Source organism: Engystomops pustulosus, chromosome 7 (genome assembly GCF_040894005.1).
Source record: "Engystomops pustulosus chromosome 7, aEngPut4.maternal, whole genome shotgun sequence".
Taxonomy (NCBI): Eukaryota; Metazoa; Chordata; class Amphibia; order Anura; family Leptodactylidae; genus Engystomops; species Engystomops pustulosus.
The window spans coordinates 121,722,475-121,794,563 of NC_092417.1; the positions used below are offsets into that span (position 1 = coordinate 121,722,475).

The 72,089-nt window shown below is 41.8% G+C and overlaps 1 protein-coding gene across 1 annotated transcript; it reads right to left on the reverse strand.

Moving 5' to 3' along the window:
- Positions 1–34,060: 34,060 nt before the first annotated feature.
- On the reverse strand, positions 34,061–49,771 carry TPPP3 (tubulin polymerization promoting protein family member 3). Its single transcript, XM_072117709.1, has 5 exons — positions 49,673–49,771; positions 49,497–49,545; positions 38,478–38,672; positions 38,031–38,184; positions 34,061–37,749 (listed from the first exon to the last, which is right to left on the reverse strand). The coding sequence occupies exons 3-5, from the start codon at positions 38,663–38,665 to the stop codon at positions 37,561–37,563; spliced, it is 531 nt and encodes a 176-aa protein (XP_071973810.1). The 5' UTR covers positions 38,666–38,672; positions 49,497–49,545; positions 49,673–49,771; the 3' UTR covers positions 34,061–37,560.
- Between the last annotated feature and the right edge of the window lie 22,318 nt (positions 49,772–72,089).

Sequence of the window (72,089 nt, forward strand, 5' to 3'; positions counted from 1 at the left end):
TTAGCTCTTAGTGGCACACATATCCACCTCAAACAACAAAGTGGGAAAATTTAGTAGGGGTTGGATTTCAATTAGGCACAGTCTGCCATTTTTCCTTTTTTATTTTACGTTTATTTTGTTTAATAACTCAGTGTCATCTCATCTGGCATAGTAGTGTGCTTTCATACTTGGCTAGAAAATAGCCATAGGAGAATCCAAACGGCTTACTTACGCCTACAGTAGCGTTATATATTTGATTTCTGGTTGATCTGCTGGTGGCTGTACTTGCTGCAGTGCATCTACTAGCCAATTGTGAGCAATTTGTAGTGAGACTTGCGACCGCTGTGTTTTGCGCTTAGTGACGCACATATCCATTGCAAAGACCGAAGTGGGAAAATTTAGTAGGGGTTGGATTTCAATTAGGCACAGTCTGCCATTTGTCCTTTTTTATTTTACGTTTATTTTGTTTAATAACTCAGCGTCATCTCATCTGGCATAGTAGTGTGCTTTCATACTTGGCTTGAAAATAGCCATAGGAGAATCCAAACGGCTTACTTACGCCTACAGTAGCGTTATATATTTGATTTCTGGTTGATCTGCTGGTGGCTGTACTTGCTGCAGTGCATCTACTAGCCAATTGTGAGCAATTTGTAGTGAGACTTGCGACCGCTGTGTTTTGCGCTTAGTGACGCACATATCCATTGCAAAGACCGAAGTGGGAAAATTTAGTAGGGGTTGGATTTAAATTAGGCACAGTCTGCCATTTGTCCTTTTTTATTTTACGTTTTATTTTGTTTAATAACTCAGTGTCATCTCATCTGGCATAGTAGTGTGCTTTCATACTTGGCTAGAAAATAGCCATAGCAATAGGATAGCATCGTTTGGTTTTAAAAACTCAAAAACACAAAAAAAAAAAAAACACAAAAAAAAGTTAAAAAAAAATTAAAGCTATAACTCTCATTTTAAAAATGTTTAACCCGAGGGCTAGGGGTAGAGGACGAGGGCGGGGACGTGGGCGTCCAACTACTGCAGGGGTCAGAGGCCGTGGTCCTGGCCGGGGTGAGACACCACCTGCTTATGAGGGAGCAGGGGAACGCCGCAGAGCTACACTCCCTAGGTTCATGTCTGAAGTTACTGGGACTCGTGGTAGAGCACTGTTGAGGCCAGAACAGTGCGAACAGGTGATGTCGTGGATTGCTGACAATGCTTCGAGCAATTTGTCCACCACCAGTCAGTCTTCCACGCAGTCCACCCATGTCACCGAAATCGCCACTCCTCCAGCTCCTGCACCTCAGCCTCCTCCCCCCCAGTCTGCCCCCTCCCAGGAAAATTTGGCATTTGAACCGGCATACTCTGAGGAACTGTTTTCTGGACCCTTCCCACAGTCACAAACCACTTGTCCGGTTGCTGCTGAGCAATTTTCCGATGCCCAGGTTTTCCACCAGTCACAGTCTGTGGGTGATGATGACCTTCTTGACGTAGTGGAAGTGTGTAAAGAGGTGTCCGACGATGAGGAGACACGGTTGTCAGACAGTGGGGAAGTTGTTGTCAGGGCAGGAAGTCCGAGGGGGGAGCAGACTGAGGGATCGGAGGATGATGAGGTGACAGACCCAAGCTGGGTTGAGAGGCCGGGTGAACACAGTGCTTCTGAGACGGAGGAGAGTCCTCGACCAGAACAGGTTGGAAGAGGCAGTGGTGGGGCCAGACGGAGAGGCAGGGCCAGAGCTGGTGCATCAGCGCCAAATGTGTCAACTAGTGAAGCTCCCGTGGCGAGGGCTCTTGCGGCGAGGGCTAGATCTTCAGAAGTCTGGAGGTTCTTTAAGGAAACACCGGATGACCGACGGACTGTGGTGTGCAACATTTGCCAAACCAGGCTCAGCAGGGGTTCCACCACTACTAGCTTAACTACCACCAGTATGCGCAGGCATATGAATGCTAAACACCCCACTCAGTGGCAACAAGCCCGTTCACCTCCGGCCGTGCACACCACTGCTCCTTCCCCTGTGTCAGCTGATAGTCAGCCCCCTGCCCAGGACCCTGCCACAAAAACCCCATCGTCGCCTCCACAATCCTCCACAGCATCCACCAGCGTTCAGCTCTCCATACCCCAGACGCTGGAGCGGAAACGCAAATATAGTGCAACCCACCCGCACGCCCAAGCCCTTAATGTGCACATCTCCAGATTGCTTAGCCTGGAGATGCTGCCCTATAGGCTAGTAGAGACCGAGGCCTTTCGCAACCTCATGGCGGCGGCCGCCCCTCGGTATTCGGTCCCCAGCCGCCACTACTTTTCCCGATGTGCCGTCCCAGCCCTGCACCAGCACGTGTCAGACAACATCATCCGTGCCCTGACCAACGCCGTTTCTGACAAGGTCCACCTGACCACGGACACGTGGACGAGTGCTGCCGGGCAGGGCCACTATATATCGCTGACGGCACATTGGGTTAACTTGGTGGAGGCTGGGAGCGAGTCTGACCCTGCGGCTGGTCATATACTGCCGACGCCGAGGATTGCGGGGCCTACCTCGGTCCAGGTGTTTCAGGCCTACTATGCCTCCTCCTCCTCCCACCCCTCCTCCACCTCCTCCTCCGAACTACCATCCGTGGGCACGGCGCCATCAGTCGGTAGCTCTAGGCACAGCAGCAGTGCCGTCGCTAAGCGACAGCAGGCGGTGCTCAAACTGCTGAGCCTAGGCGATAAAAGGCACACCGCCCAAGAGCTATTACAGGGCATCACGGCGCAGACTGATCTGTGGCTGGCACCGCTGAACCTGAAGCCAGGCATGGTTGTGTGTGACAACGGCCGTAACCTGGTGGCGGCTCTGCAACTCGGCAGACTGACACATGTGCCATGCCTGGCCCATGTGTTAAATCTGATAGTTCAGCGTTTCCTCAAGACATACCCCAATCTGTCTGATTTGCTCACGAAGGTGCGCCGCATCTGTGCGCATTTCAGGAAGTCCAGCACAGATGCTGCCACTCTCAGGGCAGCGCAGCGCCGCCTCCAACTGCCCGCTCACCGACTGTTGTGCGACGTGCCCACGAGGTGGAATTCAACACTGACCATGTTATCCAGAGTTTACCAGCAGCGCCGAGCGATTGTAGACTGCCAGATGTCAACTTCCACCAGAACTGGTAGTCAGGTCAGTCAGCTTTCTCAAGTCTACAATGAGGAGTGGACGTGGATGTCTGATATCTGTCAGGTGCTGAGTAACTTTGAGGAGTCAACACAGATGGTCAGTGGCGATGCCGCCATCATCAGCCTCACCATCCCGCTGCTTGGCCTGTTGAAAAACTCTCTGATCAGCATGAAGTCGGAAGCTTTGCGCTCGTCACAAGAGACGGGGGAAGAAGATTCCCTTGTTGATAGCCAAAGCACCCTCAGGTCTGTTTCTCAGCGCATATCGGAGGAGGTGGAGGTGGAGGAGGATGAGGAGGAAGAGGAGGAGAATGTTGGCGAGACACAAGAGGGGACCATTGTTGAGTCCTTCACTGTTCAGCGTGTATGGGCAGAAGAAGAGGAGTTGGAGGAGTTGGAGGAGGAGGAAATGGACAGTCAGGCCAGTGAGGGGAGTGAATTCTTACGCGTTGGTACTCTGGCGCATATGGCAGATTTCATGCTAGGCTGCCTATCCCGTGACCCTCGCGTTCAAAGAATTTATTCCAGCACCGATTACTGGGTGTTCACTCTCCTGGACCCACGGTACAAGCAAAATCTTTCCACTCTCATCCCTGCAGAGGAAAGGAGTGTGAGAATGCATGAATACCAGCAGGCCCTGGTGCACAAGCTGAAACAGTATTTCCCTTCTGACAGCGCTAGCGGCAGAGTGCGTAGTTCAGCGGGACACGTAGCGAGGGAGAGTAGGCGAGCAGGCAGCTTGTCCAGCACTGGCAAGGGTACGCTTTACAAGGCTTTTGCCAGCTTTATGTCACCCCAGAAAGACACTGTCACCTGTCCCCAGTCTCGGCAGAGTAGGGCTGATCTTTACAGAAAGATGGTGAGGGAGTACGTAGCTGACCATACCATCGTCCTAAATGATCACACAGCTCCCTACAACTACTGGGTTTCAAAGCTGGACATGTGGCACGAACTGGCGCTGTACGCTTTGGAGGTTCTTGCCTGCCCTGCCGCTAGCGTCTTGTCCGAGCGGGTTTTCAGTGCAGCTGGTGGCATCATCACCGATAAGCGTACACGCCTGTCGACTGACAGCGCTGACAGGCTGACGCTTATTAAGATGAATAAAGCCTGGATTTCTCATAATTTCCAATCTCCACCAGGTGAAGGAAGCTCAACCTGAATAATTGATCCACTCCTCCTCCTCCTCATTTTCCTCCTTCTCCTCCTCTTTGTACAGTAAAGCAGAGGAAACTGGCTATTTTTTGACAGGGCCCACTGGCTCTAGCTATAGTACTTTATGCATTTAATTTTTCTGGAGGGCCACCTACCCGGTCCTCTGTTTTAAACAATTTTTGGGAGTGCCACATACAGGCACTCAATCTATTCAATTTTTCTGGAGGGCCACCTACCTGCTCCTCTGGTTTGAAAATTTTTTTGGACTGCCACATACAGGCACTCAATCTATTCCATTTTACTGGAGGGCCACCTACCTGCTCCTCTGGTTTGAAAAATTTTTGGGACTGCCACATACAGGCACTATCCAAATTAAATTGTCTCCATAGCAGCCTCCACACGTTGTCTCCATTGCTACCTCCAAAAGTCGTCCATATAGCTGCCTCCATACATCGTCCCTTTATCAAACGAGGTGTGTCAGGCAGAAATTTGGGTTGTTTTCATGGATTCCACATCAAAGTTGTTAACTTTGTCGCCACCCTGCTGTGTTATCCACAAAATATACTGGCAAACTTTTATCATTTACCAATATTATTTCAGCGCTTCTTGCGCATCTGTTTACATTCCCCTCACCCGGCATATCCTAAACTTATAAGAACGCTACTACACTTGATCTTATACAAAAGGTTCTTAGAAGTGCTGTTTGGGGAGTAGCCTAGAGACAGGGGCTTGGATTGGCGAAAGCTCGCCTGGCAGCGGAGCGCCAGCTCCATGCGCATCAGCCGCTTCTTGCGCATCTGTTTACATTCCCCTCACCCGCCATATCCCAAACTTATAAGAACACTACGACACTTAACTTGGTGCAGGCTGGGACCGAGTCTGACCCTGGGGCTGGTCATATACTGCCGACGCAGAGAATTGCGGGGCCTACCTCGGTCCAGGTCTCAAAGGCCTACTATACCTCCTCCCAACCCTCCTCCTCCTCCGAATTACCATCCGTGGGCATGGCGCCATCAGTTGGTAGCTCTAGGCACAGCAGCAGTGCCGTCGCTAAGCGACAGCAGGCGGTGCTCAAACTGCTGAGCCTAGGCGATAAAAGGCACACCGCCCAAGAGCTATTACAGGGCATTCCACATCAAACTTGTTAACTTTGTCGCCACCCTGCTGTGTAATCCACAAAATATACTTGCAAACTTTTATCATTTACCGATATTATTTCAGCGCTTCTTGCGCATCTGTTTACATTCCCCTCACCCGGCATATCCTAAACTTATAAGAACGCTACTACACTTGATCTTATACAAAAGGTTCTTAGAAGTGCTGTTTGGGGAGTAGCCTAGAGACAGGGGCTTGGATTGGCGAAAGCTCGCCTGGCAGCGGAGCGCCAGCTCCATGCCAAGATCCAACTAACATAGTTTTAACTGCAGCACCTTTAATCTACTACTAGTTCACTGCCTCCATACATGGTCCCCTTATCAAACGAGCTGTGTCAGGCAGAATTTTGGGTTGTTTTCATGGCTTCCATGTTAACTTTGTCGCCACCCTGCTGTGTAATCCACAAAATATACTGGCAAACTTTTATCATGTACCGATATTATTTGAGCGCTTCTTGCTCACCTCCTTTGGTTCCTCTCTGCCACCCATTGGTTTGAAGCCTGAGTCCATTTAGGGTATGTCGCCATGCCACTCTCTAGCCTGCTGCCGCTGCCTCTGCATGCCGTCCCCTATAGTGTCAGGGTCAATTATTGCATGTTTTAGATGCTATCTAGCTTCATTCTGTCACTCTGTCATGGCCATGCTGTTGCCCATAATTTTGGCATAATGGTGCGATTATGCAGCCTCAGAGGCATCCATGCATGCTGCCCCTGCTGTTTCCTGTCCATTTCCGTGGTGTTTCCATCCTTTTCTGAGGTTCCCAGGTGTTTGGCCAAGCTTCCCTGTGCAGAGCCTTGGTCCCCTTGAAAAATGCTCAAGTCTCCCATTGACTTCAATGGGGTTCGTTATTCGAGACGAGCACTCGAGCATCGGGAAAAGTTCGTCTCGAATAACGAGTACCCGAGCATTTTAGTGCTTGCTCATCTCTATTTACAATCTAAAGAGGGATATGAAGAACACAATAGTTAAAAATTAACAGTATGAATGTATACAATAGAGGAAATAAACAAGGGATACAAGTTATTCTTAATAAATTAGAATAACATTTTTTTGTGTTATGAAAGCTAACCTGAGCTTTTTTTGCAGCATTTTCGTCTGGATTGTTTGGTCTTGAGTTTCTCATCTTCCTCTTGACAAGGCCAGTCAAGCACAGTGGTACTGCAGTTAATAAACCAGGTATTGGTACTTTTGGCGTGTTAACAGGTGCCAAGTTCTGCTGGAAAAAGAACATTCCATCTCCCAAAAGTTTGACAGAGGGAAGCATGAAGAGCTCTAAAATATCCTTGATTCGCTGACTTTGGTCTTGATAAAACAAAGTGGACCATCGCCAGCAAATGACATGGTTTCCCAAAAACTTTACACTAGACCTCAAGCAGCTTCATTGTATCTCTCCTCTCTTCCTACTGACTCTGTGACCTTGATTTCCAAATGAAATACATTTTCATCTGAAAACAACACCTTAGAACACCGACCTTGGACCACAGTCCAGTTCTTTTTCTCCTTGTCCCAGGTAAGACACTTCTGGTGTAGTCTATTCATCAGGAGTGGCTTGACCCATGGAATGTGACATTTGTAGCCCATATTGTGGATATGTCTGTGTGTGGTGGCTCTTGAAGCAGCAGTTCACTTCTTGTGATTCTCTCCCATGCTTATGAATAGCTTTTTCTTGACAATCCCATCAAGGCTGCGGTTATCCTCGTTGCTTGAGCACCTTTTTCTTTCCACTTTTAATACAGCTATCTTCTTTAGCAATTACATTATGTGGATTGCCCTTTTTGTGGAGTGTGTCAATGACATCTGTCAAGTCAGCAGTTTTCCCCATCATTGTGTTGCCTACTGAACCAGACTAAGGAACCTATTAGAATGCTAAGGAAGCCTTTGCACATGTTTTAGGTTAATTATTCCTGTTTTCTGAGATAATGACTTTGCGTGTAATAACTCTATATAATATATGAGTTTAACTTTTTTTTTTTGGAAAAAAATAACTTTTTACTGATTTTCTAATTTATTGAGAAGCACTTGCACTTGCATGCTTGGCGATCTCCGTCACCTCCATAGAGATTAATGGAGCAGAACGGTCATGCACGGCCATCTGCTCCATTAGTCAGACGGAGCAATGAGGGGTCAGAGGGGTCAGCAATGAGATCCCCTCTGATCAGCAAGTTAGGCCCTATGCCGTGTATAGGGCCTAACTTTTGTTTATGGGAAAACCCCTTTAAGGCTCTGCACCACAATATAAAATCACAATGCTACTTGAACACACAGAGGCTATTCCACATCCTGAGTAGCCCCTGCAGGTATTTTGCATATTAATAAAATAATGTATTTTAGGAAAGGGCTGCATACTAGGAAATATACAAAGCAGTTTATGGATGATGCATCCATGAGGAATCTACCATAGTATCTACTTAAGTAAGTATATATTTGCGATGGTAGATTTCCTTTAACTTGTCCTAGAAAATGTATTTGAATATTTCTTTTCCCAGAATCCCCAGCAGAGCATCAATGGCTGTAAGTGTCCACATGCCTACAGAGGCAGCCTAAAATAGCAAAGTCTCCTTAAAGGGGTACTCCCACAAAGTCAAAATTCTAAATAACAAATTATCTAATTCAATATTATTAACAAAAATACAGTATTTCACATATGTAATTCCAACCTGTCTCTATCAGTCCTTTTGTTTAAATTTTGGTTGTCTCTAGATACCATAAACTCCTGACTATGGTCAGGCAGATTCCTCTCTCATGACTAGCTTCTCTTGTACTGCAGAGGGAGGGGCAGGAAGCAGAGAGAGCTACAGACAGAGGGAGTTTTTGTCCAGCAGCAGCGTGCAGAGGGGACCTGCTCTATAAACTCTGTAGACAAGATAAGGTCTTGATCCTAGGGGAGCGGGACATAGCAGTGCTGACTATCTGTTTTATTGATTAGGTAAAGTAGCAGAGCTGAGTGTTTCATTGTGAATGATATCCACCTCATGAGTCTAATCTGTCATCTCTCTTTTTCTAAGTGTCAGATATTAGTAGAATATTCAGAAGATAAATGGCAGCTAAACTCTTAATAGCTGATCTTTACAAAGCAAACTAGTAAAGGACAATCCTCTAAAACTTACATATATTTATTTGATAGAAATTAAAAATAAAGGCACCCAATCTTGTAGGAATTAGTGTGCACCATTCAATTCAACAACAGCAACAGAAAATTAGTGTCCACTGCATAAAGACGGCGTCTTACCAGTCCTGAAGACTAAATGTCTACCCTATCGGACATTTACCCTTCAGGACTGGTCTTGTACCAGCAATGTGTCAGATGCTCATTACCCATGGTCCATCCTTCTTGTCATGAGTCAATTTCCAACTATCCCTGACATCCCAAATAAAAATGGGAAAAAAACATCCCATAGAAAGACTCCCGCACTTTAAAGGGCAGAACCCCCCACATCCATCCCTGGCACATTTCTTCCATACTCTGGATAGGATATTGTGGATAGGAATCATCAGCTTTTCTTGCCCTTGCAGCTGTGAATGGAATGGTAAGTGATGACTTTGGCCATAAATTGCGCTATTGCACTTCTCAGCAACTCCCTTCATGTTGTGAATGTTTTACAGGGTACTCTCTACATAATATGAGTGGTGGACAGTATTAAGGCATCATGTTATAGAGCAGGAGAAGCTGAGCAGATTGTACATAGTGTCCTATCTGCAGGCGTGTGGGTGGTAAGGTGAGTGAGCGTGTGAGTAAGCGTGTGCGCTCTGATGAGTGAGCGTGTGAGTGAGCGCGTGCTAAGTGCGGTGAATGAGCGTGTGCTACGTGCGGTGAGTGAGTGTGTCCTACATGCGTTGAGTGAGGGTGAACGTGTGCTACGTGCGGTGAGTGTGTGTGTGCTGTGTGCAGACCAAGATGACTTTTTTGTATAAATAGCATCCATTAACATTATACACGACTATGAGTTATACTCCCCAAAAATAGTAAGAGGAGTATTATTACCCTTCTGGAAAAAATGATAGTGCGACCTATGGTGGGTGGTATACAGTGTATACAACATTACTTGAATAACATTAGTTGAATAAATAGAAGGAATAGAGAGGTCAGGGATAAAAAATATAAGAAGGTTACCACAATCATGGTGCCTGGATCTATAACAAAATGTCCATGGTTTATCATTGATTTTTATGGTAGATTTCCTCTAACTGAGCAGAACGGTGCCTTAGCTTTCAGAATCATATCATAAATATATCTATATCACCCAGTCACCAAAGGGTTACAAAACTTGCTTGCAAAAATGTGCCCTGTGTAATTGACTGTGGCCTTATTCAGAAGTCCACAGATGACATCCACACATGGCCTGGGATGAGCTGGTTGTTATGTGTGACAGTATGTGTGTCCCCAGATAAACACTGGCTACCGAGCAACACACAGACATGCAACACAACACAGCACACTGCTTCCTGCCCGGGCTACACAACAGGGAGGTGACTGCCGCCAGACTGAAATCCTGCCTGAGAGCTTTTAACCATTACACACTTAACATGAGTTAGCACTGTATCACATGTGCTAGAAATATACAATCATTACATATTAGGTTGCACAGTGGCTATATAAGGGAACAAAGGGCATGTCCACAAGACGATTAACAGAAATGTCTATAAATCACTTTCTTCCTAAGACGGATACATACATAGAATCTCATTAATGTCATTTGACATCACTACCAATGTCTATTTTTGTTGAAATTTTAATAAAGTAAAAGTTGTCAGCATGTCAAGTGTTAACACTGATATAAATATTAGGACAGACCTGTGAAAGTATTATAAGAAAACAACAACAACAACCAACAAAAAAAAAAGAAAATTGAAAGCTACACTGTGAGTGGTCGCTGTGGGCAACATTCAATGAGTACAGAAAGTATTCAGACCCCTTTACATTTTTTACTCTTTGTCTCATTGCAGCCAATTGGAAAAAAAAATCTTTTTTTTCCCTCATAAATGTAAACTCTGCATTTGACAAAAAAAAAAAACTGAAATGTAAATATTTTGGTAATTTATTAGAAACTGAATTATCACATGGTCACAAGTATTCAGAACCATTTACTCAGTATTGAGTAAAGGCACATTTTGAGCTACTACAGGCTTCTTGGGAACGGTGCAACAAGTTTCTCACACCTGGTTTTTGGGATCCTCTGTAGAGATGAGCGAACATGCTCGTCCGAGCTTGATGCTCGGTCGAGCATTAGGGTACTCGAAACTGCTCGTTACTCGGACGAATACTTCGCCCGCTCGAGAAAATGGCAGCTCCCGCCGTTTTGCTTTTTGGCGGCCAGAAACAGAGCCAATCACAAGCCAGGAGACTCTGCACTCCACCCAGCATGACGTGGTACCCTTACACGTCGATAGCAGTGGTTGGCTTGCCAGATCAGGTGACCCTGGGATAGACTAGCCGCTGGCCGCGCTGCTCGGATCATTCTGTCTCTGGATGCCGCTAGGGAGAGAGCTGCTGCTGGTCAGGGAAAGCGTTAGGGTGTTCTATTAGCTTACTGTTAGGCAGGAGTGATTCTCAAAGAACCCAACAGCCCTTCTTAGGGCTACAATAACGTTCTACTTTTTTTATTTTAATTTGCATCTTTTACCATTTTGTGAGGAATTAGCAGGGGGACTTGCTACCGTTGTGTTTAGCTCTTAGTGGCACACATATCCATAGCAAAGACCGAAGTGGGAAAATTCAGTAGGGGTTGGATTTCTATTAGGCAATAACTCAGTGTCATCTCATCTGGCATAGTAGTGTGCTTCCTTTGATACTTGGCTAGAAAATAGCCATAGGAGAATACAAACAGCTTCTTGAAGCCTACAGTAGCGTTCTATATATTTGATTTCTGGTTGATCTGCTGGTGGCTTTAGTTTCTGCAGTGCATGTACTTGCCAATTCTGAGCAATTTGTAGTGAGACTTGCGACCGCTGTGTTCTGCGCTTAGTGGCGCACATATCCATAGCAAAGGCTGAAGTGGCAAAATTCAGTAGGGGTTGGATTTCTATTAGGCACTAACTCAGTGTCATCTCATCTGGCATAGTAGTGTGCTTCCTTTGATACTTGGCTAGAAAATAGCCATAGGAGAATACAAACAGCTTCTTGAAGCCTACAGTAGCGTTCTATATATTTGATTTCTGGTTGATCTGCTGGTGGCTTTAGTTTCTGCAGTGCATGTACTTGCCAATTCTGAGCAATTTGTAGTGAGACTTGCGACCGCTGTGTTCTGCGCTTAGTGGCGCACATATCCATAGCAAAGGCTGAAGTGGCAAAATTCAGTAGGGGTTGGATTTCTATTAGGCAATAACTCAGTGTCATCTCATCTGGCATAGTAGTGTGCTTCCTTTGATACTTGGCTAGAAAATAGCCATAGGAGAATACAAACAGCTTCTTGAAGCCTACAGTAGCATTCTATATATTTGATTTCTGGTTGATCTGCTGGTGGCTTTAGTTTCTGCAGTGCATGTACTTGCCAATTCTGAGCAATTTGTAGTGAGACTTGCGACCGCTGTGTTCTGCGCTTAGTGGCGCACATATCCATAGCAAAGGCTGAAGTGGGAAAATTCAGTAGGGGTTGGATTTCTATTAGGCACTAACTCAGTGTCATCTCATCTGGCATAGTAGTGTGCTTCCTTTGATACTTGGCTAGAAAATAGCCATAGGAGAATACAAACAGCTTCTTGAAGCCTACAGTAGCGTTCTATATATTTGATTTCTGGTTGATCTGCTGGTGGCTTTAGTTTCTGCAGTGCATGTACTTGCCAATTCTGAGCAATTTGTAGTGAGACTTGCGACCGCTGTGTTCTGCGCTTAGTGGCGCACATATCCATAGCAAAGGCTGAAGTGGGAAAATTCAGTAGGGGTTGGATTTCTATTAGGCACTAACTCAGTGTCATCTCATCTGGCATAGTAGTGTGCTTCCTTTGATACTTGGCTAGAAAATAGCCATAGGAGAATACAAATAGCTTCTTGAAGCCTACAGTAGCGTTCTATATATTTGATTTCTGGTTGATCTGCTGGTGGCTGTAGTTTCTGCAGTGCATGTACTTGCCAATTCTGAGCAATTTGTAGTGAGACTTGCGACCGCTGTGTTCTGCGCTTAGTGGCGCACATATCCATAGCAAAGGCTGAAGTGGGAAAATTCAGTAGGGGTTAGATTTCTATTAGGCACTAACTCAGTGTCATCTCATCTGGCATAGTAGTGTGCTTCCTTTGATACTTGGCTAGAAAATAGCCATAGGAGAATACAAATAGCTTCTTGAAGCCTACAGTAGCGTTCTATATATTTGATTTCTGGTTGATCTGCTGGTGGCTGTAGTTTCTGCAGTGCATGTACTTGCCAATTCTGAGCAATTTGTAGTGAGACTTGCGACCGCTGTGTTCTGCGCTTAGTGGCGCACATATCCATAGCAAAGGCTGAAGTGGGAAAATTCAGTAGGGGTTGGATTTCTATTAGGCACTAACTCAGTGTCATCTCATCTGGCATAGTAGTGTGCTTCCTTTGATACTTGGCTAGAAAATAGCCATAGCAATAGGATAGGATTGTTTGGTTCTAAAAACTCAAAAAAAAACAAAAAACACAAAAAAAAACAAAAAACACAAAAAAACACAAAAAAAACCAAAAAAAAGTAAAAAAAAAAAAAAAGTTATAACTCTCATTTTAAAAATGTTTAACCCCAGGGCTAGGGGTAGAGGACGAGGGCGGGGACGTGGGCGTCCAACTACTGCAGGGGTCAGAGGCCGTGGTCCTGGCCGGGGTGAGACACCACCTGCTGATGAGGGAGCAGGGGAACGCCGCAGAGCTACACTCCCTAGGTTCATGTCTGAAGTTACTGGGACTCGTGGTAGAGCACTGTTGAGGCCAGAACAGTGCGAACAGGTGATGTCGTGGATTGCTGACAATGCTTCGAGCAATTTGTCCACCACCAGTCAGTCTTCCACGCAGTCCACCCATGTCACCGAAATCCCCACTCCTCCAGCTCCTGCACCTCAGCCTCCTCCCCCCCAGTCTGCCCCCTCCCAGGAAAATTTGCCATTTGAACCGGCATACTCTGAGGAACTGTTTTCTGGACCCTTCCCACAGTCACAAACCACTTGTCCGGTTGCTGCTGAGCAATTTTCCGATGCCCAGGTTTTCCACCAGTCACAGTCTGTGGGTGATGATGACCTTCTTGACGTAGTGGAAGTGTGTAAAGAGGTGTCCGACGATGAGGAGACACGGTTGTCAGACAGTGGGGAAGTTGTTGTCAGGGCAGGAAGTCCGAGGGGGGAGCAGACTGAGGGATCGGAGGATGATGAGGTGACAGACCCAAGCTGGGTTGAGAGGCCGGGTGAACACAGTGCTTCTGAGACGGAGGAGAGTCCTCGACCTGAACAGGTTGGAAGAGGCAGTGGTGGGGCCAGACGGAGAGGCAGGGCCAGAGCTGGTGCATCAGCGCCACTGTCAACTAGTGAAGCTCCCGTGGTGAGGGCTCTTGCGGCGAGGGCTAGATCTTCAGAAGTGTGGAGGTTCTTTAAGGAAACACCGGATGACCGACGGACTGTGGTGTGCAACATTTGCCAAACCAGGCTCAGCAGGGGTTCCACCACTACTAGCTTAACTACCACCAGTATGCGCAGGCATATGAATGCTAAGCACCCCACTCAGTGGCAACAAGCCCGTTCACCTCCGGCCGTGCACACCACTGCTCCTTCCCCTGTGTCAGCTGCTAGTCAGCCCCCTGCCCAGGACCCTGGCCCAAAAACCCCATCGTCGCCTCCACGATCCTCCACAGCATCCACCAGCGTTCAGCTCTCCATACCCCAGACGCTGGAGCGGAAACGCAAATATAGTGCAACCCACCCGCACGCCCAAGCCCTTAATGTGCACATCTCCAGATTGCTTAGCCTGGAGATGCTGCCCTATAGGCTAGTAGAGACCGAGGCCTTTCGCAACCTCATGGCGGCGGCCGCCCCTCGGTATTCGGTCCCCAGCCGCCACTACTTTTCCCGATGTGCCGTCCCAGCCCTGCACCAGCACGTGTCAGACAACATCATCCGTGCCCTGACCAACGCCGTTTCTGACAAGGTCCACCTGACCACGGACACGTGGACGAGTGCTGCCGGGCAGGGCCACTATATATCGCTGACGGCACATTGGGTTAACTTGGTGGAGGCTGGGACCGAGACTGACCCTGGGGCTGCTCATATACTGCCGACGCCGAGGATTGCGGGGCCTACCTCGGTCCAGGTGTTTCAGGCCTACTATGCCTCCTCCTCCTCCCACCCCTCCTCCACCTCCTCCTCCGAACTACCATCCGTGGGCACGGCGCCATCAGTCTGTAGCTCTAGGCACAGCAGCAGTGCCGTCGCTAAGCGACAGCAGGCGGTGCTCAAACTGCTGAGCCTAGGCGACAAAAGGCACACCGCCCAAGAGCTATTACAGGGCATCACGGCGCAGACTGATCTGTGGCTGGCACCGCTGAACCTCAAGCCGGGAATGGTTGTGTGTGACAACGGCCGTAACCTGGTGGCGGCTCTGCAACTCGGCAGACTGACACATGTGCCATGCCTGGCCCATGTGTTAAATCTGATAGTGCAGCGTTTCCTCAAGACATACCCCAATCTGTCTGATTTGCTCACGAAGGTGCGCCGCATCTGTGCGCATTTCAGGAAGTCCAGCCCAGATGCTGCCACTCTCAGGGCAGCGCAGCGCCGCCTCCAACTGCCCGCTCACCGACTGTTGTGCGACGTGCCCACGAGGTGGAATTCAACACTGACCATGTTATCCAGAGTTTACCAGCAGCGCAGAGCGATTGTAGACTGCCAGATGTCAACTTCCACCAGAACTGGTAGTCAGGTCAGTCAGCTTCCTCAAGTCTACAATGAGGAGTGGACGTGGATGTCTGATATCTGTCAGGTGCTGAGTAACTTTGAGGAGTCAACACAGATGGTCAGTGGCGATGCCGCCATCATCAGCCTCACCATCCCGCTGCTTGGCCTGTTGAAAAACTCTCTGGTCAGCATGAAGTCGGAAGCTTTGCGCTCGTCACAAGAGACGGGGGAAGAATATTCCCTTGTTGATAGCCAAAGCACCCTGAGGTCTGTTTCTCAGCGCATATCGGAGGAGGTGGAGGTGGAGGAGGATGAGGAGGAAGAGGAGGAGAATGTTGGCGAGACACAAGAGGGGACCATTGTTGAGTCCTTCACTGTTCAGCGTGTATGGGCAGAAGAAGAGGAGTTGGAGGAGTTGGAGGAGGAGGAAATGGACAGTCAGGCCAGTGAGGGGAGTGAATTCTTACGCGTTGGTACTCTGGCGCATATGGCAGATTTCATGCTAGGCTGCCTATCCCGTGACCCTCGCGTTCAAAGAATTTATTCCAGCACCGATTACTGGGTGTTCACTCTCCTGGACCCACGGTACAAGCAAAATCTTGCCACTCTCATCCCTGCAGAGGAAAGGAGTGTGAGAATGCATGAATACCAGCAGGCCCTGGTGCACAAGCTGAAACAGTATTTCCCTTCTGACAGCGCTAGCGGCAGAGTGCGTAGTTCTGCGGGACAAGTAGCGAGGGAGAGTAGGCGAGCAGGCAGCTTGTCCAGCACTGGCAAGGGTACGCTTTACAAGGCTTTTGCCAGCTTTATGTCACCCCAGCAAGACACTGTCACCTGTCCCCAGTCTCGGCAGAGTAGGGCTGATCTTTACAGAAAGATGGTGAGGGAGTACGTAGCTGACCATACCATCGTCCTAAATGATCACACAGCTCCCTACAACTACTGGGTTTCAAAGCTGGACATGTGGCACGAACTGGCGCTGTACGCCTTGGAGGTTCTTGCCTGCCCTGCCGCTAGCGTCTTGTCCGAGCGGGTTTTCAGTGCAGCTGGTGGCATCATCACCGATAAGCGTACACGCCTGTCGACTGACAGCGCTGACAGGCTGACGCTTATTAAAATGAATAAAGGCTGGATTTCTCAGAATTTCCAATCTCCACCAGGTGAAGGAAGCTCAACCTGAATAATTGATCCACTCCTCCTCCTCCTCCTCCTCATTTTCCTCCTTCTCCTCCTCTTTGTACAGTAAAGCAGAGGAAAATGGCTATTTTTTGACAGGGCCCACTGGCTCTTGCTATACTTCATGCATTTAATTTTTCTGGAGGGCCACCTACCCGGTCCTCTGTTTGAAACAATTTTTGTGAGTGCCACATACAGGCACTCAATCTATTCCATTTTTCTGGAGGGCCACCTACCCGGTCCTCTGGTTTGAACAATTTTTGGGACTGCCACATACAGGCACTCAATCTATTCCATTTTACTGGAGGGCCACCTACCTGCTCCTCTGGTTTGAAGAATTTTTGGGACTGCCACATACAGGCACTCAATCTATTCCATTTTACTGGAGGGCCACCTACCTGCTCCTCTGGTTTGAAGAATTTTTGGGACTGCCACATACAGGCACTCAATCTATTCCATTTTACTGGAGGGCCACCTACCTGCTCCTCTGGTTTGAACAATTTTTGGGACTGCCACATACAGGCACTCAATCTATTCCATTTTACTGGAGGGCCACCTACCTGCTCCTCTGGTTTGAACAATTTTTGGGACTGCCACATACAGGCACTCAATCTATTCCATTTTACTGGAGGGCCACCTACCTGCTCCTCTGGTTTGAACAATTTTTGGGACTGCCACATGCAGGCACTCAATCTATTCCATTTTACTGGAGGGCCACCTACCTGCTCCTCTGGTTTGAAAAATGTTTGGGACTGCCACATACAGGCACTATCCAAATTAAATTGTCTCCATAGCAGCCTCCACACGTTGTCTCCATTGCTACCTCCAAAAGTCGTCCATATAGCTGCCTCCATACATCGTCCCTTTATCAAACGAGGTGTGTCAGGCAGAAATTTGGGTTGTTTTCATGGATTCCACATCAAAGTTGTTAACTTTGTCGCCACCCTGCTGTGTTATCCACAAAATATACTGGCAAACTTTTACCATTTAGGGATATTATTTCAGCGCTTCTTGCGCATCTGTTTACATTCCCCTCACCCGGCATATCCTAAACTTATAAGAACGCTACTACACTTGATCTTATACAAAAGGTTCTTAGAAGTGCTGTTTGGGGAGTAGCCTAGAGACAGGGGCTTGGATTGGCGAAAGCTCGCCTGGCAGCGGAACGCCAGCTCCATGCGCATCATGCGCTTCTTGCGCATCTGTTTACATTCCCCTAACCCGCCATATCCCAAACTTATAAGAACGCTACTACACTTAACTTGGTGCAGGCTGGGACCGAGTCTGACCCTGGGGCTGGTCATATACTGCCGACGCAGAGAATTGCGGGGCCTACCTCGGTCCAGGTCTCAAAGGCCTACTATACCTCCTCCCACCCCTCCTCCACCTCCTCCTCCTCCGAATTACCATCCGTGGGCATGGCGCCATCAGTCGGTAGCTCTAGGCACAGCAGCAGTGCCGTCGCTAAGCGACAGCAGGCGGTGCTGAAACTGCTGAGCCTAGGCGATAAAAGGCACACCGCCCAAGAGCTATTACAGGGCATTCCACATCAAAGTTGTTAACTTTGTCGCCACCCTGCTGTGTAATCCACAAAATATACTTGCAAACTTTTACCATTTAGGGATATTATTTCAGCGCTTCTTGCGCATCTGTTTACATTCCCCTCACCCGCCATATCCTAAACTTATAAGAACGCTACTACACTTGATCTTATACAAAAGTGCTGTTTGGGGAGTAGCCTAGAGACAGGGGCTTGGATTTGCGAAAGCTCGCCTGGCAGCGGAGCGCCAGCTCCATGCGCATCATGCGCTTCTTGCGCATCTGTTTACATTCCCCTCACCCGGCATATCCTAAACTTATAAGAACGCTACTACACTTGATCTTATACAAAAGTGCTGTTTGGGGAGTAGCCTAGAGACAGGGGCTTGGATTGGCGAAAGCTCGTCTGGCAGCAGAGCGCCAGCTCCATGCCAAGATCCAACTAACATAGTTTTAACTGCAGCACCTTTAATCTACTACTAGTTCACTGCCTCCATACATGGTCCCCTTATCAAACGAGCTGTGTCAGGCAGAATTTTGGGTTGTTTTCATGGCTTCCATGTTAACTTTGTCGCCACCCTGCTGTGTAATCCACAAAATATACTGGCAAACTTTTATCATGTACCGATATTATTTGAGCACTTCTTGCTCACCTCCTTTGGTTCCTCTCTGCCACCCATTGGTTTGAAGCCTGAGTCCATTTAGGGTATGTCGCCATGACACTCTCTAGCCTGCTGCCCCTGCCTCTGCATGCCGTCCCCTATAGTGTCAGGGTCAATTATTGCATGTTTTAGATACTATCTAGCTTCATTCTGTCACTCTGTCATGGCCATGCTGTTGCCCATAATTTTGGCATAATGGTGCGTTTAAGCAGCCTCAGAGGCATCCATGCATGCTGCCCCTGCTGTTTCCTGTCCATTTCCGTGGTGTTTCCATCCTTTTCTGAGGTTCCCAGGTGTTTGGCCAAGCTTCCCTGTGCAGAGCCTTGGTCCCCTTGAAAAATGCTCGAGTCTCCCATTGACTTCAATGGGGTTCGTTATTCGAGACGAGCACTCGAGCATCGGGAAAAGTTCGTCTCGAATAACGAGTACCCGAGCATTTTAGTGTTCGCTCATCTCTAATCCTCTGCCATTCTTCCTTGCAGATCCTCTCCAGTTCCCTCAGGTTGAATGATGAATGTTGGTGTACAGTCATTTACAAGTCTCTCCAGAGATGCTTAATTGAATTTAGGTGTGGGCTCTGGCTGGCCCAGTCAAAAATGATCCCAGAGTTGTTTTGAAGCAACTGCTTTGTTATTTTAGTTGTGTGCTTAGGGTCATTGTCTTGTTGGAAAGTGAACCTTTGACCCAGTCTGAGGTCCAGAGCACTCTGGAAGAGGAGATTTCATCCAGGATATCTCTGTACATGGCCGCATTCATCTTTACTTCAGTTCCAACTAATCATCCTGTCCTTAAAGCTGGAAAGCATAGCATGATGCTGCCACCACCATGTTTTATTGTTGGGATTGTATTTGGCAGGTGATGAGCAGGTTCTGGTTTTCTCCACACATAAGACTTAGAATAAACACCAAAATGTTCAATTTTCGTCTCATCAGACCAAAGAATCTTATTTATCATAGTCTGGGAGTCCTTCATGTGTATTTTGCAAACTGTGCGCAAGCTTTCTTATGTCTTGCACTGAGGAGAGTCTTTCGTGGATTGGATAAGGAAAACCATGCCTCTACCTTGTAAGGCAGCTCCCTTGACATCAAGCATGACCTACAGAAAGTCTTATGACATGATGCAGGATTAAAACCAAACCAGTATATCTAATAAACTTGAAGGCTTGAGAAAGTGTGTGTGTATGCGCAAAACGGCCAGTCGCCTTTGCGAGGCAACTCCTCACTCTGTCCTGTTATATCTGCAACAAAAAAGAAGTTTGTCCTACACTACTCCGGTGAGTGTCAAATTTTTAAATTTTTTTACTGTTTCATTGGACTGTGTATACTGGATGTGCAACCCGGCTGCTTGGACTTTCCGAACGCCTAGTATCCTGTTATTTGTCCGCTAAATGTGTCTGCTAATTATGGTCTGAGCAGTGCCGGCTACCCTTTTTTTCTCTCCCTTGTGAATTGCATCTAATAAATATTCTTATTTAATCATAAGGTTCCCTGAAGGTCATGCTTGATGTCAATGTGGGGTGGTTTTTCTTATCCCAAGCTGGAAAACTGTGCATATTTTCCCAGATTCCCCCGAGTGGAGCATCCATGGCTATAAGACTCCACACACCTACACGGCAGTCTCTGTGATTGATTCCCAACCTTAATAAAGTCCAATCAGTTTATCTAGAAGGAGAAGAGCCATCTCAAGTTAGTTAAATATGAGTGTCATAGCAAAGGGTCTGAATACTTATGACTGTGTGATATTTCAGTTTTTTGTTTAATTAATTATCAAAAATATCTACATTTAGTTTTTTTTTGTCAAGATGGGATGCAGAGTGTACATTAATGAGCAAAAAAAAGAACCTTTTTGATCTTACCAGTTGGCTGCTATGAAACAAAGAGTGAAATGGATAGGGCCTAACTTGTGATTGTAGGAAAACCCCTTTAAATATCTTTGTCTCCCGGTCTGTCAAATTTATCTTTCCAATCTATCTTGCATGGCATGGACAATCATTCATTAGAATGGGCACCACTAGATTTATGTTTTTGTGGCCTATGCTAAGGGCAACTTCCTGTGGCATTAAAAGAGGATTATACTTTCAGGGATCATTTCGACAGTTGTTTGCCAGGAGCCTCACAAACAAAATGGAGGAACTGGAACTCTTGATGTTGGAGCAGAAATATGATAAAGTGAGTATCAGTGAGTCATGGCTGGACAGTAGCTATGGCTGTGCTGTTACTAAAGATAGTTATAGTCTTTTTAGAAAGGATTGTAGAAATAAAAAAGGGGGAGGGGTTTTTTATATGTGAATTCTTGCCTCAAGCCTGTCTTGCGAGATGACATCAGTAACGCAAATGCAAATGTGGAGTCCCTATGGGTGGAGATAAGAGGAGGGAAAAAGAATAATAAAATATTACTAGGGGTTTGTTATAAGGCTCCAAATATAATGGAGGCAGCAGAGGAAATGCTGATAAGTGAAATGGATGCGGCTTCAAAGCATGGTGAAATACTTATCATGGGGGACTTCAATTACCCAGATATTGACTGGGGGGCAGAAACCTGCAGGTCCTTCAAAGGTAGCAGGTTCTTGTCAACAACAAAAGACAATTACCTGTCGCAACTAGTCCTGGAGCCAACAAGAGGGGGGGTCACTGCTGGACCTTATCCTTACCAACAGACTTGATAGGGTATCAAAACTACAGGTTGGGGGGAACCTGGGGAATAGTGATCATAATATCATTGATTTTGTATTACGCTTTACTAAGAGCGTTAGTGAAGGGGCAACCAGCACTCTAAGGTGGTTTTAGGTGCTTAAACGTGAAGGTAGCGATGATGCATTACAGGATTATAGAGAGAAAAATAAATCATGTAAAAAGCAGATAAAGGCCGCAAAAATAGAGACTGAAAGAAATATTGCCAGGGAGAGCAAAAATAACCCCAAATTATTTTTCAAGTATATAAATGATAAGAAACTAAAAACAGAGAGTGTGGGTCCCCTTAGAAATAACATGGGGGTCATGGTGGAAGGATATGAGGAAAGGGCCAATCTACTGAATGTCGCCTTGTCAACTGTCTTTACCCAGGAAAATCCCCTGGTGGAAGACACAATGAGAAATAATGTAAATTCTTTTTGGAATGTCAACAGTTTAACCCAGGAAGAGGTACGGCGCCGCCTCACAACCACTAAGATAGATAAATCACCGGGGCCAGATGGCATACACCCCCGGGTTCTGCATGAATTATGTACGGTGATAGACAAACCATTATTTTTAATATTTGAAGATTCACTGAGGACTGGTTATGTTCCACAGGACTGGCGCATAGTAAATGTGGTACCAATATACAAAAAAGGATCAAATAGTGATCCTGGAAACTACAGACCCGTGAGTCTAACTGCTGTGGTGGGGAAAATATTTGAGGGGTTTGTTAGAGATGCTATCCTGGAGTATCTCACTGTGCACAACCTTATAACCCAGCGTCAGCATGGGTTTATGAGAGATCGGTCCTGTCAAACTAATCTGATTGGTTTCTACGAGGAGGTAAGTTCAAGACTGGATCTCGGGGACGCTGTGGATGTTGTATATCTGGACTTTTCAAAGGCATTTGACTCCGTGCCACATAAAAGGTTGGTATATAAAATGAGACTGCTGGGAATAGGAGAAAATCTGTGTATTTGGGTAAGTAATTGGCTTAGTGATAGAAAACAGAGAGTGGTCATTAATGGCACATTCTCAGATTGGGTTGACGTTACCAGTGGAGTGCCACAGGGGTCAGTATTGGGGCCACTTCTTTTTAATATTTTTATTAATGACCTTGTAGTGGGTTAACACAGTCAAGTTTCAATATTTGCAGATGATACTAAGCTGTGTAAAGTAATAAATACTGAGGTCGATAGTTTAGCATAACAGAGGGATTTGTGGAAGCATGAGGAGTGGGCAGAGAAATGGTTGATGAGGTTTAATGTAGATAAATGTAAAGTTATGCACTTGGGCCATGGAAACAAAAAGTATAATTATGTTCTAAACAGTCAATTACTTAGTAAAACTGGAGCTGAAAAGGACTTGGGGTTACTGGTGGATGGTAAACTTAATTTTAGCGACCAGAGCCAGACAGCTGCTGCTAAAGCAAATAAAATTATGGGATGTATCAAGAGAGGAATAGGTTCTCATGATAAAGACATAGTTTTGCCCTTATACAAATCCCTGGTCAGACCACACATGGAATATTGTGTACAGTTTTGGGCACCAGTGTATAAAAAGGACATAGTAGAGCTGGAACTGGTGCAGAGGAGAGCAACCAGGATTATTAGGGGAATGGAGGGATTAGAATACACTGACAGATTACAAAATTTAGGATTATTCAGTTTATAAAAAAGACGACTGCGGGGAGACCTCATTACAATGTACAAATACCTGAACGGACAGTACAAGGATCTCTCCAAAGATCTTTTTATACCTAGGTCTGTAACCCGGACAAGGGGGCATCCTCTACGCCTAGAGGAGAGGCGATTTTACCATCAACATAGACAAAGGTTCTTTACTGTACGAGCAGTGAGACTATGGAACTCTCTGCCGCAGAAGGTTGTTATGGCGGACTCTATGTACATGTTCAAGAGAGGCCTGGATGCCTTTCTGGAAAGAAAAAATATCACGGGTTATGAGGATAAAACATTTATTTAATTCTTAAAGTTTGGGCTTGATGGACTCTTTTTCCAGCCTTATATACTATGATACTATGAACACTGACAACAGATGTTTCCCCATTAAACTTTTTAGGCCCCGGAGGTAGGTATGAAATATCTTTTCTAGAAATTTGTATGTTATGTGAAATTCCCACCAAAGTCATGTAATAATGAGCAGAGATACGTCACCCCCCTGCCCCAATCCCAGAGATGTATTTGGCATCTGAACATTATTGTCCATACATGCTTTTGCAGTTCTGGAGGGAATTCTTGGTGCCGATGAGTCTGCTTAAAGTGTAAAATGGCTCATCAAACCATGGAACTAATCACCCTTTCCAGCATATATTCATGCTAAGGCTGGGGGAGGTGGGGCATTTTTATTGCACTGTATTGTATTGTACATAAAAATACCTGACATGTGCCCCTCAAACCTTTCTGTATAACTCAATATTCAGCACACTTCCTAAGGTTGCTCACAGCTACATTGCCAAGCTAATTGCCAAGAGTTTCAGGACCCATCTTAATTTTCAAAAGCAAAACAAAATGTTGTGTTGTAGTCTGTGCTAGGGTCAATATAAAATTGCTTCCAATTTTTCAGACCATAGAGACAATTCGCTAAAAATTTGGTCCAACAAAATTTTAATTTACACTAAAATGTTTTACAATAAAAGCAAATTGTAAAAGGTTTTCATTAAAACAATTTACAATTTGCTTTTATTGTAAAACAAGGGTTCATACACAAGTCCTCCTCCCCTGCCGATGCTGGATTCTTCTTCTTGGCCAAGAAGGATCGCTCTCTCTGTCCATGCATTAATTACTGCAGCCTTAATAAAGTTACAGTGAAGAACCACTACCCACTACCTCTGATCACGGAACATTTTGATTGTCTATGTGGTACCAAGTTTTTCACCATGCTGGATCTGCGGGGGGGGGGGGGGGGGGGGGGAGATATAATCTCATTCTCATCCGTGAAGGCGATGAATGGAAGACCGCCTTCAATACTTGAGATGGGCACTTCCAGTACATTGTTATGCCCTTTGGACTCTGTAATGCACCAGCAGAGTTCCAGGAGTTTATCAACGGCATTTTCAGAGACTTACTTTATACCTTTGTCGTGGTCTATCTGGACGATATCCTGTTGTTTTCCACGGATCTTGAGTCCCATTGGCTCATGTACTGCGAGTTTTCAGATGCCTAAGGGCCAATCGCCTCTATGCCAAGTTCAAGAAGTGCCAATTTCACCAGAAATTCGGCTCTGACTGAGCCTTTGTCCAGTCAGAGCTCAGTCAGAGCCCATTCAGAGCTGAAATGCGTGTTAGGGACGCAGTTATCCCGGACATTGGAGCCTATTACTTCTATACCTTGGTAAGCACTGCAATTTGATGATAGGCGGTATCCATATAAATCTCACAGCACAGGTCCTCCTGTGCAATATATGTCTAACACTTACATGTTGCCTGTTGGGCCACCTTTTTACTTGCTAATGAGTCTCCTTTTAATTCTTTTACTGTTAGTCTCCAAACAATGTCCGTGTTTGACTGTTTTTTCTGCGTATCACCATTATTGTACTGTACCTGTTAGGTACTTTATTTGAGATGCTAGGAATATAAGATTATGCATGTTTTATTGTATTGTACCTATAAAGATTTATACATTTTTACCATACTTTCTGTGTATAGTCTTGCCCTCCTTCTGCTCCTTTTAAGGGGTAAAATCAGGTATATATGTCTAATTTCTTGAGGCATTAGACTAGGTGCTAATTTTAACACAGGGGTGATGTTTTGTCACATAACCACTGGAGCTTTTCTCCTCTCCCACCACTTTATTCTGTTAGTCATTTTTGATTAAACCAAGTTGGACTTCGTGCTATCCAAAGATTCCTGGGCTTCGCTAATTACTACCGGCAGTTCATAACGTATTTCTCCTCCCTTGTATCTCTCATTGTGGCGCTGACCAAGAAAAACGCCAATCCTAAACTCTGGACTCCAGCGGCTGAAGAAGCCTTCTCTTTGCTTTTGCCTCCGCTCCCATTGATTGACACCACCTTGGCTGGTGCTGGTGCCATTTTCACTTAGATAGGACCTAAGGGTCGAACTCTCATGTGTGACTTGTTCTCTAAAACTTTTTTAGCTGCAGACAGTAATTACTCCGTTGGTAATCGGGAGCTTCTGGCCTTAAAGCTTGCTTTGGAAGAGTGGTGTCATCTTCTGGAAGCAGCTCGTCATCCAGTCCGTATCTATACTCATCACAAAAACCTCCTGTTTCTCCAGACTGCAAAGCGTCTCCATTCACAACAGGATCGTTGGTCCCTGTTCTTCTCCTGCTTCAATTTCCTTATACATTTCCATCCTGCAGAAAAGAATGTTAAGCCCTATGCCCTCTCTGGTGCCTCAGATGTCATTGGGGAAGAACCTTCTCCTCAACATATTGTTCTGCCTGAATGCCAAGTTCTCGCTGCTTCTATGGCAGCTTCCTCCTGGTAAAACCTATAGCCGAGCAGCTCTTTGAAGAGGATACTAACTTAGGGACATTGCTCTCATGTGGCTGGGCACTCTGGGGTGCAGAAATCTGTTGCTATCATGTCTTGTTTCTACTGGTGACCGGATCTGGTCAAGGATGTATGAGATTTTGTGAGCTCCTGCACTTCCTGTACCCGTAGCAAGTCATCATGCCATCATACCTAGAGGTCTGCTTCTGCCATTGCCAATACACAGTTGCCCGTGGACTCATATTGCCATGAACTTTTTTACGGATCTTCCACCATCTTCCGGTAATACTGTTGTCTGGGTGGTTATAGACTGGTTTTTAAAGATATCCCACTTCATTTCTCTGCATTTCTCTGCCTGGTCATCTTGCCAGCTTGTTCTTCCTTCACATGTTCCGGCTTCATGGTCTCCCTCTGCATATTGTGTAAGATCGGGGGGTCCAGTTTGTCTCTCGGTTCTGGCAATCCCTCTGCAACCAACTCTAAGTAAAGCTGGATTTTTCTGCGTACCATCCGCTTTCTAATGGACAATTGGAGAGAGTTAATGAGACTCTGGGATGCTATCTATGCCATTTTGTTTCCGTCTGACAGGAAGACCGGTCCATTCTGTTACCATGGGCGGAATTTTCCTACAATTCCATGGACTCTGAAACTGCCGGCTCTGCACCCTTTTTTTTGTTTATGGACAACATTAACATCCACCTCTCTCTCTTGCTGAGGGTTCTGATGTTTCTGCCGTGGAAGAATCTGAAATCCATCTGGGAGCAGATGCCAGTCTCTACTTCGGGCATCTGCATGCACCAAGACCCAGGCTGACAAGAAATGCAAGCCTTCTCCAGTCTTCTCTTCAGTTGATAAAGTGTAGCTCTCTTCTAATTATGTTCGGCTGAAGATTCCCAGCTATAAACTTTGTCCTCAATTCTTGGGTCCATTTGAAGTGCTGAAGCACATCAACTCTGTCGCCTATAAGGTTCATCTTTCTCCCACCATGCGCATCCCAAACTCCTTCTTCTTAAGCCAGTCATCCTCAACCGCTTCTCCTGGCAAGTACCTCCACCTGCTCCTGAGGCTGATTCCACCAATGTCTTTGAGGTAAAAGAGGTCCTCGATTTGAAGTCGGTCAGAGGGAAGCGGTTTCTCTTGTTGTTTGGAAGGGATTATAGGCAGAGGAGAGATCTTGGGAGCCCAAGGACAACATCCTGGACCTTGGGCTTCTGCAGATGTTTCTCCTACTGCAAACACTTTATTAATTATTATTTATTTATTAATTAATATTCTATCCAGCAGCCCCACAACTTCTGTCCAACAGCAAACCCGCTTATTAATTAATGACAAGCAGCCAGACTCCCTTATTAATAAGTCCAGTAGCAGCCCCCATATTTCATAACTGTACAGCAAACCCTTATTAATTACTTTCCATCAGCATCCCCCATGTTAGGTCACTGTCCAGCAAAACGACCCCTATGTTATATTACTATCCAGCACCCTCCCCCACCTAATTACTGTCCAGCAGTCAGATCCCCATATTAAATTGCTGCCCAATAGCCTCGCCCCAACCCCGCCCCCTCATGAATACTTCGGACCGCTTTGCGAGCGGTCCGATGATTACACTGTACACTGCGGCGTTTATTCAAGCACTAGTAGCTGCTTACTTTAGTAAGCAGCTCCTAGTGCTGAAAATTTGGGTGACAGGTGCTCTTTAACGTTTGATGCCAGAGTATTAATACACTGTATTTATATTCATACTAGTGGCAATGCTATTCTAGAGGCAATGTTAAACCCAATGCTACTGGGTCCCAATACAAACCTGTATCCCCCAATTTATTGTTTATACTATATTACTGTATCCTCAAATGGGGACAAATTGCCTTATGGCCCCCTAGGACTCCATTTCTGGATGAGCAAGTTATGCCACAGGGCCTATTGGAATTTTCATTAAAAAATTAAGCAGTCACAACATATCAGACTAAACAACAGCTCCTAATACTACTGATTAGCTATCTTTGGTGAGGTGCAAAAACTGTAGCTCACCTAGAATTTCTGAATTTTACATTATTATAGAAATTTTTTTTTTTTTTCAATTTAAACATGTTTACTATTTTTCTGTTCTTTTTTATTCACTGTGTGGGGAAAGCTGCTCTTGTGCTGTGTATTACAACAGTTTTTTCTACTGTTCAATGAATCTCCTGTCTCACAGCAAAACATACCAACCATTTAACTCACTTGAAGGACACTGCTTGTTTGGATAAACTGTGCTGTAACTAATGGCAATGTTTTGGAGGTCTCACGGCCAGGGAAACAAGTCTGAATGTTGTACATGAGCTTACACACCCAGTGCACAGAATTCCCATTGGATATGGTCCATTGAAAGATGTTTCTTTTCCACTCTCTCATATGAAAAGTCCAACGACAACAAAATCCTCATTGTTACAACAAAGACTTATCTGTTATATCTACTTGGTCCAACCTGCAAATACAGAACTTTTGTATAAGTTGCTTTTCTATTAACACTACTATAATTTTTATGAAGCGTTCCTTTGAAAGATGTCTAGCGTCCAGTTCTTTTTTTAATCTTTTTCTTCCTGAAGGAAAGTAATCCTTATTCTAATAAAATGAAGTTATTTATATAGTAAAATGTAGGTATTAGTATAACGTGTGCTTGTGAGGGTTAATACAAACAGGCAAACTGCTTTACATACTGTAAAAAAACAACAGCATTGTCTGACATTATTGTTTGACATTTTGGCTTGTTTTACCAGTTTTTGCTATTAAATAAACACCCAGGGGTTTATCTTGTGTTGAACTGGCCACTCTTCCTTGGTTGGTGTAATGCTGCAATGATGGTTGACCTTGAAGAAGTTTCACTCATCTGCCCCATGGGCGTAACTAAGAGAGGCTGGGCCTCATAGCAGATTTCTCCAATACATTTATACACTCAAATATACACAACTTTATACACTTATCTATACACACACATAAACACACACTCACTTTTATATACTTGTATACACACACATACATGTATACACTCATACATACTCATGTATACATTTATACACTAATACATACAGTAGATACAAACTCATACAATATATAATATAAAATTTGATGTGTACACACTATATAGTGTGTACACATCAAATTTTCACACACACTGTATAGTACATACACATATACATACATGCATACATATATATAGTATAATGAAAAAATGAATATAATATATATCATATACTCATGCATGCAGTACTTAAACACCATATACCCACATACTACACATAAATACAGTATGTACAGCATACATCATATACACAAATACTGCATAAATATACAGCAAATACATGCATACAGTATATACACATACTGCATATACATACAGTATATAGACATGAATACAGTATATACACCATATACACACATACTGAATATACATACAGCACATACACTTATGCAGCATTTACATACACCCATACAGCAGATACATACTAACACTCTAGGAAGGTTCCAGAACCTGGACATTATGTAATAGCAGCTGTAGATCCTGCCTGAACAGGCAATGATTAAATGGGTGTAAGTTATTGACTAATTATGTTTCTGACATGTACACTATAGTGTGAATGGAGAGATGCTACCACCTGACCAGGAGAATAAAACCCCTGGACAGTGAGGAGCATGAGGTCTAAGATTTTGGAGCACATGCTCTTACCACATGCTCTCAGCACATGAGTAAAGAGAGAGACAGTATCAGCACACCTTCAGTACTGACACTTATCCTAATCCCAGGACTAAAGTCAGGAGACTAAGAGCTGCAGCTTCCACAGCTTGGACAAAGCTTCATCCTAGCCTGCATCTCCTACCAGGCTGGTGCCCTATTCCTGAGGACCCTCTCCAAGACCACTCCAGTAATCCGAATCTGCTAAAAGAACGTTTAGGCCCGTTGCCTGCAGTTGTTCAATAAAGAACTAAGAGTTATTTTGCACAACGTTGCCTCTGTCTGATCCCTGGATACGGCTGTCCACGGGTTTCCCATAAATTACCCAGGGACATATCTTACAGACACTCAGGGGTTGTGCCACGGAGAACCAGTACATCAGCCTCTCCATACATGTTTCTTGCAGCCCTCTGGTCCCCATACCAAGCCACTCCGGTGTTCTGGGCCCCGGCTGCCTCTAGGCCTCAAGAAAAGGCTAGGCCCTGATGGAGGATGTTGCATATATACCATATATATGGTGTATACAGGGGGAGAGGCTGTGTATACTTGGGAGGCTGTGTGTACAGGGGAAGACTATTTATTTTAGAGGAGGCTGTGTATACTGGGCGGAGGCTAAATTATGGCACCTAATAAATTGTTGGTGCTGTATATACTGTAATTTACGATAATATATATTAGGAACATGCTCCATCATACTGTAAGTGACTGTGGTATTTTTAGGGGTACAGTGTAGAGTTGTGCTGCATAGAACTGATGATGTTTGGCTATGAATTCAGCAGAGAAAAACCATGGCTGGGAGAAATCGTAAAGAAGTCCTCGATGGAGCAGTTCATCACCTGTAGCATACTAAATACTAGATGTCACTAATGTCAGTGTCACTGACTGACTACTAGTGTGTAAAGTAGCATCACAGGCACAGCATTTTCAAGTTTTGCCTCAGGCAGCAAAAAGGCTAGAATTGATCCTGAATGCACCTCATGGCCACAACCATGGAGCATTAAGATTATTATTTGCAAATAAAAAAAATCTAACATTTATTTAGCTCCTTGGACCCCAACAATTATCTGTTTCAAGGTTTTTTGCTAGAACAGGCCCTGCTCCATATATATTATACAGTGGCTAGAAATGGTATTGCTGCTCTCTTACATTTACTTGAGGCGGCAATACCTATTACAGACACTAGCAAAGTACAATTCACAGCTACTACCAAAGGCCATGCAGTCTAGTTAGATGATCATCAATGTGTATTTTGAATCTCCATGTTTTTCTTGGGGCTCACAGCCAGACATAGTTTCCTCAGCCCTCTGTATAAGCTGAGTATCTGGGCCTCAAAGTATAGGCCAGGTCCTATTCCTGCCCATTTTTGTAGCTCAGGCAGTTTTTTCTATTGTCATTGGCACATGAATGTAGCTCAACTGCCGATTACACACAGACCATGGCAGTTGAGCTCCATTAGTTTCATCAATCAGCTGGGATGACACCCCCACAATTTGTTATTGGTTACTTGTCCTGAGTTCTAAAAATCTCTCTTTAACTACAATGTCAGCTCTATATTTTGTTATTTTCTGCATCTCCTTTATGTTATTGTATTGGAGACTTGTCCAACTGGAAAATGTTCTAGTATTTTAGTTGTTCCGTCCAAACCTGAATTTTGGATACCTAGATAGTCTACACTGGTGGTGGTGAACCTATGGCATGGGTTCCAGAGGTGGCAATCGGAGCCCTCTCTATGTGCAACCAAGCCTGTACTTCATCCTTCAGTTTCAGGCAGCCCAGGACATGCCACACTTGGCACCATTTTAAAGCAACACATCCTTGGCTACTTGGAAACCTGGAACTACAGGTGGAGTGTGGAGGTGTGGACAGAGCTGCTCCAGATCCCACTATTCTTCATGTTAACAGGACCCTGGATGGATGCTACAATGAAAATCCTTCTTTCTATTGTACTGTTTTGGTTTCCTTGGGATGCTGATAGCTGTGATAGCAATAAATAAATACAAAAGTAAATACAATAAATAAATAGCAATAAATTACTCCGCACTTTGCGATATATTCATTGGTTTTGAATATTGTTTGGGCACTCAGTCTCACCATCACTGTCCGGGCTATTGTATAGAGCCTGTTTCCCTATTTTTTTGTCCCACTATTTCTTTGAACACCTTGTACACCTACCTTTTGCATATTTTCTTCTGAATTATGACAGACAGCTTGTCCTTCTTCTTGTCTGCTGATATGGGTGGGGCAAGGATAATGCACATGTGTGAATGTGATGAAGGCCCTGTCAGTTCAGGGTCATGAAAAGTGGAGTTGAGACTTTTTTTGTCATGGCAACTAAAACACAGTCAAATACACTGAAAACACCTGGTAGTAACAATCTTCATGTTTTTGTTACCAAAACATGGGGCCTCATGGCAACGCTTGTATGTTCTCAAAATTTAACTGTTGTGCTGCCAGATGCCATCACTATTGAAGCTTCTGGGCTCTCAGCTATGGGACATGGCCCTCTTTCAACTCATAATAAAAGGTTTCTTACACTATTTTAGGTGGGATATGTACATTAAAGTAAATATATAAAAAGCAATGACTAAAAAAAGATATATTTATTGCAGAAAAAGATTTTTTTACACACATATATATATATATATATATATATATTTATATAGACAGAAAGACATTTTAATACATTAACCATTCACTTTCAGAAGGGGGTAATAATATACAACCAAATATTGCGCTCTCTGCACTGTAAAAAGAAGATTAGATTCATTATTGAGAAATTATATGAAACAAGTGTTAACTCTTAACATCATCAGATGACACATTGACCCTGCATTGATTATTGTATTGACCCCTGACAATTGACTTCTAAATAAATTAATTTTATTTATCCAGAAAGTAGTAATCAGATATAATATAGCTTGACCTGATACTCCCACCAGTTTAAATGCATTTAGTATATTGTGTGCAACACCTTATGTGTATGATCCTATAAGCATAACATTGTGGTTTGGTATATTTGTGTGTTTAATTCCTCAACAAATATTTCAGCATTACAGTACAATTCTGTGATCAAGTTTTAACATAAGCCTGTTCTACATCCTTGTGAATTATTTAATTTAGGTCACTAACCTTTCACCGAACTTTGTATGAAAAGTACAACTGAACACAAAAAAACTGTGTGATATATAGTATTGGAACATTGTTACTCTTTCCTTCATCTGCTTTGATGCTTATCCTCACTTTTTTCATAGTGATCTGTTTTTCACTGCTGAATTCTGTCTTTCTAGGTAGACATATTACATAGAAGTTTATTGAGCCCACAGAGTGAGAGATAATGCAGAGAGAAAGGCTTCTAGATAGTGAAATCGTATAATGACCATAAATAGAGTTAATCAAGTACAAGCGGTCCCCGGGTTACGTGCAAGATAGGTTCTGCAGGTTGAATTTGTATGTAAGTTGGAACTGTATACTTTATAATTGTAGCACCAGGCAAATTTTTTTTGGGTGTCTATAATTTTAAAAATGGTGGGTTGTCATAAGAAGCAGGATTAACAATAAATCTTAATTACAGATACCTTTGAATAACTGCTCAGTAAATTACCAAAATCCAGAGGTCCGTTGGTAACCAGGGGTCGTCTGTAAGTTGGATGTTCTTAAGTAGGGGACCGCCTGACTGGACTACTTATTTCTGCAAATTCTTTGAAAAGTTAGATATGGTTTAACATATTAAGTTCTAAACTAGTATGATAGAAAAAGTCTTTTTTTAAACTATAGTTTAAGAGCATAGAATGACCAAGCATTTAAAATATAGATATCTCATAATATAGGTGTCAGCAGAGCATTGCACCAGACTGTTAGTTTGCAGGTGAAGTTCACCAAGAGTGGTGTACCTCGCAATTTGAGAACATCTGGTTCTTTGTGACTCTCACTGTCCCTATTAGGGGCTACTTTTACCAAAATGCTGCCTTAATTTCTGACAAAAATCTGGTGTACAGAATGTGCAGTCCATCTACTATGGACTATATACTAAAACTGTTGTTCTGTGCACAGTTTCATCTATTTTTTTTTTTGCTTAAAGGGGTATTCCCATCTGGGCATTTACATTTAATAAAATTCATGTGCCATATGTAAACATTTCTTCAATTGGATGTTATTAAAAAAAATGTTCCTGTGTGAAGATAATTTCTCATAACTGTAGTGATATGGTCCCTTAGAAACGAGATACTTTCCTCGGATACGACCACGTCATACTCTGGCAGCGGTGGCCAGACTTGCGCTATAGAGTCCTGCCAAACCACCAGGATTCACCGATCATTACCACAGGACGGCTGTGCGACATGTAGTAACTCCCAGACATTTTATATACAATAACCTTTTGTTTCTTTGTGCACTCAATCCATCAGAGGTGGCCGTATCCGAGGAAGCTATCTCGTTTCTAAGGGACAACATGGTTACATTTATGCGAAATTATCTTCACACAGGAACATTTTTTTAATTACATCCAATTGAAGAAATGTTTATATATGGCAGATTAATGAAACTGAATGTAAGTGCCAAGATGAGAATACCCCTTTAATGTTGTTGCATATCAGTAATGAATGTGTCGCAAACTAGGAATACAAACAACCATCCCCCTTTAAGTACACAGTATTAAACATTGTTGGACAAACATAATAAATACATGTGCAAACTACAAAAACACTTTTTTATATGCAAATGTGGACAAAAACAATAATAATGGAAACTAAAATATATTTTGGCTTATGTGTTTAAGTCCTAGAGAATAGATAAGGACCTTTGGTGGTCAACATAGCTGGACAGAAAAGATTGACCATTTCTAGAGTAGTTTACAGACCACTGGCTTCTTGGTACGGGGTATAAGAGTTTCTATTAAGTCCAAACTGTTTTATCATAGGACATTACTTTGTACATTACATGGTTATGGTAAATTAAACTGGTGTAAAATGTCAGTATCAAAATGCCTTTGCACATTACCATATTCTAATAAAATAACATACTAATTATATGAGATACAGCAGCTAAAAGAATTGCAGGAACAGCGTACATTGTGCAGGCAACATAAGGCAAATTGCTAGGCTCCATCTGAAGGCAACGTTAAATTTATGCATATTTAGTGTATTTTCTATACTGGACAAGGATATAAATATGTAAGGAGAAACAAAAAAAAAAAAGAAAGGGCTACATTCACCCTTTTATATTCATTGTGTAATTCTGATGTTATGTTTAAATAATGTGTACAGTGAATAACACAAACTTAAACAGGTTTTTAGACTTTACAGTAATCCTGTTTAATCACTATGAAAACAAAATGTAACACAAATTTGTAGTATATGTCATGTTTCAATCCCTTGCTACCGTACTTGAACATCCAGTATTAGATCGGTTTGTGTGAATGACAATGTGATAGACATACCCTGTGTATAATTGCATAAATCTCTTGATTAATTTGACACAATGGGGCTTATTTACTAAGGGTCCTGCGGCTGCATTTCCATCAGGTTTTCCGACTTATCGGGGATAACGCCGACGGGACAGGGATTTAGAAGTGGATTATATCGTACAAGGTCGGTTTTTGGCGCATCAGCGCCGGCTTTCATGCAACAGAAATGGGGGGCGGCGGACCATCGGACAATCTGACTAATTCGGACTGAGCGTGGCATTTAACATTTAAATTGTGTCTTATGCCAATGCACTTACATGCATCAGGAAGAAAATGGTGAACTCCGGCAGAACTGAGCAGGGAAGCGACACAAGTAGGAAATCGGACGCACAATCTTAGTGAATTGCGCCGGAGTCCATGATCATCGGACAATGCACAGTTGGGATCGCGACAGGACCGGGTAAGTATTTATTCTACAGTTTAGCATACAAACCTTTGCCTACACTGGAAACAATTTTCATTACCTCTTAGCTGAGAACAGGGCTAGCATTGAAGGGGTTTCCAGCATTTCTTTTTCTGCCAGAAAGCTGTAGAAAGATGAAGATCTTTTATCTATATAGTGATGGATTTGTATAGAATCCCTTCAGCCTTCTGGAATTGTCTATTTTATGAAATTCTATTTAAAAGAACAGCAAAGCATTTTTGGTATATGTAACTCTGCATTGTACAGTTACTCTTTAATTCCTCCTCATTGATTTTAAAAGGCTGCTAGTGACACCACTATCAATAATTCTATTTATAGGAGGAATAACTGATGAGACAAGATATATATACAGCTCAGGAGTGGAGACAAGGCCTTCTTAACACTTTCAGCAAACATTTGTGCACCTTTTAGAATTTACATTTGTACAGAGTCACATGAGTCCTTATTTTGAAGAATGGGAACACACATTTTACAAAAAAAAAACAACTTGCATATAAAAAATCCCTGATAATTTGGATAATACACAGTATATTTCATCCTTTCATCACAGAGACTTTACCCATTTATTGCTCCTTTTTAAATGTACCTTAGAACATTTCCTATTACATTACAAATGTCCTACTGTTCCCACTGAACATTGAGTAAATAAGCTTTACATATCCTGTTACTTTTCATTTATGTAGCATGGACCTTTGTACAATGCTGCCACAACTAAAATCCAGAAGACACCATATGCAATCCTAGATGCGGGCACATCATTAGCAAAACACAATGGCCCATATATATCAAAATTGAGATGAACTGCTTTAGTTTGCCTCACAAATGTGCAGGGTGTGCCTGATCATTGAATCTGGTCTTCAATTATCTGGCGCACCCTGCTCTGCTCAGCACCTTTTTTTTGGTGCTCCTTTAATATACAGCGTGCAACACTCACTCTGTCAAGTCGCTCTAATAAATGTGTCGCAAACTCTGACTAAACACTACCACGGCCCCTTCGGTGCCCCCTTCGGTGATGATCGGGCCAGCTAGTGATCTTAACCTTTTATCAAGACTATTAGGCTGCATTTAAATGAACGAATGGATGATGTCTGTACGTCCCCCATAGAGGGTAATGGGAGCATGGACTTACCACCCACTTACTGCTCCGCACACCGGGAAAAGATAGGACATGTCCTATCTTTCCACGTGTGCATGGCCGTACGCCATGCGTCTCTATGGAAAGGGGAGAGGCTACGGTCAGGCCGGTATATGTTGGTGTAAATGCAGCCTGAGGCTAATTTTTGGACACACCAAAATAACAGCCTAGTGAAACCAATCAGAGTCAATGCTGTTAGGTAAAAACATATAGAAGGAGTAAAATGTACCGGCAGAACTAGAAAATATGGACAAAAGTGCTAAATAGCTAAAACTTGTTTAGTCAATATCCCCTTGATGCTGATGACTGGAAGATGCAGCTTTTAAAATGGTCACATCCTTAGCCGACACTTCAATATTACATGTTGTAATTGGGAATTACAAACCCATTATGTATATTATGACGTTCTGTGGTTAATGGATTAGAATGTATTAATAATTTATTATATATCTTGTACTTAAATAGAAGAGGATCTAAGCAATTATGACAACAGTAAAAATATTCTGCAGCATAGACACAAGCATAATTTCTAGCAGATGCACCATTCAGAGTGTAATATTTCGGGACAATATAACTAGGTAAAGCTTCTCTTTCATTCCTGCTTTGGTTGCAATTCCCTATGCCAGTAGGTGGCCTTGAACAACTACGAAATTTGAAGGCACTGTAGACCAGGTATGACAGAGGGTTCGGTATAATTCAGAAGTACAATAATTTTCTTGTAGAAGATATATATATCTATAGGGTAATGGCTAAGAAATGCATGATTGATTAGGAGATACATGCAGTTACTAACATTAGGACATGCTTAGCAGTGAAATGTTTTATATACCTTAACCCCAAGAAAACATTGCTGATAATTGTACACATTTTGCTGTAGATGTTCTTGACTTCTGATATTCTTTCTTCTCGCAACAATAATATTATACTGCATCAATCATCCACTTCTAACATAATCTTCATCACTAGCAGAAGGACTTTCTTACTTCACTGGAAACGCAGAAGTTAATTTTGTGAATGCAGGAGCTAATAAATGTTACATACTCTTATGGGACTTATTTCTTCACTTTAGCATCATAGGTGCCGGCATTTTTGTAGGACGCCACATAGCCAGTGTTTTCTACAATATTCTCTCGGCCACTTTTGCCTTTTCCTTTGCCAGTTTCATCAAAGCGTTCCTTGTGGGATCCAGTGTACTTGGATGTATCTGTTAAACGATCCACTGCACCAACTGCTGCAGCTTTCTATAGGAAGTAACAATGCAGAATAATTAAGATATGGAGATTAAGTCATGCAACTCACATATATACATATATATATATTATATATATATTTTTTTTTTTAAAAAACCTTTTAATATTTTTATTCATTCTGTTTAGGCTCCCTTGATGGATTGATCGCTCATACAGTATACTGCAAAACATGACCTGGAAGGTGTTCAGCTATTTGAAAACATGATGGTAGAAACCAATTTCTCCTGACAGGTTCCCTTTTACATACCCATATCTTGTGCATTTCCACTTACTGTAACTCCAGAGCTTATAGGTTCTTTTCCAGCCACAAGTTTGCAGATAGAGTCATATGCTTCTTCCTTGCTCTTTCCTTTAAACCTTTTTGAGGATAGTTCCTCTAGAGCCTGCTTAAATTCTTCATAGTTGATAACTCTTGCTGTTTTTGCTCTATACGAAAAATTAAATAAGGTTACCATGTAAGAAATGCGGCAACTTCAAATGTGAACTGCCATAGTACAATGGCACTAACTTAAGATGGTGCCATCAGCACCGTCGCAAAGTGTAGCATACGCCTGACAGTCAGGTGCAATACTGCATCTAGAGGGTTTGACATTGCTACCAATTAAAACTACAACTCTAATTGAGGAAAAAAAGTCCTTAAACATCTGATTATTATTAGTAAGTTGAGTTGATTTATAGAAAGATTTATATTTAAAGGTACACTAATATGTTTCACATACTTTACTTTGGAGAACACGATGTCAACATCAGTTCCGGTTATAGTTTTTCCATCAATGACTTTGCATTCTTTACAAAGCTTGGCCCAGTTTTTACCCGTCAATTCTTGACCTGTTGCCTTTGTATCACCATAGATGGCAAACTTTTTGAAGCTTTCTTCTAGGGAAGCAAGATCGGAGTTTTCTGCCATTGTTATCCTGGCAAGTAAAAAATATTACAAATTTGATGAAAAATGTAATTCATTCAAAAAAGATCAACAGGTTAAATATTCCTGTGAGGCATAGCTTGTGTTAAACACAATGCATTTCGAGGAAAATGTACCGCTTTATCAAGTGAATAAAGGCTAAAAGGTACACCAAAACCAGTGCCGAGGGTGCAGTCGTGGATCCCTCCGAGGCATGGTATGGTATGGAATGGTGGACAATATGGCAATGTAAATGTATGGCTGTTTTGCCCATTGAAATGAGTGTGGCGGTATGCTACCAGTATCAAAACAGTATGGGCCTAAGATATATACTTATTAGTTTGGTCCCCATCAGCTCTACCATGTGTTCATCATATCCCATTCTTTATGTAGTATAATAACACAATTTCAACCTGAAATATTTAAGTATCATGGTGCAGTTGACTGTGTATTTTGTATCATTTTTACTAAGCCTTATGAATAATACTTTGAAGATCTACCACTGGTTTATAGCTGCATGTCTACTTAATTTATATAAAGATTACACTTAATATTTAACCAAAATATAGGAGCAAATCTGTATTCTCCCTGCTATGATCTACCCAGCATCATTTGGGGTGAAAACCGCTATAAGCCAGTGGTAGATTTCCTTTAAACAGAATGATTATAAATGTATAAAAGATAACTAGCACGAAACACAATGATTAAATTATATGAACCACTAAGAACTCCAAGGCAACCCCTTATTTATGTGTCTTATTTTTTAGCATATGTTGCATGCATCATTTGTCCTCTTGATGTCCTTTGTCATATTGACATTATTACTTACAGCAGAATTGAACAGAATCCAACAAACCGTGGTGTCATACAGCACAAGGAAGTTTGGAGAACTTTTGTTTTGCTGTGTATTTAGTAGCAACAAGTAGTTGCTACTTGGCATCCAGTATAATGTTTACAGCTTGGTATTTGTACCTACACCTTGTTGCTATGTAGCTTCTATGTGTATTACTTTATGTACAATGTATTTACAGATTTGTGGGAATCAGATTTATGGATTGGGAATGCAAGTGAAATAGATTTTTTCCCTTAGGGCATTGGTTTTGAGTTTAGTTGTAGAGGCTCTTTTAACTTAACATAGAAGCTAATATACAAAATACTTCCATGTAATGGTTCCTTCCCCCTGAAGCAGACACTATAGGGTGAATATGGTGTTTGCTGGTTGATTCCAAGCTGGTATTATAAACCAATCTAAACCAAGTTTATCAATAAATTCCCTATGGATTTAAAATACATCACAGTTGTCATTGCAGAAAATAATTTTTTCAGTGTTACTAAAATGTAGCTAGCCTGTGACTTTTCTACTTGCCATCTGCAAGACAAATGAAGACTGTTAGCCCTCGGAGTAGGGCCCTCTTTCTACTTTCTACTCAGCTCAGTTCTTTCTACTCAGTTCAGTCTGATGGTATAAAAATTAAAGACAAACATAGTCTACCAGCACATAATTATGTTCACAGATATTTTTCTGTGTCATCACAGATATTTTTCAATGCACATGAATCTGATAAATATACAGTTTTCACTTGCACTGAATGCTAACAGATTTGATATAAGCACAGAATGCTCAACCAATTAGCTACTACATCTCTCACTACATGAAATAAATCTACTGTTCTACCTGGTGACCTACTTTACAGAAAATGTTTAAAGGGAACCGGTCACCAGGAATGTTATTTTTAGCTGGTGACCATTAGCCAATGCTATGCTTATTTTATAAATGCCTTTGTCAGCATCCTGAATGATTTCATTAGTTTATATAAATTTAATTCACTTTACTTGGCTCTCTGCCAGAAGCATGTACTGAATTCCTGGGGTGAGCCAGGGGGCGTGGGGGGGCTCAGCTGCAGCCTGTGTGTGTCAGTCTTCTCCTGCAAACTCATGCAGCTCCCTAATCCCTCCCCACTTCCTGTCACCTTCAAACTCATGCAGCTCCCTAACCCTTCACTGTCATGTGCAATTAGCAGGCAGGACAGGGGAATGATCTGCAGGAGAGCAATAACATATGAGTAGACTAGGGCTGCAGCTGCACCACCCAGGGCAAATGGGGCTTTCTTTAAATGCCTTAAATAGGGCTTGCTGTATGCTCCCTCTGCCATTTTTCTGGCGTAGAGGGCATAGTGAATGGTCGCTATTATGTCCTGATTAGATAGTCCATGTCTTTTGTAGCCTAGCAAGCAACTTGTTGACCTTGGCCCTTTCTGTATCAGTTTTACCCTACTTAACACATGCAGGGGCATTTATCAATTGTGGGTTTTTTTTTGGTGCATGTGTGTGGCAAGTTAGGTTAGGATTTTAGATTTTGGTGCAAGGACTTAATAAAATGGTACACAACCAAAAAGGATCTATATTGACTCCACATTCATGAAGGTGAATTAGAACTTGGTACACCAGCTTTAGCTTTTCTATTTGTGTGCAAAAAATTGTGCCTAAAAAGTGTCCGGAACCTGAACTGATTTCGCAGGCTCTGTGTAGCGCTGCGGAATATGTTGGCACTATATAAATTAAGGAATTAATATATTATAGAAGCGCAGGAATAGTTTTGTGATTACCAAGCTTTGCCCTAATTGAGAAATAACAAAGCCATACACAAGGTGGGGCAAGAAAGAAAAAACAAACTGGCGGCAAGCCAATAATAATTGCCCCCCCTTGGTGTGTACAAATTCTTAGTACCCTGGATACAAAACTGGTTTTGAAACGACATGAATAAATTACAATTTTAGATGATATCAGGCATATAGAAGACATTTACGGTAAATATATTTTAAGCTAAGAATTTTCTTCTTTAGTTAGTGTATTGTTTGCATTCATGTGTGCACAGTCAACTGGCATCATGATTGCTGTACAAGCCAGGGCAAAATGCTGTTTACTTAATCCTTTTCACCCAGGCAAACATTTTTATCACTAGATATAAAGAACGAATGATCTTACAAATGAGACAAATATTTGTTTAGGATAGCAAATGATTTTAAAGTATCTCGATCTGCTCATGTGCCAATTATCTTTTACGCCTGTATCCTGTCAATGAGCTCACTTTGCGCTTAGAGTAGACTCGGCTTATAACCAGTTTGCAGACACAATTTCATCCTAATAATTTTCTCTAGCATATACTTATATACCAGTAAAATGTCACAGTATATTTAATAACACAAGGACCTCCACTCTTTCAAGGAGATGGAGGACCTCAAACAAAGGAGATGATCATCGACCTATAGAGGAACAAAACTGCCGCAGAACTAATTAGGATAAACGGGCGAGAAATAGATCAAGTCAACACCTACAAGTACCTGGGGGTGCCCATTCATGACAGGCTTAAATGGAGAACCAATATGGACTGGTTATGCGGAAAGGCCATGACCAGGTTGCACTTGTTGAGGAAGCTGAGGTCATTCCAAATTTCAACCCTAATATTAAAAATATTCTACCAAACAATGATGGCGAGCGGATTGTTCTATGCATTTGTCTGTTGGGGAGGAGGCTTAAACAGTAGAGAAAAGAACCGACTCAACAAGGTCATCCAAAAAGACCAGAGCACTTTTGGGGAGACTTTGCATCTGCTAGAGGAAGTCTGGCAAACCAGATGCCTTAGGAAATTTGACACCATTGCGAAAAACATCAGCCACCCACTACACGACACTACTGCAGCAACAGAGTGACAGAAGTTATCGCTACCGCCAGATGTATTGCCGTACCTCGAGGTTCCACAACTCCTTCATCCCGAAGGCAATAGATCTATTCAACTATACGGTGGCTAAAGCGAAAGACTAAGTCACACCTCCCCCCCAAACCCTCTCCCCACCCCCCAAAATTAAGGTAGTAACTGTAATGTTATTTGTGTTGTTTATTATGTGAAACGCTGGTCATGCCTTGCCTGGAGTAATAATGCACAAAACAATTTCCCAACAGGATTAATAAAGTTTTATTCTATTCTATTCTATACTATTCTATTATTTCACACTTGCATTGTTTTTCACGTCAATGGTTCATTTTCATGAATGTCTTACTAAACCATTGTTTTCAATGGGTGTTTTCACATTTAAGTTGTTTTCCACTGATCTATTGTTGGCGAAAAATTTTTTAAAACCTGTCCTAATTTTTAATTTATGTGGATCAAGTAAGTCAATAGAAGTCTATAGGCCAGCAAAAAAAAAGGGATGGCAGGTCTGTTTTTTTCACTGATAAGGCTGGAAAACTAAATGTTATGTTTTCTCACCAATTTTGAACCTTCAGTTTTTTTTCCAGATGCGAACCAAAAACAGAAGCAAATAAAGATAGCGTGAATCTTCCCTCATTCTATGTAATGATTGGTAAATCAGCTAAATAATGCTATCATGTAAGGATGACTTTTCCTATGACAAGCCATAGCACAGGCATACACTATATTACATGTGTATTTCCAAACTTTTCCAATGTGTATTCCATATCATCTGAACAGATAACCCTTGTGCAAAGGATAGATACATTAAATATATACTACTTAAAAGACAAACAGCATTTAACTGCCTCCTGAAAGGGTTTTGCCCATGAAAGAAAATTCTCAAATTTTAATCCGCTAGTGATGTTTACACAAAAAAGATAATTTATAACAGCTTATTTTACAATTTTACTCAGTTTTATTGCTGTTTTAGATCCTACCTCTCTCTAGGCTGGTCACTGTAAAATTCCAGAGTGTGGGCGGGGACTCTCTAAGGAGACACATTATGATTCTTTTAGTGCTGTGAGATGTCGTGTGCTGACAAAGTGGTTAGATTATCAGGATACAAGGCTTATATACACTTTCATTTGGCTTCTGAACATTGTACTAGTATCTGACACATAGAAAGAGAGATGAGACATATCAGAGATGAGAAGATCCATGAGATACATATAAAGTATGCATGTGTGGGAGCCCGTCCTGGAATGCTGGGTGGGGGCTGGAGGCAGAGAGCAAAGAGTGGGCTCTGGAGGGAGCACAGTTTGTGCCAGGTTGCGCAATTCTAGACTGGACTTGGTGTTGAATTAATCTGGGTCCCGGAGCCTCTTAGTATATGAGATGCATTGTGTTCTAGTTTACTGACACCCAAATTTATGTTGCATGCTAAGGCTCCTTACACACGAATGGGTATAGCATATGTTTGCCGGAAAATATAGGGAGGCGTGCTGCCAGGCTGTACATACTGCTAAGGATAGAGCACACTGTATCTTTTTTCTAGCAACAGCATGTTATGGTTGTAAGTCTTTCCTTCAGCTTCTTCTACATTCTGCCTTCAGCTGACAGGCTGGGAGCACACTTCAAATTCCTACATCTCCTGAATCATTGCACACAATTCTTGTGTCATACTAAACAGGAGACCTCCCCTTTAATTTAATGTCAAATTATCAGATTGTGTTTAGATGTATTACAGAAATGGAGATATCCACCGTTAAAGCTAGAGTCGAAAATAGAAAGCTGTATATAAAAATCACATTTTATACTGCAACTTTAACCCCTTAATAACCCCGTAATAGTACTTCACGTATCGGCTCACGGGCTGAGCCCTCTCCATACCCGGTAAGTGTTTGCTTCATATTGCAGCAAACACTTACCGGCAATAGCCGCAATTACCAGCCGTCGGCTTCAAAAAGATGGTGGCACCCATGCGTTGCCATCTTGGTGAAGATTGGTTGCCAAAGACCTGAAGACTGGTTGCGGTCTCGTTTCAACCCATTCATTACAATGTGTGATTCACACATTGTAATGAATGAGGAGAAAAATACTCATATACAGCCATACTGTAGTATGGCACTATATGGTATGAGCAATCAGACAACCTAGGGGTAAAGTACCCTAGGGGGTCTGAAAAATTTCCCCTGCATTCCCCCTGCAGTCATATAAATATAAATACACAGTAAAAATAATAAACATGTTAGGTATCGCCACGTCTGAAAATGCCCAATCTATCAAAATATAATAATGTTTTTTCACTGCTTTTAACTCTGTAACAGGAAATGCACTTTTTTGCCATTTTGAAAAATATTAAATATTCACTAAAAAGGGATCAAAAGACCATACAGACCTAAATATAGAATCAGTGAAAACGTCACAAAAGAAGACACCACCCATGGCTCCGTCTACCGAAGTATGAAAAAGTTATTAACGCCAGAATATGGCAAAATATTTTTTTTTTGTACAGGAGGTTTTAATTTTTGTAAATGTATGAAAACATTATAAAACCTATACAATTTGGTGATCACTTAGACCCAATGAATAAAGTAAACATGTCATTTGGGCCGCACAGTGAAAGCTGTAAAAGAGAACGGCGGAAATGCATTTTTTCACCAATTTCACTGCATTTGGAATTTTTTCCTGCTTCCTAGTACACGACATAGATTAGTAAATACTGTCACTATAAAGAGCAATTTGTTATGCAGAAAACAAGCCATTACATAGCTCTTTACATGGAAAAATAAAAAAGTTATAGATTTTTGAAGGTGGGGAATGAAAAATGGAAATGCAAAAACAAAAAAGGGCCAGGTTGTTAAAGGGTCAACAGTGTATGTCTCTGGTACTGTGAGGCATCCAAATACAATCCTGATTTTACAATTAAGGGGAGACTCTCCTGTCTAATATGACACCTAGATTGTTTAGGTTTCTACGTGCCAGGGTTCAGGAGATATCTGTTTGAATTTCGCCACTGTCATCTTCACGGGGTATGGGAAAATATGACATATATAGATGCAAGGGAGTTATGATAGAGTTAAAGATGATTGATCCAGTTTCCAATATTACCGCATCATTGAGAAAAAAAGAAGCGTGAATCTAAACTATCAGTAAGGCTACATCCACATGGCCATGTGTGCAAAACGGGCTGCAAAAAGGGAAAGTATGCGGCCTTTATTACACCGGGGAGAGGGAAAGGTGAGCATATCCATGGAAATAAAATGGCTGCTCGGCTCTCTCACCATGTTCACCATACAGTCCTGTTTTCCCTACTCATTCATAAAGAAAGCTCCACATGCTCACACATAGTTAGTCATACCTCCCAACCGTCCCAGATTTGGCAGGACAGTCCCATTTTTTGGTCTCTGTCCTGCTATCACAGGCGGCTGGGAGAATGTCCCGGGTTCTCCCTGCCTCCCCCGGTTTGTACTGCCTCTTTCTAGTCCCATACATAAGAGCTGCAGAGCAGCCAAAGCATGGAGACGAGGAGGACGTGTGACCAGCCCCTGCTACCTCCTCACATAATGTCTGCATGAGTCATGTGAGGAGGTAGCTCCGCCCCCTCTATGAGTCAGTCGGAGCCCGGGAGAAGAGAGAGTGACTGCGGCGGAATTATAAGAGTTGAGAAATCTGTTTTTTTTTTGTTAAATACCAGCGGGACAGGAGGAGGCTGGAGGACCGGAGAAGGATAGGGGACAGGAGGAGGAGGCTGGAGGACAGGGGGCTGCAGAAGGACAGGAGGAGGAGGCTGGAGGACAGGAGGCTACAGGAGGAGGATGCAGGAGAATGGGCCACAAGAGGAGACTGGAGAACAAGAGGCTACAGGTAGAGGAAAACAGAGGACAAGGGCCACACCATGAGGAGAACAGGAGGCTACAGGAGGAGGCTGAAGGACAGGAGGCTACAGGAGGAGGCTGGAGAACAGGGAGCTACAGGAGGAGGATGGAGGACAGGGGGCCACGAGAGGAGAATGGAGGACAGGAGGCTACAGGTTGAGGAGGCTGTAGGACAGGAGGCTACAGGTAGAGGAGGCTGGAGGATAGGAGGCTACAGGTAGAGAAGTCTGGAGGACAGGTGGCTAGTAGAGGAAGATAGAGAACAAGGGCCACACCATGTGAGGAGGGGTGGGGGTAGGAGTTCAGATAGTATTATGTGTAAGTTTGGGCAGATAAATAAAAAAACAGATGTTAAGAGAGGATAAAAAGGTTTTATATATTGTAGAGTTCCATTAGGGGGTATTTTACGGTTTCATGGGGGGATTGTCAAGGGGTCATTATACTATGTATGGGCAATTAAGTTCCATATAATACTATGCTTGCGGGTGGGACAATGAGCATAGTTTGGAAAAAAGGGGAGGGGCTTTTTGTCCCTCTTTTCTTGCCCAAAAGTTGTGAGATATGAGTTAATGTCCCCTAGGATTTATAGGATAATTATATTACTCTAGGCAGAATTCAACAGATTCTAGAAAACTATTTGGCCAAGAGTTGAAACTAAAATGGGGGAGAGTGTGCCATATGAATGGAGTACCGGTGTAAATACTGTAGCCTACCACTGCTGCAACATTGCTTACTTGCTTCCAAGAGACATTCAAACATATAAATTGAATATGTATAATCAGCAGACATATAAAGGCACATTTATCATTTGTGTTGCAGGGTCTCTTTTTTTTTTGGCTGATGAATCGTGCAGGTTTTTTTTTTTTTTAAATCAAAGCTTTTTATTAAACATTTTTAACTTTTTTACATAAAATGAGACCATAACTCTGAGATTTTCCTACAGGCATATGCTGAGTAATGTAGGATGTGAGCACCATGCTAGTTATACAAAGAGTATATACAACATTTCTTTTTATTTTGATGCTACTACTCAGCATTATAGCCCTATGGATATTTCTCAGTGTAGACATATAAGCAGTTAACCCGACATTCTGTTTAATTGTATTTAGCTGTAGATTCACCACCCTTCTGTGTATCCCTGTGGGCCCTGCAGGCAGATCATGTCACTGCTATTTCTCATCCCGCAAATCACCATGACAACAGTCTGTAATGGTGTAAGCAAAGCGTAACAGAGAAAGCATAGGGTGGGAGGCAGCGTGCTCTTTCTCATAGTGATTGGATCGAAATTGTGTAATCCCCATGTGTTCTTATTAAGAGTTATTAATTAATTTAAGTGCATGAGTGTCATAGGCGACAGTGAGTCCTCAGTGTAAGACAGGCTCATAGAGTCAGCATATAGTACTGCATTCTCACAGTCTCTACAGACAAGGACTCAGACAGCAGATGTTCTTCTATAACATCAAGATTCCCTTTGGACAATTGTAGCTTCTGCTTTTATTTTGGGGTTCTCATAACTCTGCATTATTGTTTAGTTCTATTTTAGTCATTATTAGATCCTTGCATTTTTTGCTGCATTTGTACATTAACAAATGAATTATACATCCAAGTTGTGGCCTTACACAGAAAAACTAGAGGGGATTACTACAGGGGATTCTAAATCTATTTTTAATATAAATGTATTCCCTATGTGCTGTTGTTTTCTGTTTTCATTGCCTTACTTAGACACTTCCTAGGGTTTTGACACAGAGGCAACATATTGCAGTGATTTAACCAGATCTATCATATTAGTCCCCACTAAAGTCCTCAGTTTACTTCACTGGAGATGCTGAGATCAATTTCACAGTATCAGAGGTAACCTACTTGGTGAGGACTAGCTGCCACTTAAATCAGGATTTATGGATGTAAAGCCACACCCTAGAAAGGCTAGTGCTATCCTACTCTCAATATTAGAAGAATCTAGAAGATTTATAATTTTACAATTGCTTACATGATGTAATCTCAGTCTCGTACACTGTATTCTTTTTTATTCTCAAGGTCCCAGCATTGCAATTCCTGGAGCATCTTGCAGTTTGTGCCTTTGTATGGCAAGATGTAATACATGGAACAAGTGTCTGTTTACTTTTACCATGTGAGTTTAGGATACACTGAATTCTACAGCCACTCCATGTTGGACTGCAAGCTGGGAATTTCTGATCTTGCTTTATTATACATCATTTCCTAAATGTTCCAGTGAGAATTTAGCTATTTATCCCATCTCTGCTGGTTCTCACATCCATACTCATGTGAAAGAACTCAGTGTGTCATCTGGCACTATGTATGGTGATATTGTGAATGTGTACACAGGGCAGCACTTTGACCTGCTATCTTAATACACAGAATCACCAGTGCTTCTCAAAGACCTACATTTGCTGTACAACTGTTGCTGTTTGCATCACAATAGCTGATTATTCACATTATGTTACATGGTAATATCATGTTCTTGTAAACACAATTTGTACCTAGCATAAAGAGTACAACCCTCACAACATAAAAACCTTATTTATGTATCTTAGTTATTATGTATATATCTATCTATATAGAGTTTGTGTTCGGAATACTTAATATCTAAAATGAGTGATGCAGCAGAGCATGTTCATAGTAATGTATATTTATAGGCATAATTATTTTGAACCTACAGAGAAAATCACCTATTGAAATCACCTAATGGGGTTATTAGGTTACCAGCAATAGAACCATACAAGTGACAAACCCAGTTCTGATGCCTCCAGCCATAAAGAAAGAAAACCTATTGATAAACTAATAATAGCATATTGTAATATGTAGAATCTCTATTGCCAAAAACCATACAAAATAAACTATCCCCTGTAAAATGATCCAGAATGTAACAACCATTGTAGTCATTTCCCAGCTTCCACAAACAGATGTAAGGTTAGATAAAAATACTACAATGAGAAGAGACTGAAGCATTGTTTATAGGACATACTGCAAGACTATATTGAGCTGCAGGACAGCAGAACACAGTGCAGCTTTAGAATAGAAAAAGATGGAAAAGGCTAAATGCAGTAATAAAATAAATATTCTCATTGCATTCTGTTCTGTTTTCACTATGCACCTGCAAACCAACGATCAAACACGAGAAAGAGAAGGAAAATATGGCATATGTTCACCGTAAATAACTGAAAAGAGAAATATTTTCTTTTTATTATGGAAGGATAAGGGGTTGTGTTGAGTTATGTGCAGAATGTCATAGGCAGAATCCTGTTCTTACCTCCTGATTCCCTCTGTCTGCTGTAGACGCCTCCTCTCCCCGCCTGGCCCTGTAGAATGAAACGCTGCTTTAAAGTCTGTAGGGCTATTATCTAGTGTTTATTCCTGTATCCATAGAGACATCCTGTAAAACATCAAGGGAGTGTAATATAAATATAAGTGACCAAGGTCATTTACAGGCGTAAGAGATGTGCCCTCCTTGCTTGCAGCAGTCAAGATTTGGCTTGGTAGAGATCTTCAATGCAAGTGACTAGATGGGCTCCTGTGCCAGAGGGGTGTGTCAGAGCAGAACAAAGACACACTAATAGACAGGGACAGTCATTCATTAGCTGGCTAGTCATTTTATGGACAGGCTTCCAGAAGTACCATTGATTTTAGTGATTTACCATGTAAAACTATTACTATCTTTTTGTAGCTTTTTATCTTAAGATGCTGACAGTTTTTACAGGAATAGATATACATGATAGAGCTTGTGCTCCTAATCTATATGAATTAGTGAAACAATATATATTGTTTAATTTTTATTTTATTTTTACCACATTAATGAACATGAAAGTGTGAATGTAAGGGCTTATACACACAACCATTTTTATCTTCAGTGTGCTGAAATTTTAATAGATAGCACACCAACTCATACATGAGCTCACCCACATTCACAGATCCCTAGATGCGTGTTAATAAATTAAAAAACAACACACATTGTTCACTTTACAGCCTTTATCCACTATTTCTGGTTACCTCTAAATGAAATGTACTACATGGAGCATACCTACTAAAAGTGTCTAAAACAAGTTAGGACACCCACATACATAGCATATTACCTGTGGATGTGCCGGATTTCTAATGTAAATATATATTAAATATTACATTTAGTAGGTATGCTGTTGGCAAAAGGCTGTTGATGGATTCTGAAAACAAGGATTACTAATGAATATCTGTTATTAGTATTTTGAGTATCCTGATCTTAATCGAATCAATAGAAAGAAAAAAGGTATTTAAAGGGAAGCTGTCACTAGTTTTACAACATTAACCCCTTGATGCATTATGACGTACATTTAAAGGGGTATTCCGGAAATGAAATGATATGATATGAAAAACCTGTGATGCTATAAATAAATGAAAATAACAAAACTCAACGTAATTAGTCACAAAATGGAACTTAAGTTTGATTTTGTCGTTCACGAAATTTAATTGCCTCTCTAAAGTATGCTGAGCTATCACCAAGATGGCCGCCACTTAAAACTACAAGTCACATGATCTTTTAGTTTTCAGTAACTCCTCCTACCTCTTATGCTCTGCTCCCAGTGATGATCTAACAGACTTTCTTACTCTGTTACCATAGTAATGATGTGTGTAACTGCCATCCCTGCAAATCACCACAACACTGGCATATTGGATGCACTGCAGCCAACCAACTACAGTCAAACGTAGTGGTGATCATATGACCTGCACAGGCAGGTGCAGGACATGTGATGTGGACATGTGAACAGCAGCCATCTTCTGTCCTGTGTCTTCTCCGCGCGGAGGAAATTACTGGACTGATTAAAGGGCCAGTAGCATTTTAATTCTACATTTCAGTATACGTCCACAGCATTTTTCTGCTAACAGGAGCAAAATTTTAAATAACAACTAATTACATATTAGCTTATATTTTAAGGACCCTTTGTATATAAATTAATGTTGTTTCTTGGAATACCCCTTTAAGCCATAATGCCGTTAAGGATGTATAAAGAGGGCTCATCTGAATGCCGCTCTCTTGGATGGGAACGTTGACCCCTGTAACGTCATCTGGAAGCCAAGATCCATTCTCATAGCAGCCTAGAGACTCCAGAACCTGTAATTCATAGGCTCACTGTAATTCATAGGCTCACTTCTTATGACATTTCCAACATTTTTAAAACCCAATTGTCACAGTGAACAAAAACATTTTGACTGGGATTACATTTATGAATTATACAGCTCCGACTTACATACAAAGTCAATTTAAGAACAAACCTACAGAACCTATCTTGTACGTAACCCGGGGACTGCCTGTACTGCAATACTGTAGTATTGCAGTATGAAGTATTGCAATATATGGTAGGAACAATTATAGCCACAAAGGTTAAATGTAGTATTAGAAATAGAGTCTAGAGTCTAAATGTAGTATTAGAAATTGTAAAAAAAATAAATTTAAAGACCCCCAAAAATTTAGATCACCCACTTTCCCTTGAACCGATATAAAATAAATAAATAAAATCATAAATATTTTAGGTATTGCTGCATCCCAAAAGTCCTGATCTATCAACATAAAAAAGGTTATTCCCAGCAGTTAACCCTGTAACGGAAAACAGTGCCCAAATGTGCAAAACGCCACATTGCTTTCCTTAAAGTGGTAGCAATGTAAATCTACGTCTTACATAGGTCTGTATGCAGAAGTATAAAGTACAAAAGGTTTTCAAAAATCTTTTAAAACATAAAAAAGCTTATTTATATTTGCTATTCCCTACATTGTACCAACCCATGGAATAAAGTACAGAGATTATATTTGGAGCATACAATGAAAGCATTAAAATGGTGTCCACAAGCAATTGGTGCAAATGTGGTTTTTCCACAATTTCATCGCATTTGGAATTCTTTTCCAGCCTCCCAGTATCCAGCATGGAACTTGAAATGGCGTCACTGGAAAGTAAAATTTGTTGTACAATGCCAGTTAGGGATCTTTAAAGATTGGAGAGAAAAATTGAAAGGCAAAAATTAAAATTACGTGGTCCTTAAAGGGGTTGACTACTTTAAATGAGTTATGATCTGGGATTTTAGGGCAGTAAATCAAATAATATTATAACTTATATAATTTACATAACCTTCTGATGGAACTCTCAAGAGTTGTCCCTATTCTCCTGGATCCACTTTGTTTTAAAATACTTTTTATTACATTGTGAAACAACCCGGAACATTATAGGTTATTCTGATGGCAAAGTTTACATAGTTCAAGTAGTCATTCGTCATCTTAATACCTATGGATTTCCAGTATTTCCAGCAATTGAGGAAAATGGGTAATCCATCACTGATTATTACAAGAAGGAAGCTTTCAAGTTTAGAAACACTTCACATGCGTGAGATGTTCTACTATTACACAATAACTTATGGGAATGCACATTAGGCAGAACATCATCTAAAATAATATACCACAACAGAGAAATCCCATTATGTTTATCTTTTGTTATTCTATTCAGCCATCTTTAGAGATAGTTTATAAAATGTAGAATTATGCTAATATTATATATTAAAGAATGCTTCATATGAATATTGCTATAATTCGAACCCAGGCAGGGAATGGCAGCAGTACATGGCATTGTGAGATGTAATAAAAATGAAACTGAAGACAAGACAAAGAATATTGGATGCCCTTCTAATATTAGCAAAAATGGCTCAACAAAATATAGAAATATCAAGAAACAGCATTACAAAATTATGGCCATTTTTAATAGTATTTTTAAAATTTTCATTTTAAAACTCTGTACATAAAGAAAAAGGTTTTAGAATTTAAAATGTATTGGCATGATGATGGCATGTTAGAAAAATTGTGTTGTTCAGCTAATAATTGTGACCCTTGGTGAATGTCTGGATCACCATTACTACCACAGACAGTACCTGATTTAGAGGAAATGAACCAGTTGTAAAAACACCTACAAATACTCATCTCCACTCCTCTTCATCTTAACCCCGCCGATGTTCTTTTCTAGTTTTGCTACCCCAGGATCACCTAGAAAAGAAACTTATAATTAGTCGCTCTGGGCTGCTAATTATGCACGCCCCTGCACCTCCCTCTCCCATGTTAGGAGAGGAAGGTAATGTGATGTGAGGGATGTGAATTCACGCCTCTTGTGTGATGTCACCTCTCTCCAATGCACCCAGCATGGGGGACGGAGTGGCAAAGGCATGCATAATTAGCAGCCCACGGCACCGGACATCTTGGTGTTTTTATGTTTTAACAACTGGTTTATTTCCTTTAAGTGAAAAAACAAAAATAAAACAAATACTCACCTCTAACTCTAATTAGCAGTCTGCGGGGACAAGATTTCCGGTGCTCCGGGGTGTCAATTGTTAGGAGAGGGAGGTGACATGATGCGAGGGAAGTCTTGAATGCTCTCCAATGCACCCAGCATGGTGAGGGAGTGCATAATTAGCAGCCCCGAGTGCAGGACATCTTCATGTGTTTTTGTTTTTGCAACTGGTTGATTTCCTTTAAAGGGGTATTCCCACGAAGACAAGTTTCTTAAATACACTCAGGATAACAAAATAATACATTCTCTAATTCACTGTTATTAACAAAAATACAGCATTTCACAGATATTATTCCAATCTGTCTTTATCAGTCCTGGTGTACACAATTTCAGTTGCCTCTGGTTTCAGACCCTGCATCTTCTGAGTTTATAGTAAGCAGAAATCTTGTCTGATGCTGCGGAGCTGGCTGTTCGCTGCTCTCTGCCTCTAGCCCCCACCCTTGCTTTCCAGGACAAGCTTGCACACACACACTGGGGCAAATTTACTAAAGGTCACGGATCGCACTTTCGTTGGACTGTTCGCTGTTTTCGGGATTTTTGCAGCTTTGACAGGTATTTTACAAGGGTTTGCGCTGGGATTGTGTTGCACACGATCGGATTGTGGTGCAGCTGCACTGACTTTCATGCAACAGAAATGGGCGGGGGGCATATTGTCAGATGATCCGATGGATTCGGACTGAGCGTGGGTTTTAACTTTCAAATTCTGTTGCAAGACAATGCACTTACATGCACCAGGAAGAAGAATGTAACCTCCGGCGGGCCTGAGTGGGGAAGCGACATGCAAGATATAGAGTGTATGAATCATGTCAGAGTGCACTATACTCGGACAACGCACTCCCTGGGGAACTCCCTGGACCTGGGGAAGTAAATGTGCCCCACTGACTTCCTGCCGGCAAACAACAGATCATATTGTAAGGAGAGCTATAAGCAGGCAGATCAGTTTTCTATCTGTGGGTGGAGGAGGGAGGCACATCAGATCTGACAGTGTGTTGTGGCAGAGCAGAGATGTAGCAGAGCTAAGAATGTCATTGTGTTTAATATGCATCTCATGGATCTCATCATCTAATCTCTAATCTGTCTCATCTCTTTTTCTATGTGTCAGATACTAATACAATGTTCAGAATGTAAATGAAAGTGTTTATAAACCTTGTACCCAGGTAATCTAACCACATTTTCAGCACACAGCATTTCACAGTATTAGAGGAATAATTAAGTTTTTGCTTAGAGAGTCTCCATCCACACTCTGGAATTGTACACTGACTATCACTGAGTTATAGAAGCTAAAACAGCAATAAAACTGAGTAAAATTGTAAAGTAACGGGTAAACATCAATAGCGGATTGAAATTTCAGAATTTTCTTCCATGGGCAAACCCCTTTCTAGGAAATCAACAAGTGAAGAAACAGAAAGAAAACCTGCGAATACTCACCCCTGCTCATCTTTGTCATGATCCTGGCGCTGTCCGTTGCTAGTCATGACACGCCCGAATAACCTAGAAAAGAGAGTATTAATTAGCAGCCTGGAGCATGGTGACAAGATGTCTGCCACTGCTGGCTGCTAATTATGCAGGCCCCTGCAACTCCCTCTCCCATGCTGGGAGCATGGGAGAACTAGGTGACTTAACATGAGAGGCTTGAATTCAAGCCATATGTGTGATGTCCCCATACTCTTTCACCATGGTGAAAACATTCAGAATTAGCAGCCTAGAGTGCCGGACATCCTGTCCCTGTGTTCTGTGCTGCTAATTATAACTTTCTTTTCTAGGTGATCCCAGGGTATTAAGACTAGCAACGGACAGCGTTGGGATCAAGATGAAGAGGAGAGGGAGTGAGGCTGCATAGATCGACTGTAAGAGTTATCAAAGGTGGCTGAAATAAAGCTTTATTGTTAATCCTTTGACAACTCAAAATTTTGAAAATCCAATTGTTACAGAGCCGAAAAAAAAATTTGACTGGAGTTACATGTAACACATACATAAAACACCTATTCCGACTTACATACAATTCAGCTACAGAATAAACCTTAAAAAAAACTTGTATGGAGCCCAGGGAGCGCCTGTATTTCAGATTCTCCTTTAATATATTGTTATCATCATAACCGTATCATAATAACAATTATAAAAATTCTATATACAGGCGGTCCGCTACTTAAGGACACCCGACTTACAGACGACCCATAGTTGCAGGCGGACCCCTCTGCCCACTGTGACCTTTGGTGAAGCTCTCTGGATGCTTTACTATAGTCCCAGACTGCAATCATCAGCTGTAAGGAGTCTGTAATGAAGCTTTACTGATAATCCTTGGTCCCATTACAGCAAAAAATTTTGAAATTCCAATTGTCACTAGGGCAAAAAAGAAAATTTGTCTGGAACTACAATTAGAAGATATACAGTTTCGACTTAAATATAAATGCAACTTAAGAACTGCCTGTATAATATCATAAAGATCTGAAATCTATATTTGTATGGGAAATATATGTAAGCTTGTGTACATATCTGTTCCTATTGCCAATTAATAGAATATCAAAACTGTATGACTATAACATTATACAATCACACAATGCTGGTTGTTTATGACACTCAATGACTTATCTGTGATCACAGTGGTAAACAGAATAAGAATAGAAGGCCTCGATGTACCATGCAATGACGTTTTTGGTACTTCTAAAACAATACGTATGAATAAATCGAATGCCTGTTTATTCATTCTCTGCTTATGACATACAGCCTTGGTGTGATTTTCCTGTCAATGGAGCTTTTCATTGTCTGGGCAGAGCAGAGTCTCTCCACCCATTGCTTGTTCAGGATGACAAACCTCACAAAGGAGTATTTTCTTTGTTTTAATTAAAGTTAGTTACAGAAGCATATGATTTATGACTTTATATGTGGATGGTACAATTATATCTAGTGCTAGTGATATTGTGTTTGTTTATCATTCTGAATGAAATATTACACATTTTACACATTTTATTAGTTGATACTGGAATTCAGGTAATTCAAATGGTTAACTTATTTTTTTTGTCCCCTGCACAGTTTCTGTAAACGCAAACTATACTGTAACATTTTTAACATTACTGTAAAATTATATACGTAAACACTGGCGGATTTTGGCCAGTGACCCCTCCGACATCCCGGAGTTCAAAAATCCTCCACTTCTGTCATACAGACGGTCCAAAAACATCAGGGACCGCCTGGTAAAGTCAGATGTTGGTCCTCTGAGGAAAACCATACAGAAAACCCTAACTGGCGCATCCAGAGCGGGTAGTTTCCCCTGCCGCTCATGTGTCAATTGTTCACACATCATTAAAGGAAATACTTTTACTCATAATAATGTCTCATACAAAATCAAACATTATCTGGACTGCAATAGTGACTTCGTGATTTATAAGCTGTCATGCCCATGTAATCTTATTTACGTGGGAGAAACCACTCCTGACCTAAAAACCAGACTGACACAACATAGATACACCATCCGGAAAAAGAGACTTGATCTACCAGTAAGTTGACACTTCCCCGAAAAGGGCCACAAGGAATGTGACTTGAAATGTCAAATAATTGACCGCATCCCCCCCCCCCTAGGAGAGGGGGAAATAGGGAATCCATACTAAGGAAAAAAGAACTAGAGTGGATATACCGCCTACAGTCTTTACAACCCCAAGGGCTAAATATTGAATTTAACCTAACCAATATCATCTAATATGCTTAACTATACAGGTTGATGTCCCCCAGTACACCTTGATATGTCCTTACTTGGCTTCTTCAAAAGTAATAAGTGAATTTATGTAGGGGTTATCCCCCTCCTGACCCTACCATACTAATCTTGTACTTTTGTTTGTTCTACTCTAGATCCTCCTACGGTTGGACCCGGAGACCCCACACGTCTGCAAAATTTCTCAACAATTAAAATTGATACCGGCTGCACCGAAAACTTCCTCCCGGAACTCTAGTGACCTCTTCTTCCAACTGTTCTTCTCCTCTTTATTAAGTTCGCGGATGGTGAGAACCGATGGGACGATAAGGAGACACATACGGAACTGCCAACTCGCGGCTCTGTAGTGCTTCATTAGTCCCAGCATCTACACACTGTTCACACAGTGTGTGTCCGGTTCTTGCTGCGACTTCTATCTATACAGACCTCGTCTTATGTTTTCCTCTTGCAATAGGAACCGACGGGACGATAAGCGGGTACATAAGGAGCTGCCACCTAGCGGCCCCTCAATGTCTCACTTGTCCCACAAATACTCACTGTTCACACAGTGGGTTCCGGTCTCCAAAATAATTCTTTTATACTTACCTATATACAGCACTTCTATTCTTCTTTTGGGTTCCCTGAACCAACATGGCCGCCCAGCTCCGATGAGGTGCCGTGGGCATGCGCGGCTCGCGGCCGATCAGGTGACACACCTGACTTCCGGTTTTCACCGGAAGTAACCTACGAGGCGCTGTGTTCCCGGGTTTGGTATGTTTTCCTTAGCAGCTACAGCCTAATTTGCATGAATTTGATCAATGACGATGGGGCGGTCCTATACTAGTAGCGAACTACTACTGTTTTTAAAATACACTGCACTTTAATATTTTCACTGTAGCACTTGCACTTTACTTGTATATATCCATCTATGATGTATCACATTATTGTATAAAGAAAATTATATCTGTATCTATTCATGGCACAAACAATTGTCTGACCAATCAGAAAGTAGGTTGGTCCATATATAGAAATGCTGGTCACTATGTTGTATGCTTGAAAAAGGTGGATACACCGAAACGTCGCATCTGAAATAAAGATCACCCTGATTTAAAATCTACCAACTGGAGTGCTGCTGCCTTCCTCGTATATACCACTTGGTCCTTGCCATGGACATCCAGATTTTTGCACCCAGGCCATTCGGTTGTGCTGCCTTGGACTTCTTTTGTTTTACATCGGCTACCAGGATTTTTGCACACCTTTACCTCTACTTTTCATTGTCTCAATATGGAATCCTTTGCGGGCGATCTATTTCACTCCTTCACTTATACTGATGAAGACCAAGAACGGATATTATCAAGTCTACAGTCGGACACCTCCTTCCTAAGTACACCATCAACATCTGAGCTAAAACGCAAGTACGAATTATTTTCCAGACGAGTTATCTCTCTAGAACTTCACCTGGCCACTTTAGGTGAATACCTGAAGGCCAAAAGAATCCCAAGAGGGATGCGATCCAACATTCGACCCAACTTGTTTATACAGGACTCAGTCTTCTGCATGAAATTCATGCAAATATCCAATAAATATTCGCTAGATCTATTAATGTTAAATATAGAGTTTTTGCAATTGGAAATCAGCAAGGTTCATGATTCCATGACCACTATGAACTCGACTCTCAAAGATACCCTTACTGATGATGATTTTAAAACATTTATGGACTCTATCCAACTAAAGATCACTCAGAGCAAAAGTGAACAGGAACAAACGAAACGCATGAAATGGTCCCGAGACCTTGAAGATTATCGCACAGGCAAGATCTATGCATGGCAGAATTCCCACACACAATCTTCAAATCCTTCAACCAGGGATAGTGGCAAAAAGAAACGCGGCTCCAGCAACAGAAACTCTACCAACAGGAACCCCAACAAAGGTGACAGCCGGGACCCTACTGGCACACCTCAAGAAGAATCGTCCTCTTCTTCTTTTTTAGGAACAGGCCCCAACACTCCAGACGAACCAGGAGAGGGGGCAAACACCACTTCAGATCCAGAAAGAGACAGACCCACGAGGGGCCGTACCCAACCACAGAGATCCACGACCAACAAGAAGAAGTAACACAGTTGGCAGTGGTAAATATTTCCTCTAAGACTTTATCTTGTGATGAAATCAATGTATTACAGAAGGGCCTATCATTCAGCCCTTGGTCTTATACCAATTGGTTTGAATTGGAAATTGATGTTTGTAAACTTGTACGCAGTATTAAGCTTAAACACTGGTTTTTTAATCGTGTGTCATTGGGTTGTACTACTGAGGGGACCTTAGACCCCAAACGACTCGGTTTATACAATAGGAGCAATTTTACCCCACCTTCGGAGGTACCCGCCATTGAGGCCTTTTCTATAGCTGTCAAACATGACATACAATGTCTTCGACAGAAACAAGAAAACATTTTATCACATCATAACATGACTAATTCAGAGGCCGCGGCGCTCAGGGGACTTGCCCATGACGACGACGTCGTCATAAAACCCGCGGATAAGGGTGGCGCTGTCGTCGTCATGGACAAGTCTCAATATGTATCTGAGATTCGCCGCCAACTTGCTGATGCAACTACCTATAAGCAGGTTTCTTTAGACCCCAAATTTGAACTAGGACGAAAGATCAGATCTATCCTAGATAAAGCTTTGCACTCAGGCATAATTAGCGAAGAGCTACAGAAATACCTTCTGATCACTGACCCGGTGACCCCAGTTATATATATTTTGCCCAAAATACACAAAAACCTTGAAAATCCCCCTGGACGCCCGATTGTGTCTGGTAATGAGACCATTTTTTCTCACATCACAATTTTTTTACACCGGGTACTCAGGGACTTTGCAGTAACTAGCCGCTCATATGTACAAGATACATCTGATTTTTTATGCAAATTACAGAATACTCCAATAGAAGACACATCCACTATCATTCTTGCCTCATTTGATGTCGTTTCTTTGTATACGTCTATTAATCACCAACTCGGCCTAAGAGTGGTAGAAAAATGCCTTCGGCAATCACGCTTTAATGAGCAGGAGGTGCTGTTTATTCTTGAATTGCTCCAATTGGTTTTATTTAATAACTACTTTCTCTTTGGTGACGACTTCTTTATTCAACAGAAAGGGGTCGCCATGGGGGCCAGCATGGCCCCATGCTACGCAAACATCGTCATGGCTGCACTAGAGGAGGAGTTCGTCTATGTGTCCCACCACTTCCAACATGTCCGGCGGTGGTGGCGATACATAGACGACGTGTTCCTCCTCTGGACTGCCCCCCTCACGGGACTCCTTGAATTCCACGATTTTCTAAATACTATTGACCAAGACATTAAGTTTACATTAGTCCACTCTACCAAAATGATCCAGTTCTTGGATGTACAAGTCATACTTACCGACCATGGCATCACTACAGACCTATACACAAAACCGACCGATAGGAATACCCTTCTGCGCTACGAGAGTAGTCACCCTCGCCCCATGCTAGATTCACTACCCCTTAGCCAGTTCTTACGGGTAAAAAGAATCTCTTCGGATAGCGATAAGTACCAGAAGAACATAGGACAAATGGTCACTAAATTTCGACAAAGGGGTTACCCGAGACGAGTTATTGACAAAAATCTGGTTGCTGCACAAAATAAAGACAGACAGGAACTTCTACTACCAGCCCAAAAAAAGGAAGGTACCCCTAGAATCCCGTTCGTATCCACGTTCAACGATAACAGCGTACTTATTTCGAACATAATACGTAAACACTGGCGGATTTTGGCCAGTGACCCCTCCGACATCCCAGAGTTCAAAAATCCTCCACTTCTGTCATACAGACGGTCCAAAAACATCAGGGACCGCCTGGTAAAGTCAGATGTTGGTCCTCTGAGGAAAACCATACCATGTGTCAATTGTTCACACATCATTAAAGGAAATACTTTTACTCATAATAATGTCTCATACAAAATCAAACATTATCTGGACTGCAATAGTGACTTCGTGATTTATAAGCTGTCATGCCCATGTAATCTTATTTACGTGGGAGAAACCACTCTTGACCTAAAAACCAGACTGACACAACATAGATACACCATCCGGAAAAAGAGACTTGATCTACCAGTAAGTAGACACTTCTCCGAAAAGGGCCACAAGGAATGTGACTTGAAATGTCAAATAATTGACCGCATCCCCCCCCCTAGGAGAGGGGGAAATAGGGAATCCATACTAAGGAAAAAAAAACTAGAGTGGATATACCGCCTACAGTCTTTACAACCCCAAGGGCTAAATATTGAATTTAACCTAACCAATATCATCTAATATGCTTAACTATACAGGTTGATGTCCCCCAGTACACCTTGATATGTCCTTACTTGGCTTCTTCAAAAGTAATAAGTGAATTTATGTAGGGGTTATCCCCCTCCTGACCCTACCATACTAATCTTGTACTTTTGTTTGTTCTACTCTAGATCCTCCTACGGTTGGACCCGGAGACCCCACACGTCTGCAAAATTTCTCAACAATTAAAATTGATACCGGCTGCACCGAAAACTTCCTCCCGGAACTCTAGTGACCTCTTCTTCCAACTGTTCTTCTCCTCTTTATTAAGTTCGCGGATGGTGAGAACCGATGGGACGATAAGGAGACACATACGGAACTGCCAACTCGCGGCTCTGTAGTGCTTCATTAGTCCCAGCATCTACACACTGTTCACACAGTGTGTGTCCGGTTCTTGCTGCGACTTCTATCTATACAGACCTCGTCTTATGTTTTCCTCTTGCAATAGGAACCGACGGGACGATAAGCAGGTACATAAGGAGCTGCCACCTAGCGGCCCCTCAATGTCTCACTTGTCCCACAAATACTCACTGTTCACACAGTGGGTTCCGGTCTCCAAAATAATTCTTTTATACTTACCTATATACAGCACTTCTATTCTTCTTTTTGGTTCCCTGAACCAACATGGCCGCCCAGCTCCGATGAGGTGCCGTGCGCATGCGCGGCTCGCGGCCGATCAGGTGACACACCTGACTTCCGGTTTTCACCGGAAGTAACCTACGAGGCGCTGTGTTCCCGGGTTTGGTATGTTTTCCTTAGCAGCTACAGCCTAATTTACATGAATTTGATCAATGACGATGGGGCGGTCCTATACTAGTAGCGAACTACTACTGTTTTTAAAATACACTGCACTTTAATATTTTCACTGTAGCACTTGCACTTTACTTGTATATATCCATCTATGATGTATCACATTATTGTATAAAGAAAATTATATCTGTATCTATTCATGGCACAAACAATTGTCTGACCAATCAGAAAGTAGGTTGGTCCATATATAGAAATGCTGGTCACTATGTTGTATGCTTGAAAAAGGTGGATACACCGAAACGTCGCATCTGAAATAAAGATCACCCTGATTTAAAATCTACCAACTGGAGTGCTGCTGCCTTCCTCGTATATACCACTTGGTCCTTGCCACGGACATCCAGATTTTTGCACCCAGGCCATTCGGTTGTGCTGCCTTGGACTTCTTTTGTGTTATATATATATATATATATATCATACAACAAAGGAAGTAGCAGCACTCCGTATCGAATTCAAGGTAGTTTATTCACCAAGTGAGGGTATAGCGACGTTTCAGCTAACTCATTGTAGCCATAAACTACCTTGAATTGGATACGGAGTGCTGCTACTTCCTTTGTTGTATGCTGTATATAGCGGTCTAGGATCGGACTCGCTGTAGCTTGAACCCTTTTTCTACTGTGCCGCCCACCCACACCACGGATATATATATATATATATATATATATATATATATATATATATATATATATATCACTTTATTGACACAAACTGGTAAATAAACAGTTTGTGTAACATACACAATCAGAGTGAAACAAAGGGGAATAAAATTGTACACATATTCCCCGACGGTTTTTCAAAAGCAAAAGCCCAGAAAGAGGGCAGTTGCAGTGAGTTCTAGAGAGAGAGCAATGGAGCCATGAGTACACGCATATATCCAATAGGAGCACCTCTCTGAGACTCCATACATTGAATAAGGTATCTGAGATATAGCACCAAGATCCCTACATCTTCTGAAATTTATCCAGGCAGCCACAATGTTTATATACTCTAGTCTCATGTTAGAGTCAGGTTAACTAGTTTCTTTCACTTGGAAATGTTGGAGGATGATCAGCCATCCTGCAAATAGCTAAAGCCTTGCAGGCCAAAAATAGTAGTTCAGTCATCATCCCCAGTGAAACCTAACAAGCAAAGGGCAGAGGAGGCAGGGACCACCTTATTAAGAATGGTAGATACAAGAGAAATCACCTCCCTCCAGAACCCAGGCCCATATGAGGTGGACAAAGTCTTCCCAATCCTCCTGGGCCCCATGACAATTAGAAGTGGTTGATCTATGCATGTGTAGCATTGTTATGTTGTAACTTCTTTACTCGAGGGAATTGAGCCAGGAAAACATGGCAAAGTTGGAGGCAGCAAAACACTTCCTTATGAATGTATATTGTACCATGATTTCAAAGTGTACAAATAATGGGTTGTGGAGAAAATATTTGAAAGGGTTTGTTATAGATCGTATTCTGGAGTATCTCAATATTTGTATAACCTTATCAGCATGGGTTTATGAGACATCAGTCATGTGAGACTAATCTGATCTGCTTGTATGTGGAGGTAAATTCTAGACTGAATTTGGGGAAGGCTGTAGATGTTGTGTATCTAAACCTTTCCAAGGCATTTGATATTATAATACATAAAAGGTTGGTACATAAAATCTGAGTAATTGGCTTAGTAATAGAAAACAGAGGTTTTTCATTAATGGCACCTTCTCAGATTAGGTTGAAATGTCTAGTCTGGTGCCATTGGGGTCTGTATGGGGCGGTGGCTTTATTGTAGTATATTGTCAATATATTGCTTCTCTGGGCAGACAATACAGAATATCAAACATTTTTTGGAGACTCTAACAAGCAGGTGTTCTGGCAATTAATTACCCTACGATGATGTAGATGAGGGTGTTCCCATTTCAGAAAATTAATGTTATTGTTCGTATGATGAAAACTTATGCAAGTTTCCAATATACTTTCTGTATCAATTCCTCAGTTTTATGTTTATCTGAAGTGGACAGAAATCTCACCATGGTTACACAGGTGTATAGCTCACTAGTATTATAGAGAATAATCAGAGCTGTGTGTTATAAATAGTCATGAACCTGTGACCATGGTCCACTGGAAATAAATAATGAAGCTTTCTATAGGAGGATGGCAAGCAGAGATCTAGGTGCAGGGGCACACCATCCATGAGGCTATCTGGATAATGGGGGAGGCATTTTGAGGGCAGTACACCCATATCCACAGGATAGGTAATAACTTGGTGATGGTGCTGGTGTCAGTGGTGGGATCCCCAAAGATTATACACATATGGCACTTCTTAAATACATGTGCAAGTAGTTTGCACTAAAAATAATTTGTAAAGTCTGACAGAAAACTAGAGCAGTGGTTTTAATAAATCTGGGCCAGTGTCTGCTACTGTACAACCCTTTACTATTCACATTGGCATGATTTCAGAGCTGCTTGTTCTATGCCTCCAGTTTCTTTCAGCTGTGACATTTATAAAGAAGCAGTTTTATGATCTGTTTGTACCACTCTCATTTATTGTAGTAGAAATCATTTTATGAAATGATCTCATTTCAATATCTGCCAAATCTAATGGAATAACGATTTGTTATGTGGCTAAATCTCTGCACTGAAATATTCATCAATGTAATATATTTATATTTTATCTTGGTACTCCCCTAGAAGGAAGTAAATACAAGGTGAAAGTACAGATTAGTGTTATAGACCATAATGTTCATGATTAAAACTGTATCATGTAAAGTACTGACATTTTGAAACTTGTGGTCAGAGGTTGTCTGATTAAATAGAGTAAACCTAAAATTTACCTGGACCAGTTGGCTTTTCAGGATAAGCCGTACACATGTCAATGAGGATTTATAATATTTCTGGTAAATGAAGAACTGTTATTCTTATACCTTCTAGCATATATTTTCTCCTGTGGAGGCTCTATCTATAATTTTAAACGGTACCTCAGCAAGAAGGCGGAAAATAACCACTATCTTATTAAGCTATGACATCAACTCAAAAAAAACCAAGATTGTGCGGTCTGTAAACTTCTCTCTCTTGGGCTGAATTTACATTTTTCCTTGAACAGTCCATTAGAAATTTTGTGCCACGGTTTGATCACTATGCTGGTGACTGCATAATGGCTGTAATACCACTGCTGCAAAGGACGATTCAGCACACAGTGGGAGGGGGGAGTGCTACTTGCACACTGCAACAGCCTTTAGAACTGAAGAATAGGGGGGCTCTGATAACACCCCCCCCCCCCAGAGCCCTTCTGGCTCATCAATCTATTTTTCAAATTGATTTTAGAAAGAAGGATTCCATGGATAACAAATTACCACAGTTATGGTGCCTAGGTCAATGAGTAAGTGCCCCGGTGTTATCAAGCTTGGTTTTAAGTGCTTGCTTGCTTTAAGTATTCATTTAATATAAGATAAATACAGTGTAAGATGTGTGCCCATTTGAACCTATGCATGCAGTGCAGTCAAGGAGGCTCATTTTGTTTCATTCTTTTCTGAACACTGGTTTGCCCCTTTCCTAATAGTATTAATTGATTTCCACAACACCTGTCTGTATTTTTTACTCTATGACTCTGTCTTTTTTCTGATTATTTGCCCAGGGTCAAATTATGGGGGGTGGGGGAGAGCACCGCTTTGCCCTTAAAGGAACCCCCACCAAATGTGGGTGATTCAGGTGGTCACAGTGTATTTGGGCTGTATACAGTGATTACTGTGGGGTGTATATAGTTATTGCTGGGGGAGCTGTATATTGTGATTGCTGGGGAGCAGTATATAGCGATTGCTGTTCCCTATCTGGACTACATTCAATGGGGGCCCCCACTAGATTTTGAACCCAGGAGCCACTTACAACCTTAATCCTGCCCTGTGTTTGCCTGCCCATTCTGTACTGTATTTGTCCTCTTGGTTCTGAACTGTATTTTGTTGACTCTGCACTTTGACACAGGAATGGAGAGTCAACCAATGGTCATCTACTGCTTAGGGTAGACAGGTAAACGCCTGCCCAGATGTAGCTCTTCTTTCAGTACTTCCCAGCCAAATTGGAGCTCAAAAGAAAGACATACTTCGCTTTTGCCTAATTGCAGCCAGGGCGGTCATACCTCACCACTGGCGATCCACTACATGCCCCTCAATGGCCAAATGGGCTCTGGAAATGTCTCACCTCTTTCGCATGGAGGAGTTGGCTATAATTAACCCGGAGGCCCATAAAAGATTCCTGCATGTGTGGTCTCCATGGATGAGCTTTAGAGAATCGCAAGACTTTAAGGTTCTCTTTGAAGCCCAGGCCACCTGATGGTCCCTCTTGCCCTCCTTCTGGTGATACGAGTTGCCCTGCATCGGAGGATGGGAAATCCTTTGGCCACATCTCCATCCCCCGTCCTAACCCTTGTGGTGATCTCATACTGGCCCCTCCTTCCCATGTGATATCCTTCACGTGTTTCTGTCTATCGTCTTGTGTTTTGCTTTTTTTATTTATGTCCCTTGCATGTTCACTTCAGGTGTCTAGTCCATCTAGTCCAAATGCCTTTAGCATTATATTGTGCCCCAACACTAGTAGTGATAAATCTCGCTGAGAAGAGCGAGGGTGGAGTTATGTTACCATACAATAGTGGCCCCTCTGGGATCTGTTTCTGCTCTCCCATTTCTCCCTATCCAAGAGGCCACTCCATCCCCACGAAGCTTTCGCTGATTGTCAGAGGCCTGACTTGGACTGATACATACCTTGTGTAATTTGTTTAGATAGAAGCTTATTTTTATAAGTTTTTATTGTACTGTGTTTTGTGTTTTTATATTGTTCAATAAAACTGATTCAACATACTGCTTAGGGTAGGCTGGGTAAATAGGCAGGGACAGCTGGGAAGAGGGTTTTAGTCTTAGGGCTTACAGTCCTTACCTATTCTTCTTCTCCATCCAAGCCATTTCCTTACAGGAGGATACCATACAGTTTTTTTAGTTAGTAGTTCTGCCAAGAGTATAGATTATTATTGCTGTATGTCTGCATATACACATAACACACAGAGAGTGACTTCTTTTGGTAAGTTAGGAATTTATTGATTGCCTGCCTTTATATTCCTATTATCTCTGACCTTCTTTCTCCATTATAGTTAAATGTAACTATTGGCAGGAAAATATCATTAAACTTCCTGGAAAAAGCTGCAGAGTAGGAACCATAAATCTAATTTAATATCACTCTGCTTGAATGAATACCTTTGATTGGGCCAAATAAAACCTTTTATGAGATGAGCTGATCTCTGCCTGCATATATTCAGGTAAAATCAAAATATGTGAATACATTTGCAATATATCTATGTTTCATTTAAGCAATTGACTATCTTATATGAAACAGTAGATTTACCAACCAGGTACCATGAAAAATACATTTTGGTATATATATATATATATATATATATTGTGGGGAATTGCTCAGGTGGATGCTTTGCAGCAGTGCAGGAAGCAGGGACACAAGCAGAGTTAAAGTCCAAAAATCAAGTGTTTATTCACACTTCTTTGTCAAAACACAAATTCAGCCTCCGCTTAAGCACATACAAAATACAAAATAAACCCTGCCCGGCTGGGTGCCTAGTACAATAACATCGCCTAACTATACATGTAACAGGCTGCCTAGCACACGCTCTTGGCCAGCAGAATATCAAAAGGCACTCAGTTGCCTTCAGCTCTCCAGGTGGATGGAGGCTCTAGTGAGCTTGATATGGCTGTCAGTAACTTATATGGGAGAAATAGTTTCTATAAATTTGTTTGAGGTGGCTTTTTTTAAGAAAAAACATTGTCAGACAATTTGGCGCAGAGTGGTGCATGAAGGGTGCTATAATTTACAGTGGGATGTAAGTTTATGGCGCAAAGGATTAACCATTTGGCACATGGATATAAAGGTTAAGAACTGTTAGGGAATGCTAGACTTTTTTTTCAAAAAGTTGCAAATTTACCTACAAATCAAATCCAGTCTATTAGCGGTTTAGAACAAGTTGCATCAAATGTGCAACTTTTGTGTGACTTTTTAACTAAAAAGTCTCTTATCCACTGGAGACATTAATACCTTATGTTCTACTTTTATCAAGCCGTTTAAGCCACTTTGATAAATCTTATGTGCAAAAGTCATCTCAAGAGCTCATAAGTCACTCAGGTGGCAATATGGCTTTTGGGGCGTGGAGTAGTCTCAGCTCCCAGTGCTTGGCTAGGCTATGCCCAGTAGCATCTGCAGCTGATTTACATATTACTTAGAATACGTTTTCACACATTTAGATTATGTTATAGTAAATAAAAGATTAGGGATAAGGCTGCCAGGAGTAATCTATCATCAAATCTACATCTGATGGCAGGTTTCCATTAAACCAGCCATTGGACACATCCATTGCACAGCCTGATACTGCTCCTGACCTGCTGTTTTGCAATTAAAGTTTTTCACCATCTGACTCTGGCTAAAGCCTTGTACCGTCAGCTGGGACCCACTACATACACCAATAGTGTCCCAGGGTTCTGACCTTATCTAGCTTCTCCCTACTAGCTTGTGGAAGAGGTCTACACCTGTGCTCCTGTGATGTCAGTGGTTAGGCTTCAACCAAGCCAGACTCTCATCTCCTGCTTCAGAACTGATCCCATAAACTGTTAGGCAGGGGGATGTTTCACATGTAGTTCTGGATTTGTGGTCTTGAATATAACTATGTGTGTTCTATATTCTCTGTCTACATGGACTGCAAGTCGAGACTTCCAGAAGGCATACCTTAATAGTTGTATCACAACCGATTGAATATGGAACTAGGTATACAATATCACACCTGAAATATAGCTCGTTTAATATATATTATTTAGATATATCAAATAAATCACTTTCTGCTCACTTTACTACCCTATAAAATAATAGATGGCCATCTGCAAGTAATAGTGTTTTCTTGGACAAGGTTCTACTTTATTGCTTGTAAACTATTATACACTTATTCTACTCTCATCCTAGATTTTTTTTACAATAGTTTTTTATAGACACAGTAAATGAAACTAAATTACATTGAGCACACACCCAATCTCGCTATATTATTTTTTCTTCTCTCAAGCATCCTGCCAAGAAGAGTACAAACATTTTGAACAATGCAAGACAAGTGAATATGTTTTGTGTTAGTTGTGAAAGCTACTACTGGTTGAATGATAAAGCAGTTGCTGATAAAATCTGAAGCACAACACAAGGCTTAAGTAATCTCTTAACTCCATAATTGCTATGGTGTCTGTGCAAGCTTTGCAAAGCCTCTGGTGTCTGGGGAGACATCTCCAAGTTATGTGATGTTTGAATGGCAAAAACCATAATGGAAAACTTTCTTCTTAACACCATCCATTATAAATAATTCATAATAATGGATTCATAAAAAGAAAATATCTGGGAAGAACCATATGTTCGTAGCAGTGGTTGCTTGAACGAAGCAATGTAATAAGCGAAATGTTATATAAAAGAACATAGAAAAGAAATGTACAGTTCCTATAAAAGCTGGAAAAATAACATTAGAAAAAAATTAATACCCATCTACTAAACAACCTTCCAGGCCATTGACGGCACTTCGCTTTCCACACCTTTTGGTCCTGAAATAAAATGTGCTTTTCATATCATGTGACTGCTAAAGCCAATGGTGCACATTTACTTATGGACGTGCGACTGGTGGAGTTTATGGGGCACATTTAACATTTAACAAAAGTTCTACTGTTATTATATGATATGTAAAGACCAGAATGGAATGGTTGTAATGATCTTGCGTGTGCTGAGATACCTTTGTAGCACAATACGTGGTGATTGAAAAGAAATTTACATCGGATATCTCTGTAATGGGAGACTGATGATTGGTTTATACAGAGGTATGGTTGTTTTGGAGGCTGGAAAGTTTTGGAGGAAAATAACAGCCTGCCGAAAAATGCAATTGGGTTAAGACAGGGAGGATTGGTGACCATGACGTGTTCATAGAAAATGAATGATCAGGTTATTGTTAAAAAAAGTCTTAGACTTTGTCAAATTCTTAGACTTTGTGAAGTTTAAATAGAATGAATGGTACGATATGTAGAGAAATATGTTTGTTAGAAACGAATGTATATATAAAATGGAATGAATACATTTCTGTATTAACCCCTTATCACCGACACTAGTTTTCAACTCAATGACCAGACTCGATTTTTCAAATCTGACATGTCTTACGATAATTGGTTATAACTTCGGAATGCTTTAACATATCCAGGTGATTTTGAGACTGTTTTCTCTTGACACATTGTACTTCATGTTAGTCATTTTCGTTCTGAAAAAAAGTGAAAATTTGGCAAAAGTTTGTTAAAATTCTTCATTTTCCAAGTTTTAAATGTTCTGATTTCCAGACAGGATCAGAGTTTTTACAATCCCGGGTATTAGTGCCTGGTTTGGGCAGTAATATCACAGCCCGACACCGGCACTTGTAGGACTCGATGTCCCGAAATCTTCTTCTGACGGGCCGCCGTAGAAATGTGTCGCGTCAAAAGAAGTGCCCTTATTGACCGCCGTAAAAATCCGATAGGGCGGTCATTAAGGGGTTAAGAGTATACATTTTGAGAGAGGACTGACATCAATCATGCCTGAAATCATCAAGGCCTGAAATTTATTCTAAGACATGTCACCCAGGTGGCACAGTCATATACATAAATGAAATACAATACATTATACCTGGCATCTTATGGTCTTACCCTAACGTACGACATCTAGGTGTCACTGCTTAGACAGCCCCGGTCCCCTTAAGACCAGCAGTTTACAGAGTGTCACACAAATAAAGACAAAAAATTGATTGTATTCACAAGGAAAGCAATACAAATATGGCCAGATCACCTTATGATTTACTGAAAACCACCTATGTCCACCTAAGTCCTTCAAACGGGTGCACGGAGGAAAGGAGAGAGAGGGAGTAAACCTCTGGCCAATGGTGTGAATATAATCCAAGAGAAGAAATTTGCTCCTCCAGAACACAAAAAAAAGTATGGTAACATATCTTCGTTCCTTTATTTAATCCATATTGGTACAAAGTTAAAATCCAATAATGGCATAAAAAGTAGGCAGCTCAATGGTAGTGGATTGTGCATTATATGTGAGCCTTATGGTCTCCCAAAGAATGTGTTTCCACCCCAACTTATATCTGGTTTAGGATCACTTTATGTGCTTAACCTATAGTAAAGTGGCTCCCTAGCTTTTTGCAAAACACTAAGGAGGTTTTAAAATGAATGGATACATTGCAATGGTCTCCCCATTACCCATGGTTGTCCTGTGATATTGTATCTTCTCTTGTCAAATAATTTTTCATTTTTATTGGTACCTATTGTTTGCAGTTATAGGGGTGTCCCATGGGGGCACGTTATTCTCCATCTGTAGCACATTTATAAGTTGCATGGTGGGAGGAACAAGTCCTTTTTGATGTTCGCAATCTATTTGCACCACACATACAGTGGTACAGTTGTTATATCAATGATACCCTGTATGTATGGTCGGTACCCCCTGGCGACATTGTACAATTTCTAACATACATTAATAACAATGAATGTAATCTTGTGTTTACGTATGATATTCATCCATTTTTGGATTTTCTTCTGTTGGGCAGTAGCATATCTGGGAGAATCACTACAAAATTGCATAAAAAAGTCAATAGTGGAAATACATTACTTTTTGCAGACAGCTGTCACCCCAGACATATTG

What these genes read in the sequence shown, in the direction of transcription:
- TPPP3 (XM_072117709.1), bottom strand. Translation starts at nt 38,665, where the DNA reads ATGGCAGAAAACTCCGATCTTGCTTCCCTAGAAGAAAGCTTCAAAAAG. An exon ending in ATCGTGTTCTCCAAAGTAAA is followed by an intron (nt 38,185 to 38,477) that starts GTATGTGAAACA and finishes TTTTTCGTATAG; the next exon opens with AGCAAAAACAGCAAGAGTTA. An exon ending in CTATAAGCTCTGGAGTTACA is followed by an intron (nt 37,750 to 38,030) that starts GTAAGTGGAAAT and finishes TACTTCCTATAG; the next exon opens with AAAGCTGCAGCAGTTGGTGC.